Raw genomic sequence first — 72,089 nt, 5'->3', positions numbered from 1 at the left:
TGTTCACCGATCGCGCCCATCTCCCTACAAGCCGAGCTCGTGGTGGCAATATGCCACCCTCTCTCTCGCCCAGCCATACGAACGCCGTTCAACCTTTCTGATAGTCTATTGTGTATTTGTATGTACGTTGATCTTCTTTCGCACCGTACGTAGCCAACCGTGCTAGCCCTCTGTGCGAAGCTGCGTTTGCCATTCGTGTTGCTTTACGCCACTGAAGTGTCCTGCGAGTAAAGACGTCGCGTCGCCGAGTCTGCTCTCGCTGCAATGCCGGTGACCCGCATCTGCACGCACCTGGCGAAGCTGTTGTGGACTTGGCGGATTGTGTCCGAGTTGCTCAGAGCCAGTCCCTTCATCTGCGCACGTCAACAAAAATCCACACGCACAGAAGCGCCACTTCCGTCACAAGCCAAAACAAACCATTATATTTTTGATTTGAAGCTATCGTGACTGCAGGAATCCATACTCTTTGGTTCTTTCGGTAAAGTCACGTAGATAGAAAATTCATATATCACGACGTTTCGCAACACAAGCGACCGTCTTCAGGTGAGAGATAGAAAGCTACTGAAACAAGGCCTTATATAGGCCTGAGATGGGTGCAGCCTCAGGGTAAGAGGGCGGGGCTAGAGATGGTCTCCCTGAGGCTGTGGAAGTGGCTATTGTATTGTGAGAGATTAGCAAGTCAGTTCACGAGCTTAGCATGTCACAGCATTGGTGACTTGCCTAGAATGTCGCAATATCGGTGACTGATCGAGGACATCCAGCCTAATAATGCAACTCAGAGAGTCAGCTAAAATCGCAGAAAGGATGGAAACATTAGAGCAGGTTAAGACTTGACCTGGTTACTCACGTCCTTCCAATGATTGCTCAATGTGTACCCATGGCCAGGCCAGCACTAAACCAATTCTTCAACCACATCAATTCCATACACCCAGCCATCAAATTCACCATGCAAGTGGAAAAGGATGGCAAGTTACCATTCCTGGATGTTTTGATTGAGAAGAGACCTGATGGCTCGTTGGGACATTGTCTACAGGAAAGCCACCCACACGGATGCCTATCTAAAGCCTGACTCCCATCACCATCCAGCCCAGAAGAATTCCCTCATCAAGACTCTACACCATAGGGCCAAATGTATCTCCGACCAGGAACACATTGCCAGTGAACTCAAGCATGTACACCAAGCTCTCAAGGCGAATGATTCTTCCGACTACACAATCCGCAAAGCCATCACTCCAACCATGAAGAAGGACCCTCTTGAGGAGCCATTCAAAACCATCACCTTACCCTACATTGCGGAGGTCACACCACACCATAGGGCCCATTGCATCTCCGACCAGCACCACCTAGCCAGTGAGCTGGAGCACGTACACCAAGCCCTCAGGATTAATGGATATTCTGACCGTACAATCCGCAAAGCTGTCTCCCCATCTGAGGACCCAATCAAAACCATCACCTTGCCATACATAGCAGGGGTAACCAAAAATATTTCCAAAATCTTAAACAAACACAAGATCCAGATTTGTTTCAACACAGTGCACAAAATCCGTGATTTGATCCCATCTGTAAAGGATGTGATTCCTGACATGTAATATCCTGGCGTCTACAAACTAAGTTGTGGCTGCGGCAGCAGTTACATTGGGGAAACCAAACGACATGTCTCGGACCGCGTTCGCGAACACAAGGCAGAGCTGAAGCACGGTAGGACCAATACCTCTGCCGTTGCTGATCATTGTTTTAACGCTGTGGGCACACACGAAATTGATTTTTACAAGACGAAGGTACTCTGCAAACCTACTGGCTATCATCAGAGATTTGTTCATGAAGCCATCCAGATATATAAACGCAGACACAACTTCAACTGAGAAGATGGGTACAAATTGAGCAATCATTGGAAGGACGTTATTAACCAGGTAAAGTCTTAACCTGCTGTGATGTTTCCATCCTTTCTGCGATTTCAGCTGACTCTCTGAGTTGCATTATTAGGTTGATGTCTTTATATTGTCGGGCTGGATGTCCTTCTCGCTCAGTCACCGATGCTGCGACATACTAGGCAAGTCACCGATGCTGCGACATACTGAGCTCGTGTATTGACATGCTAATCTCTCACAATAGCCACTTCCACAGCCCCGCCTTCTTACCCTGAGGCTGCACGCATCTCAGTATCTTTCTCTCTCTCACCTGAAGACAGTCGCTTGTGTTGCGATCGAAACGTCGTGATCTACGAATTTTCTATCTACGTGACTTTACCGAAAGAACCAAAAAGAGCATTATATTTTTGTTTAAGGCCCACTGAGCTATAAAGCTCTTTTTCAGAAGGGACCTAGCCACATATGATAGCTCAACCAAGTGGTTTATCATGTGGAAATGTATTGCAGCCAAATACTCCAAACAGATTATTCTAAATGTGGTTGGAAAAACTGGAGGACCCGGAGAAAAATCCACGCAACCCCAGGGAGAACATGCAAACTCCAAATGTACAGGCGTCATGGTCGGGGTCGAACCCACAACCACCTGTATACCAGACGAGGTAGTTAACATCTCGCCACCGTGGTGCCCAATGCTATGCAATTAACACTCCGCGACTAATTAAGCTTTGTTTTTGACAAAATTAGGAAAACGTGGCCGGTAATGAAGGCAAGGGGTAATGATTGTTCAGCGGTGGCCTCGGTCACCGCATGGTTATTTCGCCCTCGTTTGTCAGTTAAAGGCGCAGCCCTGTAACTGCTCGCTCAAAAGGGGCTTCCGCTATAGGGAGCTCTAGAGGGTATTCGTTCTACTTTTCCACGCTCAGCAGGCATCTTTGGAAGCGGTGCGCATACCCACATTTTACCCCACCACACGCGACACACCGATTGACTTAACCGTTGTGAACACATTTAGACTGCTGGGTGGAGAGGCAGTAGGGGGGATTTAAGAAAATCTCCCCCCATCGTAGTAACTGGGATTGAACCGGTGACCTGTATAGTCCACTGCTCTGTGGCAGCTGCCCTCGTTTCTCACTGGGTGGCAAACCGCTCACCGGTTTTTACCGCATTTCATGTGGCTACCTCTCCCCCTTTAACACGAACACACAACCATTCCTTGAAATACAGGTGCACGTATAAACGACTTTAACATCTCATTGAGTGGAGTTTGTGCTAACCGCTGTGGCGGCCGCAGCGCGCGATTCGCTAACCCGAGTCTTAACGTGCGGGATGCACGCAGAACGATGGAGACTCAGCAGTGGCCTCCCACGAACGAACTGAAGAGATCAGTGTTTTACCAATGGACGTTCAAACGCACGGTCTCTGATGCTGCGTTTGCGGTGGATCACAAAGCACAGTTGATAAAAACAACTCTACACGTTCGTCAATAACAGCACCGTGACCAGTGCTGCCCCTCACAGCGCTGCTCACTCACAGCATTACCCACTCACAGCGCTGCCCACTCACAGCGTTACCCACTCACAGCGCTGCCCACTCACAGCTCTGCCCACTCACAGCTCTGCCCACTCACAGCACTGCCCACTCACAGCGCTGCCCACTCACAGCGCTGCCCACTCACAGCGCTGCCCACTCACAGCGCTGCCCACTCACAGCATTACCCACTCACAGCGCTGCCCCCTCATAGCGCTGCCCCTTCTAGCGCTGCCCCCTCATAACAGCGCTTCATCTTCCCAGCACTGGCTGCCTGCAAGCTTCCTGGAGCACTCTACAAGAGACGCGTGTTGAGATGACAGCACCACCTGCCGCTACTGGCAGCGAATAGCCGGTCCGGTAGATTTAACCACACACAGAGGTCGCGTTACTTGTACAGAATCTCTCGGACTTATTAGTGTAAAGGAAACAGCCCTCGCCAAACAGCAGGCTCCCAGTGGCATAAGGCAGCAGCGAACAATGACGGTACTATACCGATGAGTCCCAATGAGCGCGATACCAGCCCACAGTTGTGTCCCGGTCTCACCGCTGCCTGATGGGATGGCCACTTCTCAACCATTAAGTTGGCGGTGTAAACGACAACGTGGCTACATGTGCAGTTCCTCAAGAGCTGGTGAACTGGATGAGGCCAAGAGCTTGTTGAGACATCTAAATTTTTTGTAGCTGGCACTTGTGTTGAGACTTTCCTCCTTTTTCAGATTCGAATCGGCTGGATCACTCCTGGCTTGGAAGCACCCCGCCACTCCTTGCCCCATTCCTACCGTGTCAGCTGTCCTTACTGAGACACCGAATGTCGAAAGCTGCCCATAGTTTGCTCGTGTTGAACCAAAGCTGCAAAATTCATGCACTTCCAAAAGGTCCGTGTGTGGCTGATGGTATGAGTAAAAAATGATTTTATTTGTTAGGTGGAGAGGCAGATGATATGGGACGCAGCTAATCATATGTTTGACTGAGGTGTTGTTCAGTTGGTGATGCATCAATTGATCAACACGTGTATCGGATCACGTGTGGTACATCATCATCACGGTATATATAAATTAAGTAGTTACACCCAGCCAAGTGGCTCATTGGGAGAGTGATGGGCTCGCAAGGTCACGAGTTCAAATCCGGGGATCGATATAATGAGCACTACTCTGTGGGGAAGCCATCAGTGGCTGTCCGATGAATATAGACTTGCCCCGTCCATGGTAATGAGGAATTTCCACCACTGGCTCAGGGATGTAAAGAGGAGATGAGCACCAACGGAGCCTCGTTTTGATTAGGAACTCACTCTGACTCTGGAATGTTCCTTTTGTCGAATGGAACGAGATGAACAGAAGAGATGGGAACATCGTGAAACAGAATAAAAGATAGAGACGGGTAGAATGACGATGCAAACGAGGCATGCAGTACAACACATTAAATACGAGAGAGCAGTACAAACGAGTTGGTACAAATTAGGCAGAGAGTATAAACAAGACAATACGAGACGAGATAATACACGCACGAGACACAGCACATTGGTCCTTGAGTCAATACGTAGCTCTGAACAGCGAATAGCATTATTCAGTGGGTCACAAGAGACAGTACTGCAACATCGCCGGGCTGTGATGGCTAAGCTCGTTGCCTGAAATCCAGCACCGTGGAGACAGAGAGGGTTGGTGGATCACAAAATGTTGTAACTGTTGAGGTGTCCTACCCTGGCTCGTCAGGAGATGGCAGTACAGCAGGTGTAGAGTAATCTCCATCTGTTTATTTATATTCTCCACAACGATGCTAATGAGCATTTTTAGTAAAGTATGGGTTAGAGTCTTGCCCTATTGAATGTGTGCGCATTTTCTGGGTGCTCCGCTCTCCTCACCAAATGTGTAAACAACTCATTGACTGAAATCAACTTAATACACTGAGGACCGTAGAGCTTCATGGGGGGTGAGCCGAGCACTGGCTCACCGCGTGGCTGCTGCTGCTGTCTTTCCACTCATCTGTGGTTCCTCCTCGTTCCTTCGAGCTATTCTCTCTCTCTTCGGCAGTGAGCCAATCCTATACGGCGGTGGTGGTGGGGTGACGCAACTCTAAATGGCTACAACTGTGACGACGGGGAATGAGGTCGGCTGGACTGCACACACGTGCATGAGCGCGTAGGGGGTGAGTGGGCCGCGAGCTCACCGCTGAGTCAAAGCCGCTGGTGAAGTCGCGGAAGGAGGTGAGCGTGTGGCCCAGCGTGACGTCGCTGTGCGTCACATTTAGCAGCACGCTCAGCAGCGCCTGCGTGGCGCACGCGTTGCTGATCACCTGAAACAAAGACCCCCCATATAGCCTTAATAGACTGCTGGGGCAAGTGCTGCTAGCGAGCACCTATGAAGGCCGGAATGATACACGAGGGGGTGGGTGGCCAACACCACGCCCGACCGCCTTTGTCACCCAAGTCGATGTTTACACACCACACCAGGTACGCATGTGAGGCTGAGTCAGCCTAGGGGAGGCCCAGGACCAGTTCAAATAATCGTCACTGGTGTTGGCCGTAAGCGGGAATCGAACTCGGGTCGCCGCGTTCATAGCGCAGTACACTAACCACTATACTATCGTCCGTCATTGCGTTGCTAATCACCTGTAACACATACACGCACGGGCATTAAGGGTGGCAGGGTGGTGGCGTAGTGGTAATGCTCAAGTCTCACGGTAAGAAGGGCCCGAGTTTGATCCCAACTCAGGTGCCTTTCCGTGTGGAATTTGTATGTTGTCCCCGTTCTGCAGAGTGAATGAAAGTGAGTGTGCGAGTGTGTGTGTTAAGAGTGTTGGGAGCTGTGGCATAGCGGTTAGCAGGTTGCGCTATGGACCCGCTGTCCCACGTTCAATTCCCGCTCGTGGTCAACACCAGTGACAATATGAACTGGTCCTGGGCCTCCCCTAGGTTGACTCAGCATCAAATGAGTACCCGGTGCAGTGTGTAAACATCACCATTAGGGAAACAAAAGCGGCTGGGTGTGGTATTGGCCACCTACCCCATGTGCCGTGACGGCCTTCATAGGTGCTTGCTAACAGAATTTGCCCCCACAGTCTGTTAAGGCTACATGGGGGATCTTGTCTGTGTTAGTGTGAGTGGAGTTTGCATGTGCTCCCCCTGTTCTGCTTGTGTTTCCTCCGAGTTCTCCGGTTTCATCCCATACCCAACCAAAAACCCCACAATGTAACTGCTGTTGGACAAATCCCCCAATGCTGACATGTCACCTGAAAATTACTCAATTGGGATCACATACAATGCAGCAATATCACCCTCTATAGCAAAGACTTTGCAGGACCCTTCCTGAAAAAGTATTGTATTGGGTGAACAGCGTTAAGAAGGGGGAGGCCACACATTCTGACGTAGATCGCAAAAGTTCCCTGTGACCGATCTCCCAGGCGCTCCCCTGTAATGTCCAGCCCGCGCCGACGGCGGGGCACCGAGCACGCCGCGTACCTGCTTGGCGAAGAAGAGTGTGTCGTTGCGCGAGTCGCGCACGATGGAGCCCTCCATCTCCTCCCCCGCGGTCCACTTGAACAGGAAGATCAAACCGTGCACCGGCCTGCAGCAGCCAGAGTCGAGCGGGTCACGCCACCGGCTTACGAATGTTCCTCACTCATATTTCTACCTCGACTGGTGTGCAGAAGTTCGTGGGTCCGATCCCAACCCTGAACGCCTGTACATTTGGAGTTTGCATGTTCTCCACGTGGTCGCGTGGATTTTTCTCCAGGTTCTCCAGTTTTTCCCCAACACATTTTGAAACATCCGTTTAGAGTGTTTGGCTGCTATAAATTTCGACATAAGTCACTTCGTTGGGCTATTATTTGTGGCCAGGTCGCTTCTGAAAAAGAGCTACATAACTTCGATTTCCGACTTCCCGTGTGAAGTTTGTAGGTTTCCCCACCTGTTCCTCCGAGTGAGTGCAAGTATTAGATTGGGTTTTTTATGTTCTCCCCCTGTTCTGCATAGTTTCCTCAAGGTTCTCCGCTTTCCTCCCATAGCTGAAAACCCCCAAAGCAAATGGTATTGGGCAAACATCCCAATACGGAAACACTCCTGCACAATACTCAATTGGGATCACACACAGTAGCAACATCGCACACAACTTCAAACACTTGGCAGGATCCTTCTGAAAGAGTCATGAGACTCACCCGAGGCATCCTTGGGTAAACAAGCATATTAATAACTATTGTCAATATTGGGGTGTGCCCTGTCAATTCAGGAATATTCGTTTGTCTCGTATTTACTGTCTGTGTTGTTTATTCCATTTCACTGCTTTGCATGATCTATTAGTCTCATGTAACAAAAGAAGATGTATTCACATCAACACAACTTGATAACACTAATACTCGCATTAAGGCTCCGCGATAGCGAGATGTTAACTCCCTCGCCTGGTATGCAGAAGGTCGTTGGTTCGATCCCAACCATGACGCCTGTACATTTGGGGTTTGCACGTTCTTCCCGTGGTTGCGTGCACTTTTCTCCGGGTCCTCCGGTTTTTCCCTCCACATTCAGAATCAACGACATCACCACGCGTTGCGACTATTTGGCTGCAATAAATGTCCACGTGATAAGCCGCTCCGCTTCTGAAAGAGCTATATAGCTCACATTCTTTGGGCCTTTCGGTAAAGTCACGTAGATTAAAAAAGTAATAAAATAAACAAAAGAACTATGACGTTTCGAGCGCAACACAAGCAATTGACATCAGGAGAAGAAAACGGATTTACAGCCTGCCCCCTTTTTTCCTCCTGATGACGATCGCTTGTTTGCGATTGAAATGTCGTAGTTTTTTTTAATTTTCATTATTTTTTGAACCCATCTACGTAACTTTACCGAAAGACCCAAATAATATTAATTCCTGTAGTCACGAAAGCTTTAAGTCAAGCTATATAGCTCAGTGGGCCTTATCTAGTAAAATAAAAAAAAAACCTATATATTACTTCAATGTAATCAAAAGTCTCGGCGCAGTTTTTTTTTTTACCCAGGGGATGCTCTAATTGGCAGCTGTCCCTGTGTGGCACAAGGAAATGCTGCACCAGCCTGCAAGCAGACATTATCCTGCCAGCAGAGGGCGATGGTTGCTACGTGTAATTACACGAGTAATTTGCAGCATATCTTAAAACAATTTGGCAAAATGGTACCACGACGCGGGCCGGCATACGTCATTGGCTCTTCAACGTCCACTGTGAAGCACATGTCGCGTGGTATTCTAAGGCTAATACGCCCGTGGTATTATCCGGGGCGGCCTGCTTGATTCGACGCGTAACATTCCGCCACGTGCGGCGAATGTCCCGGCCGCTAGGCCGCATCCCCTCCCGGTGCCACGCACGTGCGCGGGCGCGAGAATCGGTTTGCGCCGTGCCCGGAGGGACCGCGTGCGCAGAACTCACTTGAGTTTGCTGAAGCTCTCCTCCTCCAGGCTGTAAATCTCCTCCACCTGCGCCCCTTTACAGCCTGCATGCACAGATTCACACAGGCGTACACTCCGTCAACAAAAAAAGCAAAAATTGCGCGCGTCCATGTTCGTACCAACACAGCCGCGTAAGCAGACACCGGGACGCCCGTGCGCACACCCATACACGTCCCTGCATGACCACGCTCCCACACGTCCATGCTCACACACCCACACAATGCGCCGGGCGGCTGTGGTGGCTACCACCTGCAATGTGGCTGCCTGTAATCCAGCAGTGCAGGCAGCAGCGAGGGTCAGTGGATCACCGCACAAATGTCGTTAAACTCCCTTCCCGTGAGCATCAAGGTGCCAAACCCTGGCTCCGGTTTTCTCTCACGTGAAAACAATAATTGGGTCAAAAAACAGCTTAATATATTGAGGACCGCAGAACTTGAGGGTGGGAGGGGATTTGGTTCTGGCTCATTAATTGGCTGCCTTCCCGCTCGTCTGTTGTTCCTCCTTGCGTCTTCTCTCTCTGAGAGTGAGCGAACAATGTGTCGAACCGCTACAAGTTGACATTATTATATATGCCCACACTTGCATGCACATCAACAAACCCTTGCATGACACATTCACACACCAGGCACATCCACACCCTCGCGTACACTGCCATGTGAATACACAAACACCCCAGCGTGCACAGAAAACAACACATATAGCCTTCGCAGACCGTTGGGGAAAGTGCTGTTAGCAAGTAGCACCTATGAAGGTTGGCATGGTACACGAGGGGGTGGGTGGCCAGCCCCACGCCCGACCACCTTTGTCTCCCCAGTGGCGATGCTTTTACACACTGCACCAGGTATTCATTTGAGGCTGAGTCGCCCTAGGGAAAGCCCAAGACCGGTTCAGAAAATCCGTCATTGGTGTTGGCCGTGAGCGGAAATTGAACTCGGGTCTCCAGGTTCGTAGCGCACCACACTAACCGCTACAGTAGCAAACAACAACAACAACCGCCATTCGCCACTAAGTGGCGGTGACGTCACCACGGCACTTGTGCCAGGACATGTGCACCTTGAGGCCACGTGGAGTGTCGAACGCCCGCTGGCAGGTCACGGGGCAGACCCAGGTGCCACGGGTCGACTGACTGAGATGACTGGCTGATGCACCACCTGTGCCCCCTACTGTGCCAACCTGCTGTGCTTTAGCCACCCGGCGCTCCGCTCGTTGTTGTGAGCGTCGCTCCTCCGCCCTCCGTTGTTGTTGGAGGGCGACTTACTCCAACTGCCCAGTAGCGTCCTTCACGAGCCTCCTCCACAGAGGCCGATCTTGACACCGCTGGTACCAGTCATCGGCAAGTCCACTCAGCTCCACGTCCTCCTGTACCACATCACTCCATCTCTTCTCTAGCCCGTGCCGCGCCCGCTTAGCCCCCTCTATCCGGCCGAACAAAAGCTGTTTCGGCATGCGGTGGCTGGGCATGCGGGCTACATGACCCAGCCAACGCAGCCTTGCCTGCCGGAGCTCACCGATGGGACCTTGCCCAGATCTTTTAAGGATTTGTGAGCTCCTCACACAATCCAGTCTGGTTAAACCCAAGATGGATCGTAGGCAGGCTAGCTTAAATGTTTCTAACCGGCGAAGATGTTCCATTAAGGGGGTCTACGTTTCGCAAGCATAGAGAAGGGAGGGAATGACCGTGGCCGAGAAGACCTGAAGCTTAGTGCGGAGCGACAGACCAGGTAGCTTCCACACAGCGTTACGCAACCGATGAAAAGATATTGCCGCTCGACTGATTCGGAGTGAGACCTCTGCTGTTAAACTGGAGCTGGTCATAAGCACACTGCCCAGGTATGGGAAACTCTCCACTCTCTCCACAACTGCCCCATCACCGATTGGGAGTTGTGGGGGTGGAGTGTCCGATGGTACAAAATACCCAGGCAGGTGCTTAGTTTTGGTGTGGGCTGATGGTAAGGCCCCATCTCTTAGTGGCACGCTCCAGTCTCAGCAGCAGCGTTTCCAACTCCTCCTCTGAATGAGCAGCTATTACCAAATCATCGGCATACATAACGTAGTTGAGCTATAGGGAGCCATCCCTTGACCGCACCCGGGCATCGATCAGCCTCCCATTATATCTGTACCAAATGGAGATTCCCCCGGTACAGCTATTGAAGGCTTCACGAACTACGTGGTCAAAACAGATGTTAAATAATGTGGGAGCCAGAGGACATCCCTGTCGCACCCCAAGGTGTACAGGGAATGGCTCTGACTCCCGGCCACGTAGTTTTACCCGGGCCCGCTCACCATCATGAAGGTCCTTAATGATCGTGAGCAGAGGGTCAGGTACTCCAAAAGCACGAAGAATGACCCAGAGCCCAGGCCTACTGATGGTATCATAGGCCTTGACCAGGTCAATAAAGCAGAGATGTAGGTCTTGTTGGAATTCCCTACACCTCTGCTGTAGCAGACGGACAGAAAATATGGCATCTGTGCAGGACCGCCCTTTCCTGAAACCGCATTGGGGCTCCGCAAGTCTCTCCTCAGCGTGCCTGGCAAGGCGATGCTGAATAATCCTTGCCAGGACCTTTCCCGGCACACTGAGGAGTGAGATGCCCCTGTAGTTGTTACAGTCTGTGCGGTCTCCCTTCTTAAAGAGGGGGAACCACCACACAACACACACACACACGCGCGCGCACACACGCACGCGCACACACGCGCACACACACGCACGCGCACACACACACACAAACAGACACACACACAAACAGACACACACACGCGCAAACACACACGCGCACACACACACGCGCACACAAACACGCGCACACACACACAAACACACAGACAAACACACACACAAACACACACAAACACACACACACAAACACACACGTGCACACACACAAACACACACAAACACACAGACAGACACAAACACACAGACACACACAGACACACAAACACACAGACACACAAACACACAGACACACACACACAAACACACAGAGGTAATGACAAAGATCGCCCATGGAGCGAGCGAGCGAGCAGCCCACGATGGAGGCCGGCTCGGCACGCGACGGGACAGGGCGGCCAGGACCACGCGCACTGCTCAGGGGTCGGCGTCGCGTCCCGAGCATAGAGAGGCGAGAGAGGGGCGAGAGAGGAGAAAGAGGTGAGAGAGAGAGGCGAGAGAGGTGAGAGAGGAAGGAGCCGGGAACTCGCGCACACGGAGCAACTCAACACCCGCGCTCTGACACGCGGCCCGGCTCGGCCCGGCCCGGCCTGGCTCGGCACGCACCGAATCCCCGGATGAGCTCGGTGAAGACCCCGGGGTCGCTCTCAATGAGGCACCACTCGCCCGCGCTCCGGTCCGCCATGCCGCCTCCGTCTCCTCCTGGATGGAACTCGCGATTCCCGCGACATCGATTAGCCCGGGCCGGCGATTCCCACTCGCAAAACGCAGTACAGCACCTCTCAGTTCGTGCAATCGATTCTTGCCGGAGTAATGGATATGCCTCAGGAATCGATCGTCCGGGTTCGCACTTAACACGGGGGGGGGGGGGGGGGGTGGCAGCGGTAATCGATTATTCGATTTGCACCGACTCCATCGCTTGCGACACTCGCGTGGATTGCCTGCGTTGTGCTGTCACATTGTGCGGGATCGCCACTAGAGGGCGCCACGGTCACCAACACAGCTCCAACAAATTAACGCCGCCGCCTCATCTTCCTCCTCCTCATCTTCCTCATCCTCCTCATCTTCCTCCTCCTCATTTTCCTCTTCATCCTCCTCATCTTCCTCCTCCTCATATTCCTCATCCTCCTCATCTTCCTCCTTATCCTCATCATCTTCCTCCTCATTTTCCTCTTCATCCTCCTCATCTTCCTCCTCCTCATATTCCTCCTCTTCATCCTCCTCCTCATCTTCTTCCTCATCTTCCTCATCCTCTTCATCTTCCTCATCTTCCTCATCTTCCTCCTCATCTTCCTCCTTATCCTCATCATCTTCCTCCTCATTTTCCTCCTTTTCATCCTCCTCATCCTCCTCTTCCTCCTCATCTTCCTCCTCATCCTTATCTTCCTCCTCATTTTCCTCCTGTTCATCCTCCTCATCTTCCTCCTCATCCTTATCTTCCTCCTCCTCATTTTCCTCCTCTTCATCCTCCTCATCCTCATCTTCCTCCTCATCTTCCTCCTCCTCATCCTCCTCATCTTCCTCATCCTCCTCATCATCCTCATCTTCCTCCTCCTCATCATCCTCCTCATCCTCCTCATCCTCCTCATCATCCTCCTCATCTTCCTCATCTTCCTCCTCATCCTCCTCATCATCCTCCTCCTCATCCGCCTCATCATCCTCCTCATCTTCCTCCTCCTCCTCCTCCTCTTCGATGAGCTATTATTTGTGGCCAAGCTCGCTTCTGAAAAGGAGCTATATAGTTCAGTGGGCCTTACCTGGTAAAAGAAAAATTGTCGTTTTTTTCCTCTCTCTAAACCGTGATACGATGCTGGCCTCACAAGAAGACATCTCTGGACCTCTGGCAGCCGAGCAGGGCTGGGGCTAATCGTGGTGGTGTCCTGGTGGTGTCCTGTTGGTCTCGCTTCAACTGAAGATGTCGGACTCAAGACACACATTTCAAAAGAAGCCCAGATTGGCAATACAAGTAAATACGTAAACAAAAAGCTATACAATAAAGCGATCAATAACACAATCATTTAAAATGTAACAAAAAAAAATTCAACCTGAACTTGTATACTTTTTGGGTCTTTCGATTAAAGTCACATAGATATAAAAATAAAAAATAAACTAACGTTTCGATTTCAACACCAGCAATCGTCTTCAGGTGAAAAAATACAGCAGGCGAACTGCTGTGGTCCTGCCTCAGCAGTTCGCCTGCTGTATTTTTATGACACGCCTTTATACTGGTAGGAACGAAGTTGTAAACTGAGTGTACCAGCCTGCAATAGATTAATGTGTCCGTCCGTCCGTCCCCTTTCAAAAGCCCCATACTACCGTATACCGGGAAACAATTCCTCATTTTAAAATGCAATTGTTGTCATTTTTCGGCCCAGCCCTTAACGATTTTATGATACATTGCTCCAAAATGAGCAGATTTCAGTCAATAAGGATTTCACCATTCCATTCCTCTACAGAGGTTAATTTGTCCGAAGAACCCTCAACGATTTTGAGGGCAAAAAGGTGGGAAGACGCTCTCAATTTGCACAATTTTACGTAACAATGTCATAAAATTGCGCAAAATTCCAATGTTCCTACCAGCCCACCCTGCAGGGACCTGTTATTTAACTCACTCTGTTGTTGTATCTTCAAATCTTGTAACTCAATTTTAACCCACTTCCCAATGTGCTATCGACTGCGAACTTGGTATACTTATGTCGTACTGATGACAATACTATATTCTATCATAAAAAAATGTCTTAAACAATCTTTTTTATATCTTATGTTTCGGCTTGGGTATAATTGTCCACGGTCCCTTACTTTATGGCAAGCTTCGGGGCCACTTCCTGGAGTTGTGAAGTTCTTCCATTGCTAGTACGATACATTTAATTAAAGCGTGTTTAAAAAAAAGTTTTGAAAAATATTACTTATTTCACCTGAAGACGATTGCTTGTGTTGCGATCGAAACGTCGTGATTTTTACAATTATTTTTCTATCTACATGACTTTACCGAAAGACCCAAAGAGTGTGAATTCCTGCAGTCACGAAAGCTTTAAGTCAAGACTGAACTTATATCTTTCCTTCGCTGAATTCAGGGACCTCTCAAATACACTTTTTTTGTCCAGATCCTCACCCGCCACGCGCGTCCCCATCGCCCCCCCTCACCCCTCGCACCGTCGTACTGCAGGGGCCGAGTTCCCTCCGCCCGTCTTCGCTGCCCACGCCGGGACTTCATCCCCTCGGTTCACCCGAAGAGCTTTGAGCGACCCTCCATACAAGACCTCAATCCTTTTATATGAATAGACATGGTCTCCTATGGATATTACACTGGCACGTAACGGGCAGGAGCAGGAAAGTTTTTTTACTTGTATATCCAGGACAACCACACTGAGTCACAGGACTCTTTTTCAGGAGAGTCCTGCCGCTCCATTGGGTGTTTATTTTAAGATGCTTTCAGCCAATTAATTATGAGTGTTTATTACACAAGTGGTAGGAAACCGGAACACCCGGAGAAGACCCACGCACGTGAGGAGGCAACGCTCCATCCCCGTACAGATGGAAACAGATAGCGATTAGTCCCCACTTCCTGTACTGCCATCTTATGGCGAACCAGGGTATCGCACCTCATCAACATCAAACATCAATGGAAATTCAGCGTCACAACATATGTGCAACCCACCAGCCCTCAATGCCTCTACAGCAGTGCTAGATTATAGGCCAGGTGAGTGATCATCCTGTCACACACTGTGGTCATCGCATGAGCCGGGGTCCCTGGTTAATATTGGTTTATTTTGCAAAAGCAACACACCACACCCATATTTCCAAACAGGCAGCATCGGTCACAACATGCTTACATATGCTGAACCATTATACCAGACAATGAATGGAAAGTAACAAAAAAATCATGAACCAAGTTATGCTTGTTGTATTTTATAATCACATAGAATCATTCCTTTAAAAAGAGTGTAATTAGCCTACAGTATTTATATTTCCACAATCAACATTACGATTTGTAATTACATCGGGTGGTGGAGGGTTCAATACCTGGCCGAACCCTCACATCATTTATTAATTAGTGTTATATTCTGCTAATCAATTCATGATAGTCCCCCTCATGATTACCAAATAAAACGTTCCCAAGCAGAATGACCCCACACGCTGCCATGTGAGGCCATGAAGCATCGGTGACACCACGGTGGCCGATCCCATTCCAAGGCGACGTGGGCAGCTCCGGTGGCCCCCGGACCTCCCACCTATGGTTCGTACTTCAGATCCATGCCCACGACAATAAATTTCTGTCAAAAGAAGATAGTCATTATCATAGTGGAACAAATCCCAATGCGAAGCTTATTGATGGTGGTCAATATTTATCTTCACACGTGTGTAGAGACAGTGCGCCGACTGGCGCGCGTAAGGACTAATTACGGGTGGGAGAACAGCACACAAACTACAGAAGAGAGTGTGCTTGCGAGCGACCACAAGGGGGGAAAACTTGGCTAAGGGTCAAAGAGGGGATCTATCCGGAAGCTCGCAGAACCCACGGGAGGGTGAGAGAAGAGGGGCGTGGCCAAGGGTGGGGCATGGCCATGCTGGGAGGATAAAAGGCAGAGAGGAACGGGGTTCTGGGCACCGAGGGGTTTGGGGTCCTGGTGGTCGCCGCAGTCTCTCCGTCGTCGCTGTAGTCAACCAGCTATATAATTAGGCATCGTCATTGTCACTGTATAGTCAGCCAGCTATATAAAGGCATCGCCATTGTCGCTGTATAGTCAGCCAGCTATATAATTAGGCATTGTCGTTGTCACTGTATAGTCAGCCAGCTATATAAATAGGCATCGTCATTGTCGCTGTATAGTCAGCCAGCTATATAATTAGGCATCGTCATTGTCGCTATCATCAGCCAGCTATATAATTAGGCATCGTCGTTGTCGCTGTATAGTCAGCCAGCTATATAATTAGGCATCGTCATTGTCACTGTATAGTCAGCCAGCTATATAATTAGGCATTGTCGTTGTCACTGTATAGTCAGCCAGCTATATAATTAGGCATTGTCATTGTCGCTGTATAGTCAGCCAGCTATATAATTAGGCATCGTCATTGTCGCTGTATAGTCAGCCAGCTATATAATTAGGCATCGTAGTTGTCGCTGTATAGTCAGCCAGCTATATAATTAGGCATCGTCATTGTCGCTATATAGTCAGCCAGCTATATAATTAGGCATCGTCGTTGTATAGTCAGCCAACTACATAGTCAGTCAGCGCTAAGTAACCTGTGACTGTCCTTAAGTCGTAGCTGTATGCCGATGAGAAATAATAAAGAAGCCCTCTACAGATTGTGTCTCAGAAGTCATTACGTTACAGATGTAAAGGAGTCGAGCACAAGCTTCACTTCAAGAAGGGCTATCTTTATTCAGTCAGTAAGACAGAACATGCATTCATAGCGGGTGTCTGGAAGGCGCCTCAAGGGACAGTGAACCAGGCTTTTTATTTTTTTGCGTGCCCTTCTCGACCATACTCAACCGATCCAACATAACTTACCAATCCACTGCGTGAACCCATCACAACCTCAACTGACCACCCCTTTCACTTGGAATTTGACGGCTCATGCCCTTTCGATCCTCACACTGCTCCATGTGAGCAGGCTAACGCCGGCGGAGTGACGTGTCTGAACGGCCAACCTCCTTAAACGCTCTGCATTTTCACAGCAAGGCCATTAGGCGTGTCAAGTTTCACTGCAAAAAAATCCACTAATAGGATATGCACATAAATAGTATTTCACACACCACCCACCGAGCTTTGGGCTTCTGAATGTGGTTGTACTTTGGGCGCACCTCGCACAACGCCTAAATCCATTGATGCAGTTGCAGTGGATTGAGGCGGTGACATTCAGCGCATGTCGCAGAAGTTTGTAGTTCGAATCACACCGGCTGTCCAGGTTATTAACACGGTGAGCATTCACCATAAAATACTCTGTGCCGTCCGCTTCACCCACAGTGGACTATAAGATATCGTGACGTCTTTCGAAATGAGTAGGCCATTGTGTGCATTGGCTCCGCGGTCCACATTTGCCAAATTCGTAATATTTCACTGCCGATTACTCAATTGGGATTACACATTGCCACATCCCACCCTCGTGTAAACATACTGCAGACTTGTCTATCAAACACAACCTCTTCCTTCACGACCATTGCCTTGTGCTATAAATGCCGCAGACACCAAGTGTACAAACACCAAATAGTTGCGGCCGACTGTGGCTGGAAAAAGGTCGTTCAACAAAGATGATTGTTGCGTGAAGCTCCCTAAAAGCCCAGCGAGAAAACCGGAGATTTGGACAACAGAGCAGCTTCGGAAGAAGTGGCTGTCACCACAGACTCGGCGGTGCCTGGATGCGTACTGTGAAAGGGTTCGAGTTGAGGCCTTCTCAACCCGTGTGGTCTGGTGTATTTGCACGATGTTTCCCAACTTTTTATTGTCTAACAGAAGTGTCGCAGCTGTGGGTATCATTGTTGTTGCGTTGTGCTTGTTTCACATCGAGCTATTCAATCCATGCACGGTACAGGGCCTCTTCTGTACACAGAGCTCAGCCCCTCAGGAAGAAGAGTTTTTCTTGGAGGCCACAGCGAGTGACAAGGAAACGTTTTGCTTTGGAGAAACCGACAGTAACCCTCGTATCCCAGTGCCCAAATGGTCGTAAACTTTAGCATAAGTCATAAGGCTGCGATTGTAGTCAGATCCGACGTGACGTTAGACAAAATAAAATAATTCTCCTCGCGAGAATGCAACGTTCAGTCACATAAGCGTAAACGCTCCCACCGCAGCAGCCAATCACCTGCCAGGAAGACAACCCCCATGCATCATGGCCACCACGAAGTCACTCAAGCCACGTGGTCATCGTGGCAACTTCACTGCGTTCACTTCAGTCGGTCTGTGTCTAGACGAAGTTATATTTACCTATTGGACAGCTTTCGACAGTACAGTTACTGTATTAAGTTATTGAATACTAATACAGGTGTGTCTCGTTTAATGAGCAAGATACGTTCCACGAAAATGGCCTGGTAGTGAACACTCGTTAAATGATCTTCGTTTTCCCATTGACTCCCGCGTTAAATGTTTAGAAATGTTTCCACTCAACTTTGAAGAATATTTTTAAACAGTAGAAATGCAAATGACTGCATAATTTTAAAGTACAGTAATAAAATGTCAAATGATACACTTACCACACATGAAGAACCACAGTGCAAAACCCCCAATATAGCCTATGATATCACCTCCTGACAGCCACATACAGTATTTGAAATAAACACTCGCACACAATCTCTCCACTCAATCACACAGCCCTCTTGCTCACCTACACACCTATTACAAGGCATTAAGTCTGCATTAACCACACATACTTGTGGCAAAGCATCCAAACAAACATGCTTTGATGATGTATGCATTGTCCTACACCAGAGACAACCTCCTTGATGACTTTGTCTCACCGGTGCGATAGAGCAACGAACGCCAACTGACGATGGAAACGCCAAAGCATTATTAGCTGGGTTTAACACGTAGGCTTTCGCGACCAATATTCATAATAAAGGTTTTTGGGTTAGATCGCGTTTATTTATAAATGTGTCGTAACCCTCCACCACCCGACACGGCCAATCAGCAAAAAAAGTGTCACGTTGACAAAAGACAAATAATTCACTACTTCAGCCCACCGGTGTGTTGAAGAGTTAATCCACATTTACAGTTTGAGTACGACGTTTCGCTGGTAAATACATCCAGCGTCATCGGGCAATTCGCCAGAATGGTGATTATTAGCTGGGGTTGAGCAGTTTGATCTACGGGACCATTTTTGTCAGTTTTAACTGATTGTAGTCCAATCAGTTTCAAGGACAATGCATATATAATCGAAGCATATTTGTTGGCATGTTTTACCACGAGGCTGTGTGGTTAATCTTTGTAATAGGTTTTTCTATACGGTCTTTGAACATCTTAACACTTCCTATATTATTACCATATTAATACTGGCAAACGTATATTTACGTTACTAATGATGATTATATTCGTGAATGTTATGAATTGTGTAATAGTTTCAACTGCTGCGACATGGGAGATGGGATAAAACTGGCGACTTCTGGATTGCAAGTCCAACATGGCAACCATTACACCGTGGCAGCTCCTACGATCGTTGTTCAGAGAGTAGGAATTGCTCGATCCCAACGAATAATTTATCATTATTTTCAAATTCTCCCGGGAAATCTGACCTTACCTCCTTGTTGAGCAGCTGCGCATTCACGAGCCTCACATTCTTCATCATGGGCAGGGGGATGCCCTTCTGCAGTCTCCCTGCAAGGTCCACAAAGGGGATCACCGCTGTGGTCAACACTGGTAAAGCCGGCCGGAGCAACGCAGTGAACGCAGAGGTAGTTGGGTAGTGCGGCACTGCCAGTCAGAGGTGCCACTGAACTTTTGTTAGCAACGAATGAGAAACGCTCGGACCAACGTTGCACAATTATTTCAATCATATTGACCTCAAGTGTTAAATAAAATAAATAAACGTCAAGTGATTCCTGTTCAAATTAGTATTGATGAATTGATGCTCCTCCTGTCGACATCCCTGAGCCAGAGGTGGAAATTCCACAATCATATTGCTGGGCTACGTCTATCAGTACTATAAAAACCAATGACTTCCTCACAAAGTGGTTCTAATTTTGTCGATCTGACCAATGCATTCTTCTGCCAGATGACTGCCAATCATAACCACCTGGATATAAGAAGTGTGGTCCACATGATTAAAAAAGAGGCAATCATCATGGTCAACTAGGGCATATTTCCATTCCTATGGAACCCATCCTGTGGTCCAGGCAGCTGTAATAATGTCATGTCAGGCAGTATACACACAACTGCCACCCCCCCTAAGCGGTTCGCTTAGGATGTAAAACCCTGCGTGCCGCTTTACCCGTGTCGGGCTCTGGATCGCTCATCATTCACACTCAGCAGATGGCACATCAGCGAGCTACTCACAAGCGGTGCCTATCTTTTCAGGTTCCATGGCCCTAGCAGGGTCATGACATTCGTTTGAGCTGAGTGGTTCCACCCTCCCCAAGATATCAGAATACACAGCAAACCTGCAGACCAGATCCTGTAGGTTGCAGAGCGGATCGCCATCCTTTCCATAAAGGATGGTAATACAATTAGTGCTGCAAGTTATTTTTAAAATGGTATGAAATAGTGATTTGTGATTGTGGCTGATAAGGCAGTTTTCATTTTCTCAGAAACGCATGATCATAGTGCAACCTTTGCAGCACTGAATATGTTCGCATCTCAAAGTGAAGTCTGTCGTAAGCCTCCTCATTCTCGGGTGTCAGGCATTATATGCAGGGAAATGGCTGCGATGTTATCCTCAGCAGGCTTAAATATCTGCTTCAACAGTCAGGGTTTTTGGGAAGGTCTGGACTGTGTGCCCATAACACAGTTTTGAACCTCACCTATTATTCCTCATCATCAATGTAAGCCTTGTACGGATACGGTGTTGTGGCTGTAGTTACATGTAGTTGTCACCCCTCAATATCGAAACACATTTTGGTCAGGAAAGATTTCACCGAGAACACACTTCTATGGCCACGGTAGTTTTATCTCCAGACGTTTCGGCAGCCAATCCTGAGACGTTTAATTCCTGCCAATCTACATGCCAGTTTCTTAGAGTTAGATGTCTACATTGGTGCACATGCGGTCCGCTTAAGACTAAATCCCAATGGCCATAAATAAATATGTTGAGTCAACCTTTCCATGTTGCACTGGAGCTCGCATCACTCGTAATGTACGCTGTCTCGTGATTATTATTGAGACGTACATTTTAAAATAATTATTGCTTCTAAATAACCTTCCCGGCTTCCATGTTCCACAAGAATAATAGGCAGCACTTAACCAGATCGGCACAAACCATGGACTATGCAGTGGACACCTAATGCACAAGTGGAAAATCAGAGACTCTCCTGTGTGGCTATGAATGCCGACACCATAGACCGCAGAAATTTGCACTGCCCCATACATAAATAAATATGAAGGTGGGGGGGGGGGGGGGGTGTACATGCAACTTAATCAATTCACAGATAAATCAAGTGAATGGCTACATCACTTACAATTTAATTTCTCATGGTTGCTCTACAAAGGCCATATCAAAGAAGAAGGTGACCATAATGCAAACTCCGGTCATCTTCGAAGCGACTTTTGGCTAACCATTGAACAAAGATGGTCACTGCATCGTGCACATTCAGATGCACTTTGCGGCCGTCTGGAACGGTCTTCTTTTCGATATTTAGGGAGCCACTGGTGCTATGCACTTTTACACCCAAATTGAAAACGAATTTCTTTATCACTGCTTTTATTGTTTAGTTTGCTGTCCTTCGTCCGCACCTCCGATTATAACGGTTGGCTAGATAAGATGTGAAATAAGTTCACAACCTCTTTTCTCTTGGGCCCAGGCAGTGTAGATTTCCTGTTAAGTTCTGGTTGTAAAGTCGTGTTCATCATAAAGGTGTAGATGTTGCTTGAGTAATGGTGTTGCCACATTTATGAATAAGAACGTTAACTTCTCTTTGGGAATGCTTCCCTCGCTTTCACAAATGTGCAGACACAAAGTGCAGGTGGACAATGATTAACTTTACACTTTATGAATTACCGTTCACTTTTGGTATGACGATCTTTTCAGAAATGAACTTCATGCCCAACTGAAATGCCATCACCTGCAGTGAAAAACACACAAAGAGGTCCATCTTTAGCAGCGTACTTGGATAAAGAAGATGATGAATACTTCGTTGTATCATGTATTCAATTTAAGAAAATCACTCGGATATATATTATTTATCTGTACCGAGGTTACAGACAGTTCCTCCACCTTCACCCGTCTTCCAATCTCTCTCGTATTTCTCCACCACTCTCAAATCCTCACATCCATTTCCCACATCCGTATCATCTCACTCCATCATGTTCCTAGATGGCCCCTCGGTCTCTTTCCCTGTATTTCAAAGGCACTCACATTTTTCGGTACCCTACTGGTTTTCATTCGTTTCACGTGTCCACTTTGTCTATAACTTCCTAACCTGCCAGCTTTCACAACCGGAGAATGTGTGCAGGATATAAACAAGTAAATATAACAACACAAAGGTGTGCTCACAATCAGCAGGAAGGAATGACTCCCATCGTGCCTTGCATACATGTCACATGACCATGTTGGAAGTACAATGCGCTCAGCCTTGTTAAGTCACTAGCTGAATGCGTGAACACTTTGAGGCCTATATTCTTAGTCGCGGATCGGCTCAGGCTTGACTCTGGCTCAAGTGATCAGCCGGCTCGAAGCTGTGCTCAACTTGAGCCGACTCGGAGCACGGTCCCAGCCATGTTCAGGTTTTTCCATGAGCTGAGCCTGAGGCAATTTATGGCTGAGCCACTAATGAGTCTTTGAAATCAAGACAGTGGCTCGAGTAAATGAACTGAGCCTGAGAGCATTTAACATGCAGCGTGGTAGTCAGATGGCATGCATGTGTAGAGTAGGAGTTAGTGACGTCATGTCACGCTCGCCCTCTGGTACGATGACGTCACGGATGGTGACGCCATGCACAGGGGGCGGGTTGGTGACGTCATGCCCCCCTGGGGTATTTAAGCTGGAATCCGTCACGGGTTCAGGGTCGTCTGGAGAATCCGGGAACGTGAAGGGTGAAAGTCGGGACCCAGGGTAGGGGGAAATTGGCACCAGGCTAGGGTAGCCTGCGGGTGTGCTAGGGAATCCCCAGTACCCTTCCCCTGGGGTGTGGAGTGTAGGCAGTGAGTGTGCAGTACACAGAGTCGTGTGCGAAGAGAGGTCTTTAATAAAACAACTGGCGCAAGCCCCTACACGAAGATCTGCCTCCGAGTCATCATTTTACGCCTCAACGCATGCACGGCATGATGGGAGGCGTGCCTCCCTGCAGTTTAACTACGCCTCTCTGTGTTGTTAAATCTTCCCTTGAATGTAACGTCCTTAATCACTTGTTTGTCACGGGGCCAATAATCTAGTGCTTTCAGTTGAAATCCTGCAATGAGCATAATTGTAATTCCCATAATGGCCTCCCGGTTAGGATTCTTATTTTCACCGAGATGGGCTCATTTGCATCTCTAACATTTGAATGTTGCTGTGTCAGGAATTTGGTCGCACGATTTCCAGGATACAATAAAAAAACACTTACCGGTACAGAACCCACTGCAGACTTGAGTTCACTGATTTTAAAGCTGTGTACACATAATCATATACAAGTTAAAAGTACAGAAATATCACTTTTCCAAATGTCTGGAATGCAGTAATGCATTGTCCACATTTATATAAAAATTAGCTATATGTTCGTGCATAAATAAATAAAATACAATTTTTTTTCATTCTAATTATGGTGCTGAGCAGGATAATTGTTCAAATGTAGGAAAATTGGACCGTGATACGGGCACACAATGGCCTAACTCTTGTGAATGACGTCACATGATCTTTTCCGTCCGCTGAAGTAGACAGCACGCATGTTATGGTTATTACACCGACAAAAACAAACTTCAGCGGGTTTTTGTAGAAATGCATCGTGGCCCTGGACCTGCCGATGGCTCTTGAGTAAAGCTCATGGGCTGAGCGCTGTTGACACGTTGTTCTGTGTTGTTTTAAACTAATGGTTTTCCAGCCCACACTATTTTTCTGTCATGATTATGGGGTTTTATCATGTGGGGACACAATTATTCTGCCACCCATATGCTGCTCATTGTGGATGTGAATCTAATAATATGTTGGCAAAACGGGTACGCAACCTTGGGATTCATAATCGAGGTTTTTTGGGTAAGATTGTGTAAATTAAAATGTGTCGTTAAACCCGACACCACCCGACACAGTCAATTAGTAAGGTTTGTCACATAAACAAAACGTTCCAATTAGTTACTTGTTCAGCATACTGGTGTGTTGGAGAGTAAATCCACAACATTTACAATTTGAGTACGACGTTTCGCTGGTGATTACAAACAGCTTCATCAGACGATTTATATTTACGCGATCTAACCCAAAAAAGCCTTTGTTATGGATAATATTGGTCGTGAAAGCCTACATGTTAAACTAAACTTGGGATTATTTTAGATCCTGAGCTTTCATTAACACATGTACAACAATAATACATTTCAAATGTTAGATGTGCATCAACGTGTGTTTTGTGTGACAATGGTGTCGCAATGCAGTTCTTGCAATTTACCTGTCCAGCGCAAGGATGCCATGCAGCTTGTCAGCATCGATTGTGAGTTTGGTGGTAAGAGAAACATTCTGCAAAGACATGGCAACCCATGTACATGACCCACACAGAGAGTGGCGGCAAGCGAGCACCACGCGTATCACAAGGGATGGGGAGGGGCATGAACCCAAGGATTCAGAGTAAAGCAGCCAGGGATGATTGATGATCCAACACTCACTTATTCACTCCAGTCACTCGCGGTCAGTCACCTCACACTTTGATAGTTATACCATCATATTAGCTGTTTTCTTCTTCTTTAGTTCTTTCGATAAAGTCACGTAGAATGAGAATAAAATAATAAATTAATAAAATAAAATAACACAATAAAATTCTCACGACGTTTCGGCCACAACACAAGTGGCCTTCATCAGGTGAAGGGACGAGACTGTCTGGAGGAGAGCGCTATCCTCCAGACCAGCGCTATCCTCCAGACCAGCGCTATCCTCCAGACAGCCTCGTCCCTTCACCTGATGAAGGCCACTTGTGTTGTGGCCGAAACGTCGTGAGAATTTTATTTTGTTATTTTATTTTATTAATTTATAATTTTATTCTCATCCTACGTGACTTTACCGAAATAACCAAAGAAGATGAATCCTTGCAGTCACGAAAGCTTTAAATCGAAATTTAAAATTAGCTGTTTTGTCTACTGGAGGTCACAACAACACAGCAACAGCCGCCATTTTCCACTAAGTGGCGATGATGTCACCATGGCGATTGTGCCAGGCCAGGTGCAATCCGAAGCCACGTGAAGTGTCGAAAGCTTGTTGACAAGAAGTCACGGGACAGACCCAGGTGCCATGGGTTGACTTACTGAGATAACTGGCAGATGCACCACCTGTGCCCTCTGTTGTTGTTGGAGGGCAATTGCCGCCAACTGCTCAGTAGCGTCTTTCATCAGCCTCCTCCATAGAGGCTGATCTTGACACCACTGGTACTAGTCATTGGCCAATCCACTCAGCTTCACATCCTTCTGTACTGTATCAGTCCGTCTCTTGTATAGCCCATGCTGCGCCAATTTATCCCCCTCTATCTGGCCAAACAGAAGCTGCTTTGGCATGCGGTGGCTGGGCATGCGGGCTACATGATGAGAAAGTGTCCACATCTTTAAAGGATTTGTGAGCTCACACAATCCAGCCTGGTTAAACCCAGGATGGATAATAGGCAGGTCTGCATGCATTTTTCCAACAGGTGCAGATGTTCCATTGGAGGAGTTCACGTTTCACAAGTATATAGAAGGGAGGGCATGACTGTGGCCCAGAAGACCTGAAGCTTTGTGTGAAGCGACAGACCAGGTAGCTGCTTGACAGCGTTACACAAGTGATGAAAATATAATGCTACCCGAATTATTTAGAGCAAGATCTCTATTGTCAAACCAGAGCTGGTCATAAGCACACTGCCCAGGTTTGGAAAACTCTGCACTCTATCCACAACTTCCTCATCACCAATGGTGATTTGAAGGGGTGGAGTGTTTGATGGCACAAAATACCCAAGCTGGTGCTTAGTTTTGGTGGGCCTAACAGTAAGGCCCCGCCTCTAAGTGGCACACTCCAGGTTCAGCAGCAGCACCTCCATCTCCTTTTCTGAGTAGCAATCACCAGATCATCAGCATACCTAACATGGCTGACCAATATGGAGCCATCCCTCGACTGCACCCGGGCATTGATCAGCCTTCCATTGCATCTGTACCAAATGGAAATTTCTCTGGTACAGCCATGGAAAGCTTCTCGAACTACGTAGTCAAAGATGATGTTGAATAGTGTTGGGGCCAGACGACATCTCTGTCACACGCCAAGGTGAATTGGGAATGAATCTGAATCCTGGCAACGTAGCTTTATCCAGGCATACCCACCATCACGAATGTCCTTAGGTTCTTAATGATTGTGAGCAGAGAGTCTGGGACTCTGAAAAAAGGAAGAACAACCCAGAGCCCTGGTCTATTGATGGTATAATGGGCCTTGACCAGATCAATAAAGCAGAGATGTAGGTCCTGTTGGAATTCCCTAAACCTGTGCTGTAGCAGACAGACAGAGAACATGGCATCCGTGCAGGACCACCCTGACCTTAAACCACATTTATGCTTCGCAAGCCTCTCCTCAGTGTGCCTGGCAAGGCAATGTTAAATAATCCTTGCCAGGAGCTTTCCCAGCACAATGAGGGAGAAGCCCCTGTAGTTGTTGCAATCTGTACGATCCTCATTACTAAAGAGGGGGTCACCAGAGCATCATTCCGATCCTTCCATTCCTGTTGAAGCTGCCCTGTGTCCCAGGGGAATGTAATTACGTCACCTCGGGGAGCTTCCACAAAATTTACACCCTCAATAATTCGCTTTGGAGGTAATTTCTACCTGGCACTTTTTCTGCTCTTCTTACTTCCTCAACAGATGGCACATTAGCCAACTCCTCGCAGGGGTGGATATTTACTCCAATATTTGAGCTACAGCAGCCCCAGCAGAGTCAAGCAATCCTTACTCAATCTGTACTGTAGGGTTTTCCCTTCCCTAAGCCATCAGAGAAATGCTCAGAAAACCTGCAGACATGTTCTTGGAGTTGGAGATCAGATCACCACTCTTTCCCTGAAATGCATTAAAAGGTGTGGTGCTTCAAATAATTTTGTTGATGAGATGAAAGAGTGATTTGTGATCGTGAGCTCCTAGGGCAGTCATTCACCGTCTCACCCACTCACACACACACTCGCCCTTTCATGTACTCACCCATTCGCCACACTGCAGATCACAACACTTCTCTTCCCGCTTCGCTCGCACCAATCCACATTGGAATTCCATTCCCGTAATTTTATTTTCCAAACTCTTAATTCATGAAACGCATTGACTCCTATTGTGTTTTTTTTATTTAAAGTTTTCGTGACTGCAGGGATTCATATTCTTGGTTCTTTCGGTAAAGTCACGTAGAAGGGAAACAATAAAACAAGAAAAATATAAAGCAATACAATTCTCACGACGTTTCGACTGCAAACACAAGCAATCATCACCAGGTGTGAAAACCACAACAAGAACATTTTCTTGTAGTTTTTTTTATTGTTGTGGTTTCCACACCTGATGATGATTGCTTGTGTTGCAGTCGAAACGTCGTGAGAATTTTATTGTTTTATATTTTTATTATTTTATTGTTTCCCTTCTACGTGACTTTACCAAAAGAACCAAGAATATGAATCCTATTGTATTCATAACTTAAAGAGTTATATTCTTGGTTCTTTCGGTAAAGTCATGTAGATAGAAAAAAACAAATTTAAAATAATAAAAGCAAAATTAATTCCTGCAGTCACGAAAGTTTTCAGTCTAAATTCAACAATTGTGTTACTTTCTGGCCATTTGACGTTTTTTGAGCTGTTGGGCCTGTGCTCAGCAACTGTTTGAAAACGAAATAATCTTCGCGACAGTTTCCAATGCTTACAACATCGAGGGAGAAGAGGAATGCCTGTGAGCTGTTGGGCCACACGGCCACAACGTCCACTGCTGCGTCGACACACAGGGAGAGGTTCCCCGCAGCCATGAAGAGAGACGGGGGCTCGCGGGATGCAATCAACAGCTCCACGGGGAGATCGGGAAACATCTTCCGTAACTAGAAACATATCGTCACGTTACACCAATACAGCACGGTATAGCTTCTCTTCCCTTGATAATTAGAGCCCTTATCTACGTATATCTCATGCTCCGAATTTTCAAAAAGTTACTTGGAACATTACTCAGCTGGAATTTACGTAGCAATTATCGTCACCAACAGCAAACACTTGGCAAGACCTTCCTGAGAGAGAGTAACGAGACTCAGTGAGACTGGGTAAATAAGCATAGTTATAACAATACATGTACATCTTCTTTGGTTCTTTCGGTAAAGTCACGTAGAATGAGAATAAAATAATAACTTGATAAAATAAAATAACACAATAATAATATTGTGTTATTATAATAATATTGTGTTATTATTGTGTTATTTTATTTTATCAATTTATTATTTTATTCTCATTCTACGTGACTTTACCGAAAGAACCAAAGAAGATGAATCATTGCAGTCACGAAAGCTTTAAATCGAAATAAATGTACAGTCTGTTCTCCTATAACGCGTGCTTTCATGACTCGAATTGGATATAACACGATTGAGTGAATAGAACTACGTCGCACGAGTAGGAATAAGGAACGAAAGAGTAAGACTTCTCCACAAATCTCGCTGTCGCCTGATGAAGCTAGTTGTAATTACTGGCGAAACGTCGTACTCAGATTGCAAATGTTGTGGCTTGGCTCTCCAACACACCGGTGTGCTGTACTAGTGACGAATTGGCACGTTCTGTTTACGTGACAACCCCTATTAGTTGGCTGTGTCGGGTGGTGGCAGGTTTTAACGACACATTTATATATTTACGCGATCTAACCCAAAAAAACCCTCTATTATGGATGATATTGGTCGTGAAAGCCTACGTGTTGTGTGGCTTTTTTCGGCGTCGCATCACACAAGGTGGAATGCTGCTGGAAGCTTCTAGATGCTACCCACATGCCTCAGTCTTTGCCCAGCCTGCATATACGTAACTAACGTGTTATTGCAGACTGTGCGTTACCGTGTTATATATTATTTATCATAATGCGTTCTTTTAGTAACGCGGTGTTCTTCAGGAACACAACTACCGCGTTAGAGGAGAACAGACTGGACATATATTACATTGCATAATTATCAGTAGAGCCGGGCTGCTATTCGATTATTTAGGTAATCGATTGCCAATCATTGGTCCGATTCGTCGTGTTATATCACATTCCATTAAATTGACAAAAATGTCTCAACTCCGGGATAGGTGATGGGGAGTGTTCGCTGAAGTCTCGGGCTTAATTGGCCCTGTCCTGCCGGGCGTGGGTCACGTGGGAGGAGGGGGGGATGCGCCTTCGGGAGGCAGCCAGTCCCAAGTAATCGAGTGGAGCTTATTACGACTCGAGTCTATTCGATTTAAATCGGCCGACTGTCCCAGCTGTAATCATCAGCCCGAGTAATAACACACACCTTTGTCACACATCGTAAACAATCGTGCGGGGCACTGTCCATTGCTGTCGACAATATTGATTCTCATGGAAAGTTGTTAAGTCGCGTGTTTGCAGGGAATCTGCACAATATGGTTCATTTAAAGGAACGTGAAAATGGAAATTTGCACTCGTATGTAAATAGACGAAGATATATGCCAAAAACATCCCACCAGGACAGGCATAAGGAATTGAATCATACCTTGGGCATCATTATAGCCAGGCTAGAGATGTTAAGGTGGAGAGGAGCATCTTTCGGCAGCTACAACAGAAACACACACACACACACGTGTCCATGCAGCGTCACAGCATGCACTTTATGGGCAACATCTCTACCATAAGCTGATGCCATTTACTTGGAGTGAACCTCAAGTTCTGTAAATGTATGTTGAACTTATTTTGCACCGCCGTATGTAGCCAGCCCGTGCTAATCGGAGGTGTGGGGGAAGGACAACAAACTAGACACAAAAAGCATACTCTTTGGTTCTATTCGGTAAAGTCACGTAGGTAAAAAATAAAACAACAAAGAACACGACGTTTCGGCCACAACACAAGCGGCATTTTTTTTCACTCCAGCGCAGTCTTCGAGACAGTCTGGTCCCTTCACCTGATGAAGGCCGCTTGCGTTGTGGCTGCAACGTCGTGTTTTTTTGTTGTTTTATTTTTTACCTACGTGACTTTACCGAATAGAACCAAAGAGTATGGATCCTTGCAGTCACAAAAGCTTCAAATCTAGAACACAAGAAGCAGTTCTAAAAAATGTAGTTTTAAACTTAGAAATCAGAAGTAAACTTTAAAATGTAACAAAATAAACGAGAAGACAATTCGCCTCCTTAACATATCTGTCTCTCCACACAACATTTTAAAAATATATTTTACACATCCCATCGGCCACACGTCCTTACTATGACCCATAACTAAAAGACAGGGTCCTTGCTTATAAACGGCTGGCAGTTCACCAGCATTGGTGCAAGCTTGCACGCCTCTGCTGATGAAACACTGAATGTTGAAACCGGTCCAGAGTTGGCTTGCATTCAACCAATAGACGTATTGCCAGTACACCAGTGGCAGCATAACATATGGGTCCTCATGAAACAGTCTAAAGTCCGACCAAGTCCCCGGCACGAGTGAAATCTGCCTTTGGAACACGGAGCCAATATTCATCAGGCTGGGTGCTGCTATACGGCAACATACTGTGAAGTTTAGTGTCCAGCTGCTCATTCAGCATTCGTCTTCCGACTGCTTCGACATCATGAGAACTGATTTTGACGCACTCCGCAAGACTTTCTGACTGGGGTTGCGAATCGTGGGAAAATAAATAATGATTACGACAAATGTGTTTTTTTTATATCGCCATTACGTTCCAATGCTGCTTACAAAAAATCACTTCCAGAAGGCTGCGTGGCCAATGTGATGCATACAAAAAGTTGTTTTTATTTTGTATGTGGAGGTGGAGGGAGAGGTATATATGAGAAGGAAGCAGTAATTTCGTCCACATATGGATTTCCTTACCATCTGATCATTGACGACGCATTTGAGGGCATCAGAGGTGTGGTATGCGAAGCCGGCACTGTTGAACAGGTATTGAGATAGGCCAAAGTACAGCATGCGGTCTGCTGAGGCCCCGAGGTCCATAGGGGGCGGTGGCTTTGGGAACTCCGCTCTGTGTGCCAGGCTGTAGAACTCTCCCTGTGGGAAACGAGAAAACACAATCGCTTTGATCATTATTGTTATGACTACGCTTGTTTAACCATGAAACCCTCACTAAGTGTAAATACTCTTTTCTGGAGGGTCGTGCCATGTTTTCAGAGTAGTGGGTGATTTTTCAGGTTTGGGATGATTGGCCAATATCAGTTACAGTGTGTGTGTGAACAGGGGGAGAACAAACAAATTCCACACAGAAAGGCACCAGAGTCGGGGATTGAACCCAGGACCCTTCTTTCCGTGAGGCTCGAGCGTCGTCACTGCGCCATCCTTTCTGCGGACGCTTCCCGACGTGGAGTGCAAACCTGGCAGCGATTGCCACAAACATAATCACGAGCGCCATCGGGGAGAATATCAGCAAGAGAATGGGGTAACCTTGCAGTTCATGTCCATGGTGATTGCCGTGATGTCGGGGGGGCTCACGAGGGTGTAGTCCACCTCTGTGAACTCGTCCACCTTCGACGTCACTGCGACACCAGCAAACACAGCGGAAGCAGCAGAACTCGCGAAACGTACAATGCACGCACACGAGGAAGATGCACACTCTACATTCATATATGTCAGGTGACAACAAGGAGGGCGTGTGTTTAAATCCTGACGAGGGTATCTTTCTCTGTGGAGTCTGTATATTCTCCACTTGTTCTGAATGGATTTCCTCTGGCTTGTTTGGATTCTTCTAATAGGCCAAGAAAACCAATACAATGTAACTGGAATTGGCCAAATATCTAAATGCTGAAAACGTATTTGCAAATTATACGATTAGAATAACACACAGCAGTGATATTGACCCCGACTGGGAAAACTTGGCAGGATGCTCCTGAACAATTGCCTTGACACTCAATGAGGCACTCTGGGTGAGAAAGCAGAACAATATCATATTTTTTTTACTATACATACTTAAAAAACATACATTGTTGTGCTAATCAAAACACAAAAACTGGAGAAAGGAATCTTCTTTCAGGTCTGCCGACCACAAACACTCGAATTTAATACATTTATTTAAGGTAGTTCACCCAGGAAAGCCTCACTGAGTCCTGCCAAGTTTTTGCGGTCGGGGAATATTTTGTTAAGTCGCTGTGTTACGGCTGTGTGTGATCCCAATCGTGTAAATGTTTGACAAATACGAGTTACATTGTATGTTTCCTTGAGCTATGGAAGAAAATTGGAGAATCCAGAGGAGCGTAATGCAGAACAGGGGGAGAACAAAGAATCATAAATCAGACCTAAAGGCACAAGTGTTATCACTGTAAGTCAAAAGAGTATTAAAAACCAAACAACCACATGTACATTATCGCGTGTACAGCTGTTTTTTGCGTGTGAGCACTCTTTAGCGTCGTGGCTACAGTTGTAGGTAGAGCTACACGTGTATACACGTGTAATAGGCTCCATTAGTCCACGTGCAGCCCATAGTAACTATGCCACTGTGGGCCACATTCCGGCTGTGCTCTATTATTTAATCCACCGCTTTTACGCCACTGTCCGCAAAGTGTTGTTAAAGTGCCTTCCCCACTTTTGCGCCACTAGTGAAGAAATGTATTTCATGCAACTGTAACCTCGTTTGTAAAAGTAGACTGAGCCCATTTTTTACAAGTGGACGAGTTCATGCAAGGTAGGATTTGGTGAAGTGGGGTCCTCTCACTTGAGATCTCCTGAAGATTCTGTTCCAGGTTACTGATGCCACTAACTACTGTTTTGCATATCTGAAATAGAAAATTAAACAACAACCAAATTAATCAAGTGATAACAAAACAGTTGCCCGATGTTTGATTAATGTTTTGTGCAAATCAAGTTTCATTTGTTTAACCAGGTGAGAACTCAAGAGACCAGCATAGTCTCATTTGCAAGGGCGATCTGGCTTACCAAAATTACGAAATAAAATTAAGTCAAATTAAATATACAATGAAGCAAATACATAGAGCAAAGACAACGGTGTCACATGAGAAATCGAAAATCTTACACAATCCAAAGTCAGTGTGTATAAAGCTGACCTTGAAGCAACTCTACTTATGTGTGCTGCACTCTTCCACATCTGGTGGCTACAGTGGGATAACATTATGTATCCACACAGAGGCACCCACGCCCGATCGGGAGAAGAGTTTTATCAAGAGAAAGTGCGGAGGGATGAGATGTGATAGTGGCAGCTGGGGCAAAGGTGCCACGCTCAGAGACCACGAGCCAAATTGGTCATCCATTGTCGATCAAGCATCGCTATTGTTGGAGCATCCACCACCGTCCTGGCCAACGACTGATGCTCCCGCATTAGGCAGCTTGGGAGAAGAGAATGCATCCCGACTTGGGGATAATCTGGACAGGCTGATGGAAGCACTCGCCGCATGGCTGCAGCGATTGCCGTCGAACTTCGTCCAGCAAGCGACGCAATGGCAGCTTCCACAACCGCTGGAGGAGAGCGAGAGAGCAGCCAGCAGAATAGCAGCAGCCTTTGCTGCCACCGGAAAGCGAGAGACAGCAGTAGACCTCACTACCTTCCCGGTCAGTCAAGAAAACCATGACTATGCAGCGCTTGTTGCAGCTGCCAAACACAGGCGGAAGCGCCTGCCGACCAGCTGCGACCTGAGACAGGTCCTGAATAAGACTCATCCACTCAGCGACAGCTGGCCACTGCGGTTCAAGAGTGACGGGAGCTGGGACAGAAACAACCACGTCGCCTGGGTTCCATCGAGAAGGTCATTGCAACCGGTGGCAATTGGGAGATCTTCAAGCACAGGTTTGAGGTCACATACAAGGCCTTGGGCGGGTTGCAGGAGGAATCTTTGAAGGTGCTGCCGACGGTGCAGGGAGATGAGGCAATGTCAGCATTCTTTGTTATTCCCACGCCTAAATGAACCACTCTCGGTTGGCGGAAATTTAAAGACCCTCATCTGGTACGGTTCAGTGGTTATAGGGTGTACCATAGTGCACAATTACTGTTAGAGATTTAGGACGCATCGGAGGCCAACAACTAATGCCCAATTTCCCTCCTCAGCATCTGCTACAAGCTAATGGAGCAGCTCCTACTCCAAAGGCTGAATCCTATGCTTGACAACATAGTCCCTAAGTAACAATCCGGGTTCTGACCCAGCTGAAATTTCTGCAACCAGGTACTAGCTTTAACAAGTCACATTGAGGCCGGTTTTGAATGCCAACTCAAAATAGGAACAGCATTCATCGACCTCTCCTCAGCATATGCTAGCATAACACAGAAGGGTCTCCTGCTGAAACTTATGACAGTCGTGCCTTGCCGTCCGACTATCAAACTCATCACTGAAATTCTGAGTGACCAAAAGTTCACCATCCACCTTGGAGCTGCCAGCAGCCAATGAAGATTGGAAAATGGACTGCCACAGGGATATGTTCTTGTCCTAGTACTGTTCAATCTCTACATCAGCGACATTCCGGCAATCAACATCGTACTGGCAACCCAAGCCCGGATCATAGAGGGCACTGGAAAAGTTCTCAAAAATATCTCGAGACCTTAGAAGCATACTTCACGAATTGGTGCCTAAAGCTAAACACTTCCAAGAGCATCGTCTCTGTCTTCCACCTGAATAATAGGCAAGTCACAATAACATTTAATGACTTCTGCGGAACACCACAAATGCACGACCACCACCATCGGTGCTTATAAGTTGCCCGAGACCAGATGCTCAACTACCGGCACCACCTTAAAGCAGCCTAAATTAAAACAAAAGCACGAGTGAACGTTATCCAGAAACTCGTGGGTACAACACGGCCAAGCGACGCTCACACATTGAAGATATCAACGCAGGCCCAGGGCAACTCTATAGAGGAGTACTGTGCTTTAGTGTGCAGGCGACCATTGCTTCAGCCAATCAATATCTGAAGTGATGCTGCGACAATCCGGGAGTACAACAAGATCATGGAAAACTTTGCTCTGCTGCTCCAACAAGTCATAAAGGAACCCCCTTGCCCTAGGCTTAAATCCAGGAAGCTTTTCTGGATACACGCCTCCGCTTTGGCAGCCGAATATGACGACACTGGCACTTGATGGTGTGAATGGTTGGCGGCTATGAATGTGGCAAACAAAAACATAATTGAAGACCCGGTCATGGAAGTAAAGGAATTCTGTCTCTCACGAAGACTGTGGCCCACTCTGAACCGCGCTCGAACGCAGCATGGGAGATGTGCGTCGTATACGTTGTTCCAGAAATGAAAAATGAATGAATCGCCAAACTACGATTGTGGTAAAGCCCAAACCAAGAAACACATCACCGAGGAGTGTGCCTTCCACGCACATCCTGGCAGTATTGCTGCAATCCATTGAGCGTCTAATGTCGTCTTGGATTGGTTGAAGGACTTTAACATTTAACTATGACACCTACACAAATTGTTGCTTTCTGCATCCCCCACCCATCAAATAAAATAACAAAAAAACTATAATGTTTCGATAAAAACACAAGCGTTCGTCATCTGGAAGAAAAAAGAGGGGGACAGCTGCTGAGGCAGACTGTTTTAAAGGCTTATAAAAGAAGACTGCTATGGTGAGAGGACTTTCTGCACCTGGCTAAGGACGTACTCAACTTGCTTGTAACAGTGTCTCATCACCATCACACAGCTAGTGGCTATAACATTACCAATGACGGAGGAGACACTGTGTACCTCAATGTGAGTCGCCCAGACTATTTTCGCCCATAAAGAGGTGATGGGGGCACTCCTATTGTTTTTTGTATTGTTGTTGCAACCTGCTGACCCGCCCCTACTGGACATCTGTGAACATTAGCTTGAGAGCTCATTTGAATTGTGAAGTCTAAATAAGTATTCTGATTACAAAGTGTCAGTGACGTTCCAATGCTTAATGAAATTGGCCGCTCTTTCAAACAGCACTTGTAAATAAATCTTGACTTAAAGCTTTCGTGACTGCATGATTCATATTCTTTGGGTCTTTCGGTAAAATCACGTAGATAGGTTCAAAGAAAATAACAAAAAACTGTAACGTTTCGATAAAAACACAAGCGTTCGTCATCTGGAAGAAAAAAGAGGGGGACAGCTGCTGAGGCAGGCTGTTTTAAAGGCTTAAAATGGGTGTAGCCCAAGGGTCATAAACGAAGTGGGCAGGGCTAGTAATGTTAATGCGAGAAATTAGCATGTTAATGTAAGCTCGGAGGGCGGCCTCCACGAGGGCGTGGAGGTGGCTATGTTACTGTGAAGGATTAGCATGTCAATGGGAGATCGCAGAGCAGCAACATTGAGCTCGACGAGCGAGGTGGCTGTGTTAGTGTGGGAAACTTCACCTTTTCATGTAAAATCAGAGAGCCGACAATAACTAACATTGGAAAGTGGTAGGATGGGAACATCACAGCCAGTTATGACTTAAACTGGTTGATAACGTCCTTCCAATCATTGCTCAGCTCATACCCATCTTCTCGATTGAAGTTGTGTCTGAATATGTGGATGGCTTCATGAACGAATCTTTGTTGATAGCCAGTGGGTTTGCAAAGTATTTTCGTCTTAGAGAATTCAATTTCGTGTGAGCCCACCGCATTAAAACTGATCAGCCACGGCCGAGGTATTGGTCCTACCGTGTTTCAGATCTGCCTTGAGAGCTTGGTGTACGTGTTTCAGTTCACTGGCTAGGTGATGATGGTCGGAAATACATCGAGCTCTATGGTGTAGAGTTTTGATGAGGGAATTCTTCTGGGCAGGATGGTGGTGGGAGTCGGGTTTTAAATATGCATCGGTATGGATGGCTTTCCTGTAGACAGTGTCCCATTGAGCCATCTGGTCTCCTTTCGATTAAAAATCCAAGAATGGTAGCTTGCCATCCTTTTCTACCTCCATGGTGAATTTGATGGCTGGGTGTACGGAATTGATGTGGTTGAGGAATTGGTTCAGAACTGGTCAGCCATGTGGCCACATGACGAACGTGTCATCTACATACCTCTTCCACAAGGACAGACGTAGAGTGGATGCCTGGATGGCATCTGTCTCAAATTTTTTTACATGAAATAATTGGCTACAACTGGAGGTAAGGAATAACTCATTGGGGTACCTTAAACTTGTTTGTAGAAATTTCCATTCCAGGTGAAGTAAGTGTTGGTGAGGCAGTGTCTCACCAGGGCCGGTACATCAGCATTCGGTCCTTGTTGCACCAAGTCTTCAATGATTGCAATGGTGTCAGGCACAGAAACTTTGGTAAACAAAGAGACTAAATCAAATCTAACAAGAAAATCACCTGGAGATAGTGAGATGTCCTTAATTAACGATACCCAGTGAGCTAAGTACAGCTGAGGTGGTCATACCAGTGAATGGTTGTAAGGTCTCAGACAGAAATCAAGTCAATTTGTAGGTGGGTGAGTCAATAGTGGAGACAATAGGACGAAGGGGTGTACCTTCTTTATGTTTTTTAGTAAGCCATACAATTTGGGTGGTCTAGCTGCAGAGGGTTTAAAAGGAAAACTGCTTGGTTGGTTTGATTAAAGATGTCGAATCGGTGATGATATTGTTGGTTTTCGGAATAAGACTGTTGGTGGGATCTCTTTTCTTTTTTGTATAGCTACCATCATTAAGTAGGTCCCGAATTTTGTTATTGTAATGTGGTTTTGTCCATGATAAATGTGGCAGTTCCATCGCAACACAAGCGTTCGCCATCAGGAAGAAAATAATATGAATTCCTGCAGTCACGAAAGCTTTAATTTAAGATTTAACCGCCTCTACAGGGATAGTTTCCACACAAATATATATATTTTAGCAAACTTCGCGACAAGAAGGCTCATCTGATCGAGTCACTCACATTCCTGAAGAGATGCCGCGACACTAAGGTAATACCGATCACCTTTACATTGACATCTGCTGCTGTATCTTCTCCCAATGCTAAACGGATCTTGTTCAGGGCCGGCTTAGCCATAATCTCAGAGAATAAGATTGCTTTGATTTGAACTAGATAATTGAGACAATGGGACACTCTGTCTACAGGAAAGCCACCTATATGGATGCATATCTAAAACTTGACTCCCACCACCATCCTGCCCAGAATAATTCCCTCATCAAAACTCTACACCATAGAGCTCAATGTATTTTCCACCATCATCACCTAGCCAGTGAACTAAAACACGTACACCAAGCTCTCAAGGTGAATGGATATTCAGACTACACAATCCGTAAAGCTATCACCCCAACCGTTGGCAAAGAACCATCTGAGGACCCAATCAAAACCATCACCTTGCCATACATAGCAGGGGTCACCAAAAATATCTCCAAAATCATGAGCTAACACAAGATCCAGGTTCGATTTAACACAGTACATAAGATTCGTGATCTCATCCCATCTGTGAAGGATGTAATCCCAGACATGCAATACCCCGGCGTTCGTCAAACCAAGCTGTGTCTGCGGTAGTAGTTACATTGGGGAAACTAAGCGACATGTCTCGGACCGTGTTCGTGAACATAGGGCAGATCTGAAACACGGTAGGACCAATACCTCGGCCGTGGCTGATCATTGTTTAATGCGGTGGGCTCACAGGAAATGTATTTCTCTAAGACGAAGTGACTTTGCAAACCCACTGGCTATCAACAAAGATTCGTTCATGAAGCCATCCACATATACAGACACAACTTGAATCGCGAAGATGGGTATAAACTGAGCAATCATTGGAAGGACGTTATCAACCAGTTTAAGTCATAACTGGCTGTGATGTTCCCATCCTACCACTTTCCGATGTCAGTTGTTATTTTCGGCTCCCTGATTTTACATTTTAAAAGTTAAATTTCCCACACTAACACAGTCACCTCGCTCGCGGAGCTCCACATTGCTGCTCTCGATCTTACATTTACATGCTAATTTCTCACATTAACATCACTAGTCCCGCCCACTTGGGCTACACCTATATTAAACCTTTAAAACAGTCTGCCTCAGCAGCTGTCCCCCTCTTTTTTCTTCCTGATGACGAACGCTTGTGTTGCGATCGAAACGTCGTCGTTTTTCTTCAAACCTATCTACGTGACTTTACCGAAAGACCCAAAGAATATGAATATACTTGTGAATAAGTGAAATCCTTTCCCAATTTTAGAAATTCCAAAATGAAAGTTGATTCCTTCCAAGGGCCACCTAGTGCAGTCATCTGTATGCTACTTGGGGTCACTTGGTCATTGAATCAGGAGTAGCCACGGACCCTATGAAGATGGGCCACTGTTTTTACAGCCCCAGAATTATGCAGGTCCTCGTGCTTCGTGTCCCACTCTTACCACGTAATGCTTACTTTTGCCACCATTGCTTAGCCCTCTTATGAATTGACCGCAAATAATCAAAGGTCTCATTGGGGCCCGGCAAAAGAGACTGACTTCATGTGGCTGCGCTCGCACCTCATAGATGCTTCCCGCCTTGCCATACCCCGATATTTCGCTTACGTTTACCGTAGGCATGGATCCGAGTGATGTGGGAATTTGGGGTCGTGTGTTTCTGAAAGCTCAGGAGGGCCGCATACTGATCCAGGTTCGTGTGTCACATTAAGGGAGTTAATCGAGTTCTGATCAGCGCATGGCACCAAGCATACTCTCAACTTGACCAAACACCCACAACACAATGGACAAGTGGAGCATATTGAGAGAATGGGTGGCGCCTCTCATCGTGACCCTGAGCCGGAGGAAAGCTGATCAATGATTGGATGACAATATGAAGATCATTGAATGCAATCTAAATTGTGCTGTCAACAGAACGACAAGGGAGAGCTCCTTCCAACTCGTCCGTGGTTAGACAGCTCGTTTTGACGATGGAGTCCTCCGTGTGCAGACAGACATGGGTGACGTCAGGCCTTGGCAACCACCAGCTGAACTTCAAGCAGTTGCACATGAACGAATAGAACAGAAGCGGTGGTATATAAAGATAACCTATGGTAACATGAAGTTCACCATGAGCGATGTAATTTTCATGTAATGGGAGCCGACGCACACCATAATACTGACACGCATGCACCCCAAGCTCAAGATACAATCGGTAGTCAATAAGGTGCAACCTTTTGACACGTATCGTGTTGAGAAATTGGATCAAGAAGCCAACTGAAAGTACACGTCGCTACGCCACGTGTCTAAACTTAAGTTGTGGCATCATCGATGAGAGGATGAGAATGACAGGCTCCAGTGAGGTGGAGATGTCACCCGAATTGCCATCGTGACAGCATCAGATCGACATGGGCAGTGCTAATGTTTTGATTTCTACAGACATTACGTCAGATAATTCAACCTCTCCATCATTACATAGATGGCAGCGGCGTCAGCGTAGTCCGTCGCTAATAATTTGACGCCAATGTTCTCGGAGAAATTGTGAACATTATGGCCCGAGAGTGGTTTAGCTGATTTTTAACATCCATATTGTTTCTGTTATTGTTTGTAAATGACAGTTCTTCATTTACTCTAAATCGAGGCCGATTTAATTTTCAGGACATGACGAGTGTAGAAAACGCGCACGTACGTGTAACATTAACAGGGGGTGAGACAGTTGAGGAAGAGAATGGTTACTGTTGCTGTAAGGTTGGCTTCGTTGTTGCTACTGAAGTTGTTTAATAAAGACTAATATATAGTTACGAGACCATCCTGAGTACAATGACCCTAAACTACATAGTTACTAAGGTGCTGAGGAAGAAAAAATAAACAATCCTAACACTCCTCAATACTGATCTGTGATTAAAATCTGCAACGAGAAAACCCTTCACAACAGAACAATTAGTGCTGGTCGGAACACAGTTTATTTAACAATATGCACAGGTGTGCAGAATCACCTATACAAAATATCTCGGCTTTAATCAGACCACCAGCTGAAAGAACCGGCTGGCTAGCCACATTTTCTTAACTTTGTGCGTTGTCTAAAACGACACAATGTCTCACACATGCGGTGTTTTTATGAGCTGGCGGCCTGCACGACACTGAGCGCTTTAGTCAATGCAATTCCCATCTATGTGTGCTGTTCAATCTGCATTCATCCCTCCAACCAGGCTAACCTACAGAATCAAAGCAATACCACTCCTCTGTATCGAGCACCCTCGCATTTTTCAGTCTTGTCCATGGGAATCAGGGCAGCCTAGATATCCCCATGACCCAAGGATCCCCACTGATTCACGGCTACTTTGTGTCGTGGGTAAGTATAACTACAGGTCCAGCTGCAATGCTGTAACTAAGGCATCAGCCCCAACACCAGACATTCAATTAGGTTTATAGCCGACGCTTTATATCAGTTCAGTATGTGATTAAAAGTTAAATTCCAAGTCGTTAAAGATTCTAAATCTGTAACTGAAAGGTTAACTGAAATGCAATATATTAGGTCAAATTGTGTATTTATGCACTCATGTATGTTTGCATATATGATAACGTGAATAATCGTAAATAGAAAACACTTGTTGCTGATGTGTGAGTGAAAGGTGTAGACTATAAATACCCAAACCTGATCTTGCAGGTTATCTTTGATGCCGTTTTCCACGAGCGGAACAAGGAGGTTGTACAGCCAGCTGCGAAAAAAATCTCCTTTTTAGATAATCCTTAAAATGTATTATTTTTCAAGAACATTTAATTCAGCTCGGAAAATCCTTTGAGATGGCATGTCCCATTTGCAATGGAGCCCAGGGTGACAATTCCATTCAAATTCACTGCAGCTCCTGATATTGCAACGTGTGTGCTGCTCACCTTCACCAGCCCGCACTTGATTATCATAGTGAAGTATATTGACAAATAACCTCCCACAACCCGCACAGCATATTGGTTCTGCGGCTGATGCTGATGGTGATGTGACCTATCCACAAAAGCCTCAACGATTCCCAATACCCTCGTTTAGGAGGGTCCTGCATTGGGGTATGGTATCCATGTATGTATGGGCAGAGGATTTGGTGATGCTGCGTTGGCAGTGGTGCACAGGCGCTATTAACAAAGCCCAAAATGTTCGTCAATGCCAACTGTGGCTTTAAAAGGAAACTATATAAGAGGTGGCGTTGCAGGCAATGGCCCTTCTTTGCAGAAACGCAAAGCAAACACAGAAAAGACAATTCAGTACAAATGAGCAGACAATATCCTTTTTCCAATGTCTGTCCCTCCACATAAAATCTATACGTATTTTTTTACACATTCCATTGGCCAAACGGCCTTCTGGGGATGAAGTTTTTCAGCAGCATTGGTTCAGCACAAGCAAAACTGTGGACCGAAAAGAAACACTTTTCCAATTGGGCTATGGTGACTGAAACAAACAAAGTCGAGGGAAATGCTCAAATGCAGCGATGCCGACTGTCCTACGCTGCCGCGTCTCTGCTCACCACCTTCACCAGCCCCGCACTGATCAGAATGGTGCAGTATGGACCAATAACCGCCACACCCCGTGCAGCATTGGGAGGCCCTCAACCAGCAGTGGATTGACAAAAGGGGTGCCGCACTCGTGATTCAGACCTTGCTCCTCCATGAAGCGTGATGTCGATATTGGGAATCCAGCAGTTGCATCCGTTCTCACTGACAGCTGGCCGCCCTGCTGCGTCACTCGTCACGTGCACCCCTAAAGTCAGTGCCATGCCACTTATTGTTGCGTCGAATGTGCCACTGTCACTCCTGCAGTCTCGCAACACAAAAAAATGCATGTATCAATGTCTTTATAATGTACCGGCAGCCATTTCCCTCCTCATCACACTGCGATTTTTCCTATCATTGTTACCGGTGTCATGACTATATCATGTGATTCATCCACCCATGTCGAGGACTCTGTCTATCAGGTTATCCATTTCATTCCATCCATACTATGTTCAACTACCACACTGTCACAAGAATACACTCACTCAACCAATCGCTCAGTCACCTTTTCACTCACTAATTCACTTACCCACTGAACCACCTCCTCAACCACCATGCTTCCGGTCCCCTCACTTCTCTTTCTGCTTCTTCCCTTGCACTGCTCAACTTTGGAATTATCTCCAATCTTCTCCCGTCCTTCAGTTAAAAACGCGTGTTGATTCATCTATTTATTAGTATTGTTTATTGTTGGGTGCTTAATGTTTGGCCCTTTGGGTATGTGCTCAGCAACGCTGTTAAAACACATATATACAGGTTCCCACAACTAGAATGGTATTTCTATCGCGAACTTCCTCATCGTCATCTGCCACCCTCCTTACTCTTACACACTATTTACTGCAGTACACCTGCTTTGTAAAACAAACTTTCACCAACATGGATCTGTAGAACTCTATGGAGATGTTAGAGAAATACAATATTGCAAACTGAAAAAGCATTACAATCTCACTTGAATCTGAAAATGTGCACACTTTATACATAATTCTTTACAATCCTAATACTGATTCATAATTTAGTTTTTGGGTTATGTTGTGTAAACAAATGTGACGTAAACCCTAATACACCTGACACAGCATTTAAATTATTTAGATTATTTTGCTGCTATAAATGTCCAAATGATGGACCACTTTCTTGAGCTACCATTTGTGGCCAGATCGCTTCTGGAAAATAAGTCACACCTCAGTGGGCTTTGTCTGGTAGGATGGGAATGATTTTGTTCTGTTTGTATGTGTTTGAGTGATTTGTTTACCTTTCTAGTACTTTGAAATACTATCATGTTTTTGTATTGTTTGTTGTTGTAAAGTTCTTACCCGCCCCTACTGGACATCTGTGAAAAAAAAACACTTTACAGCTCATCGGATTCCTCCAGTATATTCTGATTCTGAATAAAAGTGTCACGTGAACAAACGTGCCAAATCGACCACTGCTTTAGCACCACCGTTGTCGCTGGAGAGTAATCTTAGACCATTTAAATGGCCACGCCGTTTCACTGGGGATTGCATTCAGCATCATCAGGTTATCCCCTCAGATCTCGAGTTGAAGCTCTATTTGATCTGGGTCCTGAAGTAGATGCCATGACGTCATTGGTACAGTCATGCACATGATCGAATAACCCGTTGATTGTGACTGGCAATTACATTTATATTTGCCTAGGAAACTAAGCAAATATAAATTGTCATGCTTTATTCAAGAAAATAGAGATTAATTTTGTTAACTGGTTTAATTTTATTCATTTTAAATATTTCACCGTTAAAATCCCTTGGGATGGGCCATCGCGTTTGCAAGGGTGTCCATTGTGTCAAGTGACACTCAGAAAACACGTAATGACATACAAACCTTTAAATCTATAACTTACACAGTGTATTTATATAATACCCAGAAAAAATGTTATTAAATTGCACACCTCCAGTTCATGTAGAATACATTCCATCTCTAACACTGGCAAATGTTGCTTAAATATTTAAATGAGTTGGTGGCACAGTTGAGTGCATCTGGGAGTTCGTTTCATTTTATGTGTGCTCAGAAGAGCCTCACTAAGTCTCAACAATCTTTTCCAGCAGGTCCTGGCAGGTTTTCTAGTAGGAGGTGATGTTGCTGTGTGTTAACCCAATTCCAGAATTTGCTCGCATTTTTTCCAACATTGAGATGTTTTGACTAATACCTATAATGTGTGTTATTTTAGCTATGGGAGGAAACCGGAGAGAAAAACCATACAAAACACGAGGACAGCATATAAATCCCATGCAAAAAGGAGCTTGAGTATGGAATTGAACCAACGCCCTAATTGCAGTGAGGAGCCACGCTACCGCCCATAATGTATACGTGAATAATGTTGATATGAATCTGCGCAGCATAGAACACATACACGAAGTGTAAATCATAGTGCCAATGCCCAAACACAGATGCATAGGCGTCGGTGAAGCTGAACTTGAAGCCAGATCCCGGAAGGAGCCCCAGAGCTGTGTGGGGCAGCTGGCAGTTGGTGATGTACATTCTGCAAGAAGCACACACACACAAGGGGACAGGCAGAGCAGGTGAATTTAACATGTAGGGGTTCGCATTCAATATAGAATTAAGTAATTGCGTTAATATAGCGCCCCGCAGGTCCCCCCCAGTGGCAGATGTACCTGTGCAGATGGCTCAGGGATGGGCATTCGCCTGGCAGTAGGGGCGATGATTGATATGTGAGACATTTGTGGGTCATTTTTCATTTTTGTTCTTCAAAATGTAACAGATTGACATTGTGTGGGTTTTTGTTATGGGGGGGGGGGGGGGTGGTCAGGAGAACTTAGGGGAAACCCATGCAGAACAGTCTCCAGCATTGCCTTTGAGACTCACGGCTTCTCATAATGTTGAGTGTCTCATGTTTTTTGCAGCTGTTTTATTGCTGTGGATAATAAACACATTCACCCCTAATGATTGCAGCTGCCGATGGTTGAGGTATTATCTTCGGGTCAGCCCCAAAAGTGTTGTCTTTACTCACATCCTTTCTTTGAGAAGAAATTGGTACACTCATTACAACTATCCAAGGTTATTTATTACTTAGTTCTAAGTGGTGGTGGATATTAACCTATTACTGCTATGCAGACTTATTTAGTAACCCCCATGAGAGTTATTTGGATAAAAGTAGAATTACCTTGCCTGTGTGACAGGTAAATGTTTCTGTGCCTCAGATTTGTGGGTTTTCGTCTCCGTTTCTTGGATATCTGTCTCATTTTCATAGACTCCCCCCCCGCAAGTTTTATTAAAGGTTTCTCTGATGTTACCCACTCAAGCTGTTACACTGCCTTCAAAAACAAGCCCAAGCCTGTGTCCTCAGGAAGGAGCAAAGCCTAAACAGAAATGTGTGGGGCCTAGTCACAGACTTGGGATCTAAAGAGGAAGGTACGGGGGCTAAATAGGAAGGGGATGGGGCCTAAGCAGGAAGAAGGCAAGGCCTAAACATGAAGGAATGGGTAATAAAGAGATTCAAAATTATAATATTTATTTAAACTGAAGGAATCCAATGAGCTATGAATTTATTTTCACAGATGCTCAGTATATATAAAATAACATATACAGAAAAGAGGAAGGGGCGTGGTCTAAACAAGAATGAGGTGGGGCCTCAAGAGGAAGGGGTGGCACCTAAAGAGGAAACCAAATAATTGACTTCTATTTAAAACAGGAAGCCCAAAAAACACAAAACTAAAAAAATTAAAGCGACTTAAAAAGAGACAATTTCACGTATAAAGGAGGGCTTCAACCGTGAACTTATATTTTTGATTTAAGGAAATTAAAGCATAGGATCAAATAAGTGCAGCAGATAGCAAAAATGGAATTCCACAGATAGCAGTGACAGGCCAACTAGTGCATTAAAACTCAAACATTTGTAATCAACGACTTCCACGACGACTCTCTAATGGTGTCTTTTTAGTAACTGAATTTCTGCACAGCTCCACTCCATCTCTCTCCGAGTATTTCCCCTTTTCATCACTGCCGTGGACGAGGCATTCTCTCCTTCCCGCCATCGAGGTTCGCCTCCCTCTCTCTCCAATCCTGCCGCTGGCTGGCGACGTGCCCGGGAGAAGAGGCGAGCTTCGCTGTGGATCCGCCACGTGGTTGATGGTGAAGAGAGGCTGAGCAGCGACACGGTCCGGACTCGAGGCTTCCCACACCGACCACGAGTCCTCCCCTGCCTCTGCTTATATTGCTCCTGGCGGAGCTAGGCTCCGCCTCTAGCCACGCTCCCTCGTGGAACCTTCCCGATGGTTCCCGAACGTTCTCTCTGACTCTGCCCGTTACCTATGGCCCAGATATAATCCACGCTCAGGATTGGATACCGGTTACCCAATCGTGCTTGTGCAGTTACCCCTTGGCGCCCACTCGATGGCGCTCTCTCATTACACATTTATGAAGATATCCCCTATAGTCATAACAGACTTATGGGACAAGAGCTGTTTGCAAGCACCTATGAAGGCTGACATCGACACACTAGGGGTGAGTGGCCAGCATACGCTCGGCTGCCTTTGTCTCCCCACAACAATAACAACTGTCATTCACCACAAAGTGGTGGTGACATCACCACAGTGCTTCTCCCAGGCTAGGGGCACTTTGACGCCACGTGAAGTGTCGAAGGCTCACTACCAGAAGATCACGGGATAGGCCCACGTGCCATGGGTAGACTGAGATAACTAGCAGTTTCACCACCTATACCAACTTAATGTATTTTAGCCGCCGGGTGCTCCGCTCATTGTGAGCGTTGCTGATTTGCCTGCCACTGTTGTTGGAGGGCGATTGCCTCCAACTGGCCACTAGCGTCCTTCACAAACCTCCTCCATGGAGGCCGATCTTGACAACAATGGTACCAGTAATTAGGAAGTCTAAAAAGCTCCACATCCTCTTGTACCACATCAGTCCACCTCTTCTCTAGCCTGTGCTGTGCCCATTGCCTTTCATAACTTCTTAATTCGTCAGCAGATGGCACTTCATCCAGCCACTCACGGGGGCGGCTACTTCTTCCAATATTTAAGGCATGGCAGTCCAAGCAGGGCCATCCCTACCTTTCCCCATGCTGTTATCTGGGCTGAGGGATTTCCCCTCCCCCAAAACCTCAAGTAAATTCTCTGAAACCATATAGATCTGTTCCCGGGGGTCAAAAATACGATCACCATTTTCCTAAAGGATAGTGATTGGTGTGGCACTGCAAGTTACTTTTTTATGTAATTAAAGAGTGATTTGTGATCGTGGGCTACTGGGGCAGATCTCCTCAGCAATCCGTGACCACCACTCATCCTTGCAGTGCCACAAGGTTCACCAAACCGACGAGCGGAGGCGGAGGTAACCTCATTCTCCATCGTTGGATGTTGTAGATTATGGGAGTGGGTCTGTTGCTTTCTTTCAGCCAGCTGGTATACCTCATCTGTCAGCCAGGGCCTCTGGGAAGGTTTGGACTGTGTATCCAATGCTGCCATAGTAGCTTCATGAGCCACAGTCCTGAACTTCACGCATTTCACCTCGGCATGTGGAGGAGGGGGGGGGGGGGGCGTGATGCCAACCCCAGCTGCAAGCAATGATGACATTGTACCTGAAACATTCATCAGCTACGTAGCTGAGACTAAGCCACTGTGGGCTTGAATGGGGTCCTTATAGGAAGAAGCACACCGCTACAGTGGTATAATTGGCAAACTGATGTAATGTGTGCAAATCAGCTTCACTGTAGATCCTGGTGTCAAGGACATGAGGGTACATCCGCTGTTCTGTCACTATGAAGTCCAGCAGATGTTCTTGCTTGGACTCGAAATGCATCCATGATGTTGTGGGGATGCGCCGATGTCGAAACATCGTGTTTGTGATTACAAGCCTATGGGCCTGCACATAAGTCTAGCAGCCTCCTACCATTATTACTTAGCTGATCTGTTCCATGCCTTCCAAACAGTCCGGCCCAGGTGTCTACATCATGATCCACTCATGCATTAAAGTCATCCAACACAATTACTTTATTCCAAGGGACTACTTTAGTCAGCACCTGATACAAGAGGTTATAGAAGGTATCTGACTCATTGGCCTTGTCTGTGACCCTACAATAATGTTTATCTTCGATAAGGGCGCAAGCCAACACCTCCACCAATCCTCGCCACTTGTTGAAAGGGTGGTCAGTCCACAGTAGCCTCTATGCTCCCACACCCCCTCCATTCTTTTGTTTAAAAGCAATGCACCTTCTTTTTGCTTGAACGTTTCCTGCCCCCGAGTGGAGGAATGTACACCCTTCATATTGACTGGAGCCACAACCAGCCCACCGGACCTCTTGTATTCTACAAAGGGCTGTATGTATGTATATTGAACTTGTTTCCCACCGTACGTAGCCAACCATGCTAACTGGAGGTGCGGGGGAAGGGCAACAAACTAAACACAAAAAGCAGTTAAAAAGAAAAGAGTTTTTAATGTCTAAGTGGTACTGGTCAATCTCCCCATAAAAGTAATGGCAGCCTATGCAGCGAGCCTTCGAATATTCACACCCTTGCCGAGAGCAGGAGTTTCCTGCTTCTGTAGGAACCCCAAAGGGGGGGTTCAAAAAGCGTCATCAATGCACGAGCTTAGTTGGGTGTTTCCACGGTGGTATTTGGGAGAAATAGTGCCAGGTTGAGGGGTTACCACCCCCTCACTCCTACCAATATTACGACTGCACATACACCCCCACACTCGCACACACACCACCAGCACAACGGCCTACACACACATAAATCCTGTGCCACTTACATACTGACACAAAAAGAAAGATCCCCCCATATAGCCTGAACAGACTTTTGGAGTATATGCTGTTCGCAAGCACCTATGAAGGCTGGCGTGGCTCACGAGGGGGGTGGGTGGCCAGCACTATGCCCAGTCACCTTGTCTCCCTGGTGGCAATGTTTACACATAACATCAGGTACTCATTTGAGGCTGAGTTGACCTAGGGGAGGCCCAGAACTGGTTCAGACAATCGTCAATGGTGTTGGCCTTGAACAAGAATCGAACTTGGGTGGCCGGATTCCTATCATAGTGCGTTAACTGCGATCCTACCGCTCCCCCCACTTACACACACACAGAACCATTAGAATACATCAATGTGACAACACAATGATAAGCTCACCCAGTGAGGGTGTAATCAGGGCCGCTGCGGTCTGGAATCCTTTGGCCATGAATCTTCTGAAGCAAGTTGTTAACTGCTACTTCTTTAGCTGTAAATTAAAAAAAGATCAGTTATTGTTGATGTTGAGGGACAGATATGATTGTGATGGAAGTGCAATGTCTGTTTTTATTGCATGACGTAGTCTCCCCAACGACACGGATAATTATTTTTGTGTTGTGTACAGGCGAGTCTCACTGAATAAGCGTTATTTCCACGAGATTTTCCTAAAACGAGCAATTTGAATTCAGACCCATGTGTGGCTTAGTGAGTGGAGGCCGATCGCCATGCATCCCGTGGCGGCAGGGGGCGCACGTCGGCCCGCAGCTGTTCGTTTACTCGCTGTGCCGTGCTGTTTGCCTGCGCGCTTCGTCGTGATGGCACTTTAATTTGCGATTGTCGGGAGAGGTGAGTGGCGTTGCTAATTGCAGGCGCCAATGAGAACAGCAAGTCGCGCTCCATCTCGCATCGTGGCTATGAACCCAGCAACCCTGGTTAGATTCCCAGCGAGTGATATTTGAACCAGTGGTTCCTGCATGGCCCCTGCTGCTCCCTCAACCCACTAACATATACCCTTCAAATGACATATATGCCATGCCCCTGCAAGCACTGTGGTTATTCATGTGTGGTGTTATATTTTACGTGTTATTACATTATTATAACAATTCAATGTGAATTTCTCATGTTGGGTCTGAGATTTATGTCAGATTTTCACATCGGAGTCAAAGGGAAAACGATGATTGTTTTACGAGTTTTCGATTACCGAGCAATGTTCGCGGAACGTATGTCGCACTTTAAGCGAGACAAACCTGTACAGTCATACCTCGATTTATGTGTACCCCTTTTACGTTGTTTCGCAAATACGTCATCACTTTATCAATAGCACTACCCGATTAGCGTCACCTCAACCCACACATTGCTGACTGCATCATCCGTCTTTTCTCATATCATGCCTCCTAAGTATGTTTGAAGTGACAAGGATGCATCTGTGGCTAAGAAGCAGTGTAAAGGTGTAACATACCGTGTTAATTTCTCTACCCCCCCCCCTCTCTCTCTCTGCCCCCCTCTCTCTTTTTTTAAGGCCTCGAAACAGATGCGTTGATCTTTGTCTTTTTGTGTCTCCGTGTCTGTGTTTGATCTCTCTCTCAAATTTAGCAATCTTTGGAAGAACGTAATCAACCAGGTATGGTGTTGACTGTTATGTTAGCCGACTCTCTGTGTTGTATTGCATTATATTTCTAAGTTCACGAGGTTTGTTTTCTCTTTCATTTGTACCCGATGATGATTGCTTGTCTTGCAATCTAAACGTCGTATGCTATTATTTAATTTATTTTTTCTTTCTACGTGACTTTACCGAAATAACCAAAGAGGAATTCCCGCAGTCACGAAAGCTCCAAATCAAGTTTGAAATTAGATGTTTTACTGGTAGGAACGAAGTTGTAAACTGAGTGTACCAGCCGGCAATAGATTAATGTGTCCGTCCGTCCGTCCCCTTTCAAAAGCTCCATACTACCGTATACCGGGAAATCAAAAGCACCATACTACCGTATACCGGGAAACAATTCCTCATTTTAAAATGCAATTGTTGTAATTTTTCGGCCCAGCCCTTAACGATTTTATGATACATTGCTCCAAAATGAGCAGATTTCAGTCAATAAGGATTTCACCATTCCATTCCTCTACAGAGGTTAATTTGTCCGAAGAACCCTCAACGATTTTGAGGGCAAAAAGGTGGGAAGACGCTCTCAATTTGCACAATTTTACGTAACAATGTCATAAAATTGCGCAAAATTCCAATGTTCCTACCAGCCCACCCTGCAGGGACCTGTTTCTGCGCTGCCGGTGAGACGAGATGCACATGCGCCCGCTCCTGTGAGTCTGTGTTTGCGTGTGTATTTTACGTTCTTTCGCACCGTACTTAGCCAACCGTGCAAATCGGAGTTGTGTGAGGAGTGTGTGCGTGCGTCTATAATGCTTTGCGATTTCATTATGAAAGGTGTTTCATCCAATCACCATTGATATTATTACTGCAGTGTTATTGACCAATGTGGTGTTATTTTATGCGGCACAGCAGAGGCAATTACCCGTGCACAAACAATGTCTGCGAAAACGCGCCACTCTCTTCCACCAATCAGTTCGTCGGCGTTACATCGCACTGAGCTCTCAACACCACGGAAGGCAACACGTTCACAAGTGGGAATTTCAAACTGAAAACCAGAATTTACGAACACCAGCGAAAGTCTGCGGGCTTGACGATAAGCCGACGCTGTCTCGAACAAAAAAACAACTCAACACATTCATCAATAACACTGTGGCCTTAAAAATATAGGCTGACTGGAAGGCGTATCCTATGCATAAACATAAACATTCGCAGCACTTGACACGCCTAACGACCTCCCACTGTTTAAATTGCATCGCTTTCAATCTGAACGCAAACCTCTTTAAAGGCTGCTCTTCTGCTGGCTCCCATAAGTACAGTCTGAAACCGGTACGACTGGAAACGCCAACTTTCATCAGCTTGCAGGAGCGAAGTATCATGTTCGTACGAGGAACCATTTGCAGAACCGATTGAAAAAGCACCCAAAATAAAATCACAACTGCCCTCGTAGTGTCACCAAGCAAGCAAGCAAGCCTGACTGCTGATGAGACACAATAGTTGAATCTTAACGACGGTGCTTGGCTCCACGAAACCGGCCGTTAAATTATTTGGTCGTTAAGCGAGTATAGGAAACGCTTAAAGGCTTAATTCGTTCCGATAGCATCGAAAGTTACACTTTTTCACCCCAAAAAAGTACTGAAAATATTTAAATAATGGATATTAGTGCATAAAGACACTAACAACATCATAAACACAATATAAAAAACGTGGTTAATCAAAGCATTCATTAATAATGATTTAAAGCTTTCGTGACTGCAGTAATTCATATTCTTAGCTCTTTCGGTAAAGTCACGTTGACTTTACCGAAAGAGCTAAGAATATAACATTCATTAATATTTACTGTACCTACACCAGTCTGTCGTAAACATGGGAGTGGGTTCCACTCGTAACTGTTAAAACTGGCCCAGCATTTGCTTGTGTTGAAGCAATGCTGCTGGAATTACGCATTCCCATAACGCTGCTAGGTTGGCGGGATGTGTAAACAAAACCGACTTATTGTTTTTATCTGGAGAAAAACACCGTGAATGCATCTCTACAACATTGAGCAACGTGTGTATTCGCACACGCAAATATGCCAACTAGTCTGTACAACCAACATCACTGTTTCACTTGTCTGATGTAGAATTTAATTCTGAGCAATGCTAACGTATATCAAATAATAAAGGCAAACCATATATTGGTTTGAAGCCGAGAGACAAATAAATGTGTAATGGTCAGTATCATGATACGGAAGTTGAACTTCATTATTAATTTACAATTGGACCAAACTGAATGCGTTTTTGTATTCGATTTGAGGTTTCCACAGCCTTGATTCTGCATAATTATGAACTTCTGGAGTGACTGTGTGTGTGTGTGACTTCATCACCAGTTGCGGCTTAAGCCTCCCTCCTTAGACAACTGGCGACAAAATCACGCGCGTAGTCACAGCCCATGAAGTTGAATGAGGGTGTGCTCTTGTCTTGAGGTAGAATGGTAAAGTGCGCACGTGTTTTATTACCGTAATCCAAGCCGCGTTGGGTGACGCGCAGCTCGAAGCCGGGTGCCGTGCACAGCGCGGTGGCGAGGAAGCAGCAACACAGGACGATCTGTATAATGATCATCGTTAAATCTGGATGACCACGCACGCTAAGGCTGGACTATAACCGTCTCCTCTGTTGAAGCGAACAGCAAATCTGCAACGACAACTATCTCCAGTGCACGTGAACTTGTAGGTGAAGGGCAGTGCACAAGAAATAGGAGGAAGTCGCCGTTTTCAGTTGGCTGAAAACGCCCCCAAGGTTTGTTTCCATCTGTCAAGCCCTCGAGCGTCACTGAACAGGAAAAACCCCCCCAAAAAACCCAACAAAAAACCCGACGTGGAATGTTCTCTAACATCAATATCGAAACTGTAATGTTTCTCGCGAGACATTTTTATGGACAGGTTCATGGTATCATCAAGATTATGCCATTTAAAATAAAACCAGGCTAACGCCTCAAAACAACAGTATTCATGCAAGCATACGTGTTAACACAATGTTTACCAAATGGTTAGGAAAGCATCAACGTTTGAATTGCAAGGTTATGCAATTCAAATAAAACAAGTTAACATCTCAAATTGCAATGCTCATATTGTACAGATATCCATGACGTGGAGTGAATGTGTGTATCGGGGTGGCAATTATGCGCGAGGTTCACGGGTTATGATATGTAGTGTGGTGTGAGTTGGTTCATGTGTGATCCGTGTGTATTGTTAGTGATACGGAGACGAGGTTTGCAGGAGGCACCTTTCATTGAGAACATTCACGGTCTCGCCTGCACACTCTCAACAGTCGCTTATCCTAGCCTATACACAACGCTAGCCGTCTAACACTGACGGCGCTGATTGAGACAGCCTACAACTATCTGGCAGCGCAATATCGAGCGAAGACGGCAGCGACGAGACAAATCCAATCCCAGAACCGGCAGCCTCGAGTTTCCGCTCTCCTTTGATGCTACCAGCGCGGCCTAACTCCGCCCTGGCCGCGCCTCCCTTCCCGAACCCGCTAGCAGGTTCCAGGGGCTTCCACACGGGGTCCTCCGTGACCCTTGCCCCGGTTCCTCCGCCCTGCCGACACGCACCGTGCACACGCTCACCGACGCGTGTACTGTCTGTCCACCACAGTTGCCGCTGCTGTCCACCAGCTGGCGCTGTTACACTACACGCGTATGAGGTGTTATCGCCGACTGTGAGCAGGGTGGTCACATGATGTAAGAGTCGGCGTTTATCTTCTGTCGTCTCTGTACCCGAAAATACCTCCAGTCCTACAAGGGAGTGTTGATCGGTAGGCTTGGACCACTGCTGGAGCGTGCTGTGACCACGTTGCTCGCTGTCCACTCAGGGGCTGTCCGCCTGTCAGGCTTGGTCCACAGCTGGAGTACGCTCGCGGCTCTCGAGCCAGCACGCTGCCAGTCAGTCGCCAGCTGCTGCGCCGCATGTTCACGGGTTGTCCGTGCACCAGGCTCGATCTGCAGCTAGAGCACGCTGCGGCCATGCTGACCTAGCGCTTGCAGCGCGTCAGCAGAGTGGTTGCACGCCACAACACTTGACCTGGCACGCCGTGAGTCGGTCACCAGCAGTCTTTGAGAGGAGCTTGGCGTGCGAGAACCCGTTGAGGCCCACTCTCGGCGATCAGCGACGTGTAGGCGGCCACCGGCTCGGCGGAGACTGCGCCTGACAATTCAGACAGACTCCCGGCCTTTTCACACCTCGTACAATATCAGTTAGAACTTCCCAGCCTGTAGCCTGGGAAATATTTATGTGCACACTCGATACTGGTGTATACCTCAAGTCTCCACTTGGGGAAGTTGCTATATGCCAACAATTCCCTCACACCTCTCCGCTTTGCACAGTATTGTATCGATAATTAATTCGCACAATAGCGTGAGGGAGAGCTACAGCGTATATAAAGCCACCTTGCCACGAGGGGCACTTATTGACAATTTTCCTTGACCACGCAACTTATCGCAACACTACTTTGCGAGTCCTTGACTCTGCAAGGGAATCAAATATGTAAAGAAAAATATAAAGTAACACTTTCAGGGACACGTAAGAGTCTGCCTTAGCAAATTACGAGGCCCAATCCCAGAGCTTGCCTCTGCAAGACTGATGAATATAATTTGTGTCTATTGTTATATAGGAATTTCTACTTTTTTTCAGTAATTCTCTAAGTCATGTTAGAGCCCAAAGCTCCTCCCACTGTCATGCCCCTCGAGTATTCATCGGCTTGGCCTTAGTTAAACTTTGGTCCTGGCTCTTGACATATCCTGGGGCCTGATGTCATAAGCGCCATATTTCCTTCCTTCAGAGGTCATCCCAACACTTGTGAGAACACAGACCCATTTAATTGCCCCTTGTGATGTCTCTCGACTCATACAATTTGGCCTCTAGATGTGGTGTGTGTGTGTCGAGCACATGTGTTTAAGTGTGAAAACGGCCTCTCCTCTGGGTATTCATGTCTCCCAACAGTGGCGGTTAGCTGAACTGGACCTGGTTTCCCCACGAAAGCTACTCGGCCTTAAAATGAATACCTGGTGCAGCATATAAAGATCGCCACTGGGGAGACAAAACGCGATCGGGCGTGGCTCTGGTTATAGCCCTTGAACACATTACTTTTCATAATTGAGAATTGCATACTTAGGATTATATATTGTTCTGAATGATCCTTAGGTTCAATAGGAACTTCAATAATTCATTATCAAGTTTAATATGCTTAACCCAGACCTCATGACAATTATGTATGGATAAGTGGGTGTTAATAAAACATGCAAACTAGTCATTCAAAACCTCCTGACCCTATGCTGTATTATCATGTAACAATACATCCTATCCTAAATTACCATTTAGTACCATGATGTTTAAGATTATTCATATGCGGCGGTTGTCATTTTGAAAGTTTCAACTTTCCAGACACCAGGGTTTGTTAATTCACAGTCGTTGAAACGGCAAGGGACATTATTGTCTTTTCCCTGTATATGACCTCGGGTCGCCAGCAGGTTTTGTGTTTGTGTTTTTAAATAGGTCTTCTCTTGCACATCCTGTTCTGCTCTGTTCTTAGGAGACGGCTGATACCTGACACCGTCCGTAAAGTTATCTTTCAGAAACAGATGCTGGGTCACTCCTTGCCCACGCAAGGGTTATTTCCTCTATGGCCTGCCATTCACCTGTTCCCCCTCTGCTGCATGAGTTGGGTTAATTCCTGGGAAGCAAAATACACTACAGCTTCACACGACCATCAGCAGCTCTGGTGATTCTTATCATGCCCATCTTATCAAAGCCTCTACTATTCTGTTTCCCAACTTCCCATTCTGGTGCTGATTGGCTTTGTCATCTGCTTTTTCCGATGTTCGGCATGGAGGGAACGCATATATGCCTACAAGGTACGATGCCATTCAGAATAGACAATATCACATTTTAATAATATATTAGGAACAGGTATATATACATTTCTAAATTTGTAACATAATGAGTTGCATATTTAGGAGGTAGATAAACTTGAGAGAAAACTATTGATACATGCTCAATTGGTCCACAGTCCACCGGATTCAGTGTTTTTGTCTCGAACGAATCATTAAAATAAACTATTCCTCCCATCTTGGTCTATATATCTCTCCATCGTAAATTGTAACCTTAATTTCAGAGTCTCCAGTGTGTTTTGTAAATCATGTTTCGCAGATGCCTAATACTGCCACTGGATTTACTGATATAAAATTCTGGATGATCTCAATTTCCTTGGGCAAACTACAAATATTGAATTGGGCAAAATTCAATCCTTTAATGCAGTTTATCCATGTCTATTAATGAGGAAGGGCCATGGTTTGGATAGATATCTGTTTAATAATCTTTTTTACAAGTTGACCTGGCTGTTTTAATAGCCGGGTATGTTGTAAGGAGCTTCTATTTGTAATAATAAATACATTGCATTGAAAGTTTGTCCAGCCTATAAAAGTTGCTATCGCAGCTCCACTTTCAGGACCCAGAATAAAAAGGTTGTTTAAGACCAATTCATACTAGATCATGCACTAAATGTGCGAGAAAGGAACTTTGCACTTCACTGTGCACCGAGGAAACATTTAGCAAAACAATAATTATGAGCAATACACATATATATTAAACACTACAATTTAGTTTTCTGGGTCAAACAATAATAACCATATCTCCAGTGCGAGGGCATTAAAAGTAGATTCCGAATATATGATAAAAAAAACAACCACCAACCAATAACAGATATTAATCTACAGTCCAAGAAAGGCAATCCAGAGTTATTCGGGGTGTGGCACCTCGGCCGTGCCAACACCACAGTGATATACACTGCAGTGCGAAGCCACACGCTGGAGTCCCAGCAGTGGAATTCAGCACAGTCAGATTGAGGAGTGGGCATGCAGGGTTAAGCAAGAAGCAGACAGCACCCCGAAGATTCCGTTATGGGTGAGCGCACGCCGAGCGCTAGCAGAGGTGGTGTACGACACCACAGAGATGGTCTGCACGCAGGAAACTCACCAGGGCCCCAGTAGAGATCTGCAACACGTACAAAAGAGCTGATCACAGACAGCTTTCACCAGCTCTAGCAGGGATAGTGCAGATCTCCACAGAGTTAGGCAGTGCATTCGTGGCTGCTGTTGTCTTCCCACTTGTCTATGGTTCCTCCTCCTGGCGACTCTTGAGTCGTCCTCTCTCTCACAGAAACACAAAAAACTGGCACGATAAAAAAAACAAGCCCAAAATAAGCCGGTGTCCAAAGCCTCAAAGGAGTGGGGCCTAAATTAATGGTGGCGTTTAAAGAGAATGAGGCAAACCCCAAAGCAAATGCTGTGGGCCTAAAAGGGGGCAGGACCTCTAGAGGAAGGTGTTGAGTCTCAAGGAGGAAGGTGTGGGGCCTCAAGGAGGAAGGTGTGGGGCCACTAGAGGAAGGTGTGAGGCCTCAAGAGGAGGATGTGGGGCCTCAAGGAGGAAGGTGTGAGGCCTCAAGAGGAAGATGTGGGGCCTCAAGACGAAGGTGTGGGGCCTCAAGAGGAAGGTGTGGGGCCTCAAGAGGAAGGTGTGAGGCCTCAAGAGGAAGGTGTGGGGCCTCAAGAGGAAGGTGTGGAGCCTCAAGAGGAAGGTGTGAGGCCTCAAGAAGAAGGTGTGAGGCCTCAAGAGGAAGGTGTGGGGCCTCAAGAGGAAGGTGTGGGGCCTCAAGAGGAAGGTGTGGGGCCTCAAGAGGAAGGTGTGAGGCCTCAAGAAGAAGGTGTGAGGCCTCAAGAAGAAGGTGTGGGGCCTCAAGGAGGAAGATGTGAGGCCTCAAGAAGAAGGTGTGGGGCCTCAAGAGGAAGATGTGAGGCCTCAAGAGGAAGGTGTGGGGCCTCAAGAGGAAGGTGTGAGGCCTCAATAGGAAGGTGTGAGGCCTCAAGAAGAAGGTGTGAGGCCTCTAGAGGAAGGTGTGAGGCCTCAAGAGGAAGGTGTGGGGCCTCAAAAGGAAGGTGTGAGGCCACTAGAGGAAGGTGTGAGGCCTCTAGAGGAAGGTGTGGGGCCTCAAGAAGAAGGTGTGAGGCCTCAAGAGGAAGGTGTGGAGCCTCAAGAAGAAGGTGTGGGGCCTCAAGAGGAAGGTGTGAGGCCTCAAGAAGAAGGTGTGAGGCCTCAAGGAGGAAGGTTTGGGGCCTCAAGAGGAAGGTGTGGGGCCTCAAGAGGAAGGTTTGGGGCTTCAAGAGGAAGGTGTAGGGCCTCAAGAGGAAGGTGTGCGGCCTCAAGAGGAAGGCGTGGGGCCTCAAGAGGAAGGTGTGAGGCCTCTAGAGGAAGGTGTGGGGTCTCAAAAAGAAGGTGTGAGGCCTCAAGAAGAAGGTGTGGGGCCTCAAGGAGGAAGATGTGAGGCCTCAAGGAGGAAGATGTGAGGCTTCAAGAGGTAGGTGTGGGGCCTCAAGAGGAAGGTGTGGGGCCTCAAGAGGAAGGTGTGGGGCCTCAAGAGGAAGGTGTGAGGCCTCAAGAGGAAGGTGTGAGGCCTCAAGAGGAAGGTGTGAGGCCTCAAGAGGAAGGTGTGAGGCCTCAAGGAGGAAGATGTGAGGCCTCAAGAAGAAGGTGTGCGGCCTCAAGAGGAAGATGTGAGGCCTCAAGAGGAAGGTGTGAGGCCTCAATAGGAAGGTGTGAGGCCTCAAGAAGAAGGCGTGAGGCCTCAAGAAGAAGGTGTGGGGCCTCAAGAGGAAGGTGTGAGGCCTCAAGAGGAAGGTGTGAGGCCTCAAGAGGAAGGTGTGAGGCCTCAAGTGGAAGGTGTGGGGCCTCAAGAGGAAGGTGTGGGGCCTCAAGAGGAAGGTGTGGGGCCTCAAGAGGAAGGTGTGGGGCCTCAAGAGGAAGGTGTAAGGCCTCAAGATGAAGGTGTGAGGCCTCAAGAAGAAGGTGTGGGGCCTCAAGAGGAAGGTGTGAGGCCTCTAGAGGAAGGTGTGGGGCCTCAAGAAGAAGGTGTGAGGCCTCTAGAGGAAGGTGTGGGGCCTCAAGAGGAAGGTGTGGGGCCTCAAGAGGAAGGCGTGAGGCCTCAAGAGGAAGGTGTGGGGCCTCTAGAGGAAGGTGTGAGGCCTCAAGAGGAAGGTGTGGGGCCTCAAGAGGAAGGCGTGAGGCCTCAAGAGGAAGGTGTGGGGCCTCAAGAGGAAGGTGTGAGGCCTCTAGAGGAAGGTGTGAGGCCTCAAGAGGAAGGTGTGGGGCCTCAAGAGGAAGGTGTGGGGCCTCTAGAGGAAGGTGTGGGGCCTCTAGAGGAAGGTGTGGGGCCTCAAGAGGAAGGTGTGGGGCCTCAAGAGGAAGGCGTGAGTCATCAAGAAGAAGGTGTGGGGCCTCAAGGAGGAAGATGTGAGGCCTCAAGGAGGAAGATGTGAGGCTTCAAGAAGAAGGTGAGGGGCCTCAAGAAGAAGGTGTGGGGCCTCAAGAAGAAGGTATGGGGCTTCAAGAAGAAGGTGTGAGGCCTCAAGGAGGAAGATGTGAGGCTTCAAGAGGAAGGTGTGGGGCTTCAAGAGAAATTGGGAGGGGCCTCAATAGAAAGGGATGGGGCCTAAAGAGTAGGGGGCATGACCTTAAGAGAAAGACAGGACAAACCCCGAAAACTGCATGTAGAGAAGTGCCTCAGCCATAAACTTCCCTGTTGATTTAAATAAACGCAAAGTATCAAATACGTGCAGTAGGCAGAGACGTTTTAATGCTGCAGGTGTGGCCCCAGGCCAACTAGATTCGTTTTTAATGTAAAACAACTGCAGGCATCTTTTGAAAGTGCAATGAAGCCATATGTGTGGGCAGAAGTGCTGGCACGTGGATTGAAAGCTAATTAATTTGTATTGTGGAGCAAAAGCGAGGGGAGGTGCTGCTGAAGTGCTGAAGTGAGGCCTTTCTTGATTGAAGTGATCTTAGTCCTTGACCTTCTTGGCTGCCTGCCTGTCCATCCAAAACAGAATTACAATTTTCGTTTATATTTGTTTTAGCTGTAACACTTTGGCCACGGCATACACCAAGGGAGACTGTGGCAGACGGGATAGGGAACCCTTAGATACCGAGTATGGGGGGAGGACTTCCTATGATGCTAAGGTTCAGGACTGTGGCTCATGCCATGGTTTGCATCGGATCCCTGGTCCACACCTCCCCATCAATCACGGCTGGTGGAAAAGGTGTTCCAGCTACAGAACTACATTCGCACTCTCACAAGGACTCCTTCTATAGCCTTTAAGATATTTTTAAGGAAGGTGGTATTAACAAGGACATATTAAGGCTGGCATGGTACATGAGGAGTTGGGTGGCTAGAACTATGTCCAGCCAATGCTGATGTTTACACACCACACTCGACTTTAAACCTAGGGGAGGTCCATAACCAGTACAAATATTTGTCACTGATGTTGGCTATGAGCAGGAATCACACTCAGGATCCCGGGTTCAACGTGCAGTGTGTTAACCACTGCTCTACACACACATAATTCAATGCCATTTTTACCAACACCAGGCCCTCGTAATTGGCTTTAGATTAGATGGATGGAGCACAGCTCAGCTGCCAGGCATCCTGGTAGCCGCCACGAGCAAGAATGTGATGTCTGGGTACCACGTGGGCAGACCTAAGTGGAAGGAATGGTGGCAGGCCCGGTGGCATGATGGTAGAGCGAGCGAATCGCAGTCAGGTTGCGAGTTCAAATCCTAGTTTGGGGGGTTTCCTCAACCCATAATCCTTCTGGGTCAATTAAATGAATACCACGTTGTGGGGAACAGTGGTTGTCCTATGGATCGACTCGCTTATTACATAGCAATATGGAGTTTACAGCACTGGCTCAGAGCTGTAAAGAGATGAGCACTGTACCAATGTTTATTTGAGCAGCAAATCACTGTGGTGCCCGACGTCCACCTCGCCGCCCTCACGTCCACCCGTTCTTCCCCCTCCTCCACCGTGTCGGGCTGCCCTTGCCTGGCACCTGCCGACCCGAGTAACTGGGCCCCCTTTGTTTTGCGTTGTCCCTAAGGGATAGGCAGTATTGTTGGCCGGGGCCATGCAGAGGTAAAACACATGCCCACGCACACAGCAGCTTCCGCTAGCAAAAGGCCACGAAACGCTCTACTACCTGCGCAATTAATGAGTACATGTGTAGTGACGTATAATGGGTCACTACGGCGTGTAGCGCCAGTTATTGATAGGAGAACTGGGAGTGTAGTAGCCCTCTGCCAGCAGGGTGTGCTATGTCATGGAAAAGGGTCCCGAAGGGGCATGGTTCTGGTGGCTGGCAGAGAGAGGGCATCTGAGGACGTAGCAGCCCGATTGGCCACCAAGGGCACGTGACAGGACAGGGCAAGGATGTGGGCCAAAGATGACAGAAGGGACACGAGGTGTAGGGCCCAGAATCTTCTGGTAAGTTCCAGAAGGGGGCGTGGCCGAGGGCAGAGCCAGCCCACACTGGGAGAAATAAAATAGAGGTCCCGGGGTCCCATCGGGGCTGTCTGCTGGAATGGAACCCGCCGTGCTACATCTTCTACTCGGTCTCCGGTCTTCGTGCTTGGCATCGTGGGTCAGGCAGTGTGCCGACTGACCTGACCCGTTTATGTAGTTACCCAGTGGTGGTTACCGGTTATGTAGTTATCCCGTTGTGGTTACGTTTATATAGTTACCCCGTTGTGGTCGTAGAATAAATGTGTTGCCTCCTGAGTTAAGTGTGTTTCTCAGTGAACCCACTACACATGTACGTGGTGGCCAACAAACGATGGCCGCTATGCGCCCAACCACCCACACAATTGACTCACGTATACGTGGTAACTACATCAAGATCACCACCTTGCTTTCACCTTCACTGCGTGGTGATCCACTGCCACAAAGGACTCAGCACATACACGCGGTCGCTCCACACGAAAATCGCAACCACTACTCCACATACAATTCATGCTCATACTTTTTTTCGGCGCAAACAAATCCTCTAAAGTAAGCTGTCTAGTTGGTACAACTCGAGAGGAGTGTATTGTGAGAAAAGCCTTGTCTAATGCTACCTACCCAACCAGTCAACCAAGCGTCTTACCTCGTACCTCGTCGCTGCAGTCACTGGCATCTCACAGACGCTGCAAGCGGGGAAAAGAGGACTGACTAAGATCTTCACGGCCAAGATGTAGGAGACGAGATCCCCCTCGTTTCCCAGTCTCACCTTTGTATATTCGACTTCAAAGGACCTGGGTCACGTGATATCACGCGGCCAATCGTGTGCCTGTGGCCATACCTCACTTTTTTCCCTGAAGCGGGCGTTGAGCTCCGCCGACCTATTGCTTTCTTTTCCCGCACTTTTCAGTCTAGCCAACCCTGACACTTTATTCAGGAATGTATGACTCATCGCAGCTGACCTAGTACTCTTTTTGCGCCCATAAACTATTAAGCCAAATTAGGGGCACTGCGATGTAAACTATCCTGCTGGGTCAAACAAATCGCCTGGAATCGGAAAACCGTTGGACATTCCCCAGAGGAATCCACGGATTAATACCCGATTGTCAGCCGACCCATCAGGACACTATATGTGTGCGATGTGTGTGTTCAGTGTGGGGGTCATGGGGGGGGGTCGCGGCGCCTGCAGAGTGGCTTCGAGGCCGCGGCACCACAACTTCGACGTCCTACCTAGATCAACTTCAGAATCCGAATATTAATACTGGAGGCATCTGATGAGCTGTGAAGCTATTTTTCAGAGATGTTCATTAGGGGCGGGTCAGAATGTTATAACGAACAATACACAACACGAAAGGAGTGCAGAGTATAGGAAAGGGAAACAAATAACTGAAATGTATAAATAAAACGAAATAACTTATCTTACCAGGCAAAGCCCAGAGGTATTAACTTATTTTTCAGAAGCAACCTGGCCACAAATAATAGCTCAACAAAGTGGCGTAGCATATGGACATTTATAGCAGCAAAATTATCTAAATCAGGAGAGAACAGAAAGCATGGGCCACTTGGGCATTACCACATCAAAAGATGTGTGATAGCAATTCCGGTTTAAATAATAAGAAATGGGTATTGGAGTGGGCCAAACCGCTGTATGAGTTATTGGGCTGTAAAATGTAAACTTGGCCACCTTGGAGGTTTTTGACAAGAAATTTAAGTTCAAACCGTTTGTGAAAGCTAAAGTATGGTAATTGGCAATAAACTTGCGCTGGAATGAGTGCTGTTATGTGTAGCCAGCTCGTCATCTCTCCCGCTGTGATCATGAGAGAACGGGAAAGTATTTGACTGAAGTTGCGTTGTTCTTTACAGCAACTATATGACGCACTAGACACCTCACTTCACGTGGGAATTTCACCCGAACACGAAGCCTGCAGTGGAAAGATGCAGTACACAACTATTTGCATCTCTGGACTGCAACATGTGGCTTAGAACACAATTATACTTACTTTATGTGCAATGCATCCCAGGTAAGCACACAGTGGCTATAAATGCTTAGCGTGAAATTATGGGCAGTCATCGACTTACAAACATAATTAGCTCCTGAGACGCGTTCTTAAGTCGGTTTGTAAGTCGGAACACAACAATGTCCTGTATTTAAATGCTCATTCGGTCAGTGTTATGAAATGTTACGGTTCAACAAAAAAGGGAAGCAGTTAAATTCATAGAGAAATGTTGTACATTGGCATATAGCACTGTAAACAAATACTGTATAGTAAATAAAACATACAAAGTTACATAAATAGAACAAAAATCATTTTATTTTCGCTTACCTTGAATCCTGCTGGCTTACTTGTCGGAAGGGGCGCAATGGGTTACCACAATTGCGCACACACACACACAAAGATCCCCAATATAGCCTTAACAGACTGTAGGAGAAAGTGCTGTTAGCGAGCACCTATGAAGGCCGACATGGCACAAGAGGTGATGGGTGGCCAGAACCACACCCGACGGCCTTTCTCCCTAGTAGCGATATTGACACATCGCGCTAGGTACTTCTCTGCTGTATCACTCAAGAGTAAAGAAGCAATAGGAAGCTACTGTTGAAACTGCCACCTGCACTGTTGCTCGCACTCTTCGGCACCACTCCCTCTCGAGCAGATGGTGGCTAAACTCCTTCAAACTGGGTGGAGGATTTGGCCAGGTGTCCAAATGCTGGGACCACAGATACCAGCAGATGGCCCTCTAAAAGAGTGACAACACTTCAAGGTGAGACCGAGTCACAATGTGCATGACAATATTAATTCAAATGCTTTTCTGCAACACAATCACACGTGCCTACCTAGACACGACACGAAAAGCATTCCGTTTGAATGATGATGCAAGTGCCGATGTTTTCATAAGTATCCTTTATTTACACAGCATGACAGAGCAATAAATATACCGCAAGGCCATCTTCCTCAAGATACTGAAACACAACAGCATCATCCGGTTTAAGGACTTTGTCGTGGGAGACCACCAAAATTGCGTACCGGAATACTACGGCGGCATTTATAGGATTTTATGTTTTATTGCAATTGCAACAGAACATGAGCGCGGTACAATATGCCGATTGCAAATGGAGGGGAAGAGAAACTCCGCAAACAGCGACCCGATTTTGGTGCAGCAGGACCTTACGAAGGGGAGCTTTGCAACTTTTTGATCCAAACCACGGTATCATCATCAAGCAGCTGCATTAACCATTTTTATGGCTGGTTAATCAATTCTCGGGACACGGCCATACCCAGTGGTAAAAATGCTGTCTTGTTAAGTGAGTTGCAATCAGCAAATCAACATATTAGCGATACACCGGTGCACGGTATAAATAAGGAATTAAAAAAAAAGCTTTTTTAAAAACACGCTTTTATGAAATGTACTAGTAATGGAAGAACTCCACGACTCCAGGAAATGGCCCCGAAGCTTGCCACAACGTAAGGGACGATGGCCAATTACAGCCAACGTCAGTTGACCGTGGACAATTAGACCCAAGCCGAAACATAACATATAAAAAATAATGTTTTAAAATGTATATATTTTATTTTTAATGATAGAATATAGTATTGTCATCAGTATGACATAAGTATACCAAGTTTGCAGTCGATACCACATTGGGAAGTGGGTTAAAATTGAGTTGCAAGATTTGAGGATACAACAACAACGACGACAATGACAACAACAGACAGAGTGAGTTAAATAAAAGCGTCTAAAAAGAAAGCACATTTATCAAAATAATTACTTTTTTTCCGACGATTCGCAAACCCGGTCAGAAAATATTGCGTGGTGCGTCAAAATCATTCTCATGTCGAAGCAGTCGGAAGACGAATGTTACGAGCGGCTGAACATGACGATTCACAGTCTGTTCCTCTATAGCAGCACCCAGCGTGATTGACGATTGGCTCCCGTGTTCCAATGGCAGATTGGACTCATGCCCTAGCCTTGGTAGGACCATTTCTCGATTCGACGGATCCCAATCAATCGTAAATATTTACCTTTATTTTAGCAAGTCTCCGTATACTGAATTCACCTTAGAATCGCATCAAACTTGGCGAAAGGGTAAATTAAACACGGATAAACAGATTGACTGATTCAAATGTACGTCTTAGACTGTTTTATGAGGACCAGTGTGTTATGCTGCACCAGTATACCACCAATACGTCCAAGTATTCAAGTAATTGTTATAGCTAAAATGTCTTTCCTCACCCTCAGTGTTTCAGTACTTGGTGTGTGTGGATATGCTGGTTCCTTTGTGCAGGATGCTGTGTTTAACCGTGTTGTACTGTTTCTGTGTTGTCTCGTTAGCATGGGCAGCCTTTTTGATGTGGGGAAAGCAAACGGAGCATTCACCCTCTCTTCCATCAAAAGATATGCCCGGTCCCTGATGGAAGCGTTAGCCATTCTGGAAAAGAATGGTGTGGTCTATGGGGACCTCAAGCTGGTAAGGGTTTAGAATTCTCTCATTTATGCGGATTAAGCAGGTTTAAGGATGATGCCGTACTGTAATGGTTAGGTCACCAGACTTTCCCGGCACAGCAATTAGAAATGGACATGTTTAAAATCCAAACCCCCTCACCCACCCACTGCCTCTACACACAGCAGTATAAATAGGTAAACCACGGATAATTAGGTCACGAGTGGTGGGGTAATGTGTGGGTACTCCCACATCTTCCACGACATTTGCCTGTGTGGAAGAGTGGCCCAAATACCATCCAGATGGGCTCTCTTGAGCTACCTATGGTGGAGGCCTCTTTGGAAGTAGAGAAGTGAGCAAGTAATTCCAGGGCTGCACCTTTACCATTAAGCTTTTAAACAGATCTAGCAGTATATGTGTCTTAAGCATCTGTAGCTCTAGTAATAGGTTTTTACCCTTTTAGCTGGCACAAAAACTGACACCTTTATACAAGGGATCATGTTTGCAATAACCACAAACAAGCAGTCAAAAATGCAAACAAAAAGAGACAACTCTGATAATGATATGCACTGTCCTTGAATTTGATTGGTCCACACCCGAGATGGATTTTCTTAGAGCCTAGTCTCCACTGGTGTTGGACCAGACGACGCCAAAAGGCGTACAACTCAAAAATAGCGCACTATCAGAGTATTGAGAGCTCAGGGTAAGCCTTTACTTTATGAGACCTCTTTTGCCAGTGACAAGATATAGTAATAGGTTTTTACCCTTTTAGCTGGCACTAAAACTGACACCTGCATACAAGGAATATTGTTTGCAATAACCACAACACAAGCCGTCAAAATGCAAACAAAAAGAGACACCTCTGATAATGATATGCACTGTCCTTGAATTTGATTGACCCACAATCGAGACGGCTTTTCTTAGAGCCTAGTCTCCACTGGTGTTGGACCATATGACGCCAAAAGGCGTACAACTCAAAAACAGCGCACTATCAGAGTATTGAGAGCTCGGGGCAAGCCTTTACATTATGAGACCTCTTTTGCCAGTAACAAGATATAGTAATAGGTTTTTACCCTTTTAGCTGGCACTAAAACTGACACCTTCATACAAGGGATAATGTTTGCAATAACCACAACACAAGCAGTCAAAATGCAAACAAAAAGAGATATCACGGATTTTATGTACTGTGTTGAATCGGACCTGGATCTGGTTCCATCTGTAAAAGATGCTGTTCCAGACATACAGTACCCGGGCGTTGGAGAGTATGTAGAGTTTATTGATAACATTGTGGTAGTATATATTTTAGTTTTTTATTGGTTTACTATATGGTTTTCAATAGTGGCCTTCTTTTTCCTCTTTTGTTTGCATCTTGACTGCTTGTGTTGTGGTTATTGCAAACATGATCCCTTGTATAAAGGTGTCAGTTTTTGTGCCAGCTAAAAGGGTAAAAACCTATTACTATATATTGTTACTGGCAAAAGAGGTCTCATAATGTAAAAACATCTGTAGCTCCTTTCCATGTGGTGGCCAGTTTAATTCCCATCACGGCTGTATAATACATTAGAGTTCTTCTCATCCGGGACCATATTACCCATGATTTTTATTATTGTTGGGACCCGTAGAGGTCATATAAACACCAATTATAATCAGTGGCCTTCTTTTTCCTCTTTTATGTAATTATCCACATTTATTTTAATATTCTGCAATGCAGGATGTTATCGCCGATGAGAAGAGTCGCCATGTCATTTCTTCCTGTTATCAGCATTTAGTTTTCATACACAACTTAATCATAAGATTGAATTCATAGTGAATCATCTTTATGGGAATATTTGATCCTGGACGAGCCCCCAATTGTAGCAACTTCGCATAATAGGGTGGACCCAACCCGGGCGATCAAACCTCTAGGTTTCCCAGGCATCTCTTTCAACAAAGTAGGTATGGGTGGATGTTGAGCAAGGGTGCAGCGATATAAAAATAACACCGTTATGTAAGGGCTTCATAGGGTTATCTGCTGCAGCCGGCAATTAAAGAAGTCTACACTCTGAGGACGTGAGGTACAGTTTACCCCCCTATGGCAACACTACGACCACTTATTGGTACTACTATATTGGTACTACTATATTCAGGAAAAGCGTCTACCTAATTCCTGACAGAGGCTGGGGTGAGCGCCCGTTCAGAACTGCTCGTGTGTTAGTTGCATTTGTAGTGTCATCCGGTGAGACTGGGCATTTGTCCACATGGGGCTCCATAGTGTACAACCTTTCCCTGCGTTTCAAGCATCTGTGGAAGCCGGCATGAGTCGCCCCGTGTCTGCTGTGCATGACCATCCGCACAGGCCCATGGGTCTCCTCATGTAACTGAGTCTCAGTGCAGTGATGCTGCCCAGTTCCATGCTGTGGCATTAGTGGTAGGAGGCTGTGAGCACCAAGAACCGACCTGGGGTCACCTCTCCCGCATTCCCGCTTCTCGCCACTCTCTCTCAGGCATGTTCAGAGTTGGTTTTCCACGCAGGAATGAGTTAGGGAAGATTTATCCGATCCTCGCTAAAGTTTGGTCCAGCTGGAGGTGCTGGCTGACTGGAGGTGAGAATTGCTCTGGTGGTTTACCTATTTCCGTTCTTGTCCAATGCCTCCTTTCTGATGTGTTCCTCTTCTCAAGGTACATATGTACAAATGTACATTTGTTTGATTTGACTGCATTAACACATCTCTTGTACTGTAATTTCAGTTGTGAGTAGCACAACATGATGATCCCACACTCCCTGTGTGGCAGACCTTCTGCTCACAGAAACAGTAGTTCAAGGGCGGCGGGCAAAACATTGCTTGGTCTTTATAAATAATAGCCTTCATGAGCACTGATATTTACTCGTCCCAATTAAACTTTAAGATAGTTGCCAAGTGCTTTTTGAGAGCGATTTCCCAGTGCCTGTTTCGGAGCTTCTAGGAGCCAAACTTGAGGCATAGTACATTGGCCATAGGATAATGCCAGCCCTTTAAAAGAGTTCACACTGAGCATGAGCAGGGGATGACGAGCATAAGGTTGTGGAATAGGTGATGGTGGTGGAAATTGAGGACAAGGAAAAGATGTCCCATCAGTCATCCATAGTCAAACCAGGAAGCAAAGTAATTCCCACATGCCCTATTGCGAGCGGTGGTAATGGAGGGCATTTCCATAATCTGAGACATAGGTTTAAGACACTAAGGACGTGGGTACTACTTACCATAATAACTGTATTCAACCTTCCATACACATACCACTGCTCTCCTCTCCTTAAACAACTTCACTGGCTTCCTGTCTATCACCTCTGTCTTTTTAAATTCCTCACCCTAGTATTCAAAGCTTTGCATGGTCTTGCCCCGCCCTACCTCGCTTCTCTCATTTATTTATATGTTCCTTCACGCTCCCTTCGATCTCAATATTCCCGTTTTCTCACTATTGCATCACCTCCTTGTGCCCAGTCTCGCTTTTGTTATTTCTCTCTTTTTGCCCCGTTCCACTGGAACAAACTCCCACTCCACATCAGACTCTCACTCTCGCTTTCCACCTTCCGCTCGGTCCTCAGTACCATTCTCTTCTCTATTGCTTTTTCTCTTACACTGCCTCCACCCCTACCGGTTCCTTCCCCCACCTCTAACCTACTCCCAGCCCCCCAGTCCTCTTTCTCCTACAACCCTAATTCCTGAACCGGCTCTGACGTCTGGCTATATGCACCTCACCACATCTCTCCCCAGCCCTATACTGTGCTCCATTAACTCAACGATCCGGCCACTAGACCTCTGCCCCTACTACCCTTTACTTACTATCATCCATGCCTATTTTAACGCTTCAAGCATGTGCCCCATACCCCACCACCTCTCATCCACGTTACACCCATCAGACACCCTCACTCACCATCACATTCCACCTTATTCTGTCTTACCTACCCTAGCAACATCAGCTCCATTCCCAGCCCCTGTCCCTTCATCCATTCCATCACCTCCCTCACAGACCGCCGTTGGCTTGCATTTTAAAGGGCCCTAAACAGGGTGCTCTATAATCCTAAATATTAGAGAGTAGCACGGTGACTTTTACTTGGGCAAAGTATGTCAACCAATTGGGACTGTGTTTCAGATATAAATAATCTGTCCACCTTTTTTTGATAAGAGACTACTTAGATCAACTGACATTTTCATCCACGATGGGATGAAGGTGTGTTCATTTTCGTGTGTCAAACCATCGACCTTTTCCATGAATAATGCATTATCTAAGCTATAATTTCCTTCAAAACGATATCCCATATATATAATTAGGATGCTAAAATTTAATGTTTGACTTATATGCGGAACTGCCCTATATGCAGTGCTAAACATTGATGTCCTATCCCTAACCCTATCTGTATCTTCAATGGTGATCACATTATGGAACACTCAATGGTTGATTCGCCAATACGGAGAAGGAATCATCACACCAATACACCACCCCGCTACTCCTTTTGATATTATCTGGCTCAGCCACCTCAATCGACATTAACCATACGAATAACATGACTGCATAATCAAGGTTTTTGGGTTAGATCGTGGAAGTATAAATGTCTCGTAACCCTTCACCACCTGACACAGTAAGGTTTTTCACGTAAACAAAAAGACAAATAGTTACTACTTCAGCCCACCGGTGTGTTCAAGAGTGAATCCACAACATTTACAATTTGAGTACGATGTTCCGCAGGTAATTACATCCAGCATCATCGGGCGATTTGCCAGAATAATGAAGCAATCCATCTGCTTCGGTCTTAAACAGAGCAAGATGACGTCATCACTGTGAGCCAATCAGGTGCGGAGAGCAGAGGGTGGAGGGGGGGGTTAATTGTAATTATATAACAAGATACACATCTACACCACAAACCTTTATTATGAATATTGGTCGCGAAAGCCGACATTAAACTGACTAAACTCTGTGAGGAGGATACTTTTCTTAAAATAAGAAAATTGGAGAAACTCCGCATTAAGCGGGTAAAATAATGTCTTCATTGGTGTTCCTCAAAACGTGCAGAGACTCAAAAGATAATACCAAACGCAGTTAAAATAACGCATCACGTTAAGCAGTTTAAAGCTAACCAAATACTACACAAAGCAAGTTAATTATTATGTAGGGAGTGCGGAAAGAGAGAGACGGTGCGTGGGTGGAGATAATGAGGGGATAGGGACAGTGCGTTGCCAGGTGGTCACGAGGGATAATTACAGGAGGGAACCATGGGGGGGGATGTTCAGGATTGGCTGAGACAGTTCGGG

General features: G+C 46.4%; 2 protein-coding genes across 4 annotated transcripts in view; both read right to left on the bottom strand.

Annotated features, from left to right (window-relative positions):
* UCHL5 (ubiquitin C-terminal hydrolase L5) overlaps window positions 1–12,238 on the bottom strand; it is a 21,204-nt gene extending 8,966 nt beyond the window's left edge. Inside the window, exons 1-5 of one of the 3 annotated variants that reach the window (XM_076060933.1) lie at window positions 12,084–12,238; window positions 8,787–8,850; window positions 6,853–6,958; window positions 5,562–5,687; window positions 292–353 (exon numbers count right to left, since the gene is read on the bottom strand). In XM_076060933.1, coding sequence (XP_075917048.1) covers window positions 292–353; window positions 5,562–5,687; window positions 6,853–6,958; window positions 8,787–8,850; window positions 12,084–12,162 — 437 coding nt within the window. In that variant the 5' untranslated portion in view covers window positions 12,163–12,238. The remainder of the gene's footprint in view (window positions 1–291; window positions 354–5,561; window positions 5,688–6,852; window positions 6,959–8,786; window positions 8,851–12,083) is intronic. The other 2 variants (XM_032946692.2, XM_076060927.1) reach the window with 2 other exon arrangements.
* Window positions 12,239–15,226: 2,988 nt separating this feature from the next.
* LOC116938939 (bactericidal permeability-increasing protein-like) lies at window positions 15,227–53,876 on the bottom strand. The gene is made up of 15 exons (XM_032946691.2): window positions 53,519–53,876; window positions 49,827–49,914; window positions 45,084–45,212; window positions 42,827–42,982; window positions 41,838–41,901; window positions 33,090–33,150; window positions 31,826–31,917; window positions 31,259–31,435; window positions 29,949–30,008; window positions 28,140–28,307; window positions 24,694–24,761; window positions 23,665–23,707; window positions 22,122–22,185; window positions 19,710–19,786; window positions 15,227–15,751 (listed from the first exon to the last, which is right to left on the bottom strand). The coding sequence occupies exons 1-15, from the start codon at window positions 53,619–53,621 to the stop codon at window positions 15,710–15,712; spliced, it is 1,392 nt and encodes a 463-aa protein (XP_032802582.2). The 5' UTR covers window positions 53,622–53,876; the 3' UTR covers window positions 15,227–15,709.
* Between the last annotated feature and the right edge of the window lie 18,213 nt (window positions 53,877–72,089).

The sequence above is a fragment of the Petromyzon marinus genome, chromosome 5 (genome assembly GCF_048934315.1).
Source record: "Petromyzon marinus isolate PM22_M1 ecotype Great Lakes invasive population chromosome 5, UKy_Petmar_22M1.pri1.0, whole genome shotgun sequence".
In the NCBI taxonomy this organism is placed as follows: Eukaryota; Metazoa; Chordata; class Hyperoartia; order Petromyzontiformes; family Petromyzontidae; genus Petromyzon; species Petromyzon marinus.
Note: the sequence above shows the minus strand (reverse complement) of the source record. Positions and strands in the feature narration are given on the sequence as shown.

Bases quoted from the DNA above. Each gene is read 5' to 3' on its own strand.
- LOC116938939 (XM_032946691.2), bottom strand. From the start codon at position 53,621: ATGATCATTATACAGATCGTCCTGTGTTGCTGCTTCCTCGCCACCGCG. The intron at 42,983-45,083 runs GTATGTGTTCTA...GCGAGACTGCAG, and splicing joins CACTATGATTTACACTTCGT to GAGTGACAGTGGCACATTCG. The intron at 28,308-29,948 runs GTATGATTCAAT...ATATGTTTCTAG, and splicing joins TGGCTATAATGATGCCCAAG to TTACGGAAGATGTTTCCCGA.